The sequence below is a fragment of the Phyllopteryx taeniolatus genome, chromosome 14, assembly GCF_024500385.1.
Source record: "Phyllopteryx taeniolatus isolate TA_2022b chromosome 14, UOR_Ptae_1.2, whole genome shotgun sequence".
Classification (NCBI taxonomy): Eukaryota; Metazoa; Chordata; class Actinopteri; order Syngnathiformes; family Syngnathidae; genus Phyllopteryx; species Phyllopteryx taeniolatus.
In genome coordinates, this window is record NC_084515.1 from 22663101 (window position 1) to 22733351 (window position 70251).

The 70251-nt window shown below is 41.7% G+C and overlaps 6 protein-coding genes across 21 annotated transcripts; 2 read left to right on the forward strand and 4 right to left on the reverse strand.

Annotated features, from left to right (window-relative positions):
- Window positions 1-5497: 5497 nt before the first annotated feature.
- LOC133488792 (elongation of very long chain fatty acids protein 4-like) lies at window positions 5498-21022 on the reverse strand. 2 transcript variants are annotated; one of them, XM_061797133.1, is made up of 8 exons: window positions 20883-21022; window positions 10024-10090; window positions 9758-9945; window positions 8705-8785; window positions 8516-8572; window positions 8288-8402; window positions 8074-8201; window positions 5498-5730 (listed from the first exon to the last, which is right to left on the reverse strand). In XM_061797133.1, exons 1-8 carry the CDS (start codon window positions 20934-20936, stop codon window positions 5551-5553), a joined length of 870 nt encoding a protein of 289 aa, XP_061653117.1. In that variant the 5' UTR covers window positions 20937-21022; the 3' UTR covers window positions 5498-5550. The 2 variants fall into 2 exon arrangements, with proteins under 2 accessions (XP_061653117.1, XP_061653118.1); XM_061797134.1 differs by lacking the exon at window positions 20883-21022 and adding an exon at window positions 15683-15990.
- LOC133488791 (elongation of very long chain fatty acids protein 7-like) lies at window positions 20884-33985 on the reverse strand. Of its 10 annotated transcripts, none has more exons than XR_009791743.1 (11): window positions 33644-33974; window positions 32101-32167; window positions 31847-32034; window positions 30261-30341; window positions 30072-30128; window positions 29844-29958; window positions 29645-29772; window positions 25571-25747; window positions 23185-23441; window positions 21261-21340; window positions 20884-21023 (listed from the first exon to the last, which is right to left on the reverse strand). XR_009791743.1 is itself a non-coding variant. In XM_061797131.1 (11 exons), the coding sequence occupies exons 1-11, from the start codon at window positions 33647-33649 to the stop codon at window positions 21012-21014; spliced, it is 1173 nt and encodes a 390-aa protein (XP_061653115.1). In that variant the 5' UTR covers window positions 33650-33977; the 3' UTR covers window positions 20950-21011. The 10 variants fall into 10 exon arrangements, 9 of the variants coding, with proteins under 9 accessions (XP_061653115.1, XP_061653116.1, XP_061653106.1 ...); XM_061797131.1 differs by lacking the exon at window positions 21261-21340 and adding an exon at window positions 22749-22833 and having other exon boundaries at window positions 20950-21023; window positions 33644-33977; XM_061797132.1 differs by lacking the exon at window positions 20884-21023 and adding an exon at window positions 22749-22833 and having other exon boundaries at window positions 21285-21340; window positions 33644-33977.
- A 2111-nt stretch (window positions 33986-36096) lies between these two features.
- selenop2 (selenoprotein P2) lies at window positions 36097-39343 on the reverse strand. 2 transcript variants are annotated; one of them, XM_061797763.1, is made up of 5 exons: window positions 38778-39343; window positions 38329-38585; window positions 37704-37916; window positions 37419-37527; window positions 36097-37182 (listed from the first exon to the last, which is right to left on the reverse strand). In XM_061797763.1, exons 2-5 carry the CDS (start codon window positions 38553-38555, stop codon window positions 36862-36864), a joined length of 870 nt encoding a protein of 289 aa, XP_061653747.1. In that variant the 5' UTR covers window positions 38556-38585; window positions 38778-39343; the 3' UTR covers window positions 36097-36861. The 2 variants fall into 2 exon arrangements, with proteins under 2 accessions (XP_061653747.1, XP_061653748.1); XM_061797764.1 differs by having other exon boundaries at window positions 38329-38593.
- A 141-nt stretch (window positions 39344-39484) lies between these two features.
- Window positions 39485-49202, reverse strand: si:ch73-382f3.1 (uncharacterized protein LOC100151273 homolog). Of its 5 annotated transcripts, XR_009791808.1 has the most exons (8): window positions 49082-49202; window positions 47943-48002; window positions 46228-46336; window positions 45803-45962; window positions 44350-44525; window positions 42250-42408; window positions 41996-42097; window positions 41636-41873 (listed from the first exon to the last, which is right to left on the reverse strand). XR_009791808.1 is itself a non-coding variant. In XM_061797760.1 (6 exons), the coding sequence occupies exons 2-6, from the start codon at window positions 47999-48001 to the stop codon at window positions 40455-40457; spliced, it is 888 nt and encodes a 295-aa protein (XP_061653744.1). In that variant the 5' UTR covers window position 48002; window positions 49082-49202; the 3' UTR covers window positions 39485-40454. The 5 variants fall into 5 exon arrangements, 3 of the variants coding, with proteins under 3 accessions (XP_061653744.1, XP_061653746.1, XP_061653745.1); XR_009791807.1 differs by having other exon boundaries at window positions 41632-41873; window positions 41996-42408; XM_061797760.1 differs by lacking the exons at window positions 41636-41873; window positions 41996-42097; window positions 42250-42408 and adding an exon at window positions 39485-40838.
- On the forward strand, window positions 46932-50458 carry toe1 (target of EGR1, exonuclease). The gene is made up of 8 exons (XM_061797759.1): window positions 46932-47224; window positions 47343-47383; window positions 47495-47591; window positions 47748-47906; window positions 48250-48363; window positions 48738-48886; window positions 49027-49189; window positions 49649-50458. Exons 1-8 carry the CDS (start codon window positions 47111-47113, stop codon window positions 50270-50272), a joined length of 1461 nt encoding a protein of 486 aa, XP_061653743.1. The 5' UTR covers window positions 46932-47110; the 3' UTR covers window positions 50273-50458.
- Window positions 50459-51810: 1352 nt separating this feature from the next.
- On the forward strand, window positions 51811-53673 carry tmem53 (transmembrane protein 53). Its single transcript, XM_061798366.1, has 3 exons — window positions 51811-52018; window positions 52203-52306; window positions 52432-53673. Exons 1-3 carry the CDS (start codon window positions 51964-51966, stop codon window positions 53134-53136), a joined length of 864 nt encoding a protein of 287 aa, XP_061654350.1. The 5' UTR covers window positions 51811-51963; the 3' UTR covers window positions 53137-53673.
- Window positions 53674-70251: the final 16578 nt, after the last annotated feature.

The following is a 70251-nucleotide window of genomic DNA, read 5'->3' on the forward strand; positions in this document are numbered from 1 at the left end:
CGTAAAGTGATCAAAGTGATGGTGTCAGGAAGTCAGTCATCCCTGAGTTGCACAGAGGCACTCAGCGAGGATCAGCCTGGAGCAGCGCCTGGAGCCAGGCTCTCTGTACACGAGCTTAGTTTATGTGTGTGTTCATATGTATGTGTATAGTTGTTCCTTTTGTGTTTTTATGAGGCATTTGTCAAGAGCATATGAAGTTGTGTGTGTTTTAGGTGGGTTCGTTCTTGCATCAGTGGATTGTTAGAAACAAAACAACCTGAATCAAAATTTTTCCCCCTTCTAACATCTATCCTTGCATGTTTGCATGTACAGTATGTGGTCTGGTTCTCTTAACAGTGTGCAAAAAAAAATAATAATAATAATAATTTTTAATTAGCACATTTGTCATGATCTATCCTTCTGGTTCCTGTTTTGGAGCCCCCCCCCCCCCCACCCCTCTCTCAATCTCTCTCCCACTCTCACCGTTCCCTGTAATCAGCACCACCTTGGCCGCGCACCTGTTTTCAATCAGCCGTCATCATCTCTGCCTACATAAAAGCCTGCCAGATCCTGGAAACCCTCGCCAGAGTATTAACGTTCAACCGTGGTACAGCGGCCTAATACTTTCACGTAATCCACGCCTTATTCGCATTGTTGTGATTTCCATGTTCTTCCTCGTCCTCGGTGCTCTTCCACCACGCCGCCAAGCCATCCAACTGCTCACGCCACCGCCTGCTGCACGTTCCCCGTCTCTAATACCCAATACATTTACTCAAGTAACATTTTCAATAAACTGTACTATTCAGAGTACTTTAAATGCACTGTAATTTTTACTTTTACTTGAGTATTTATGTGAAGAAGGATCGATACTTTTACTCCGTTACAATGATCGACATGCCGTTCGCTACTTTTATTTATCCATTATTGTGTGTGCGCATCTATTTTTAGACTCCATCTTCAACTTCCGCATAGGGCGCTGTTGCGACCAATACAACGTGATCACTAATGTCATTTGACTCCAATTCACCAATCAGACGACACAAGCCAGTCAGATGACTGCCCACGTAGCCTTCACGAGCCAATCAAAATGACTCATTTTGGGGGGGAAAAAACAGCCGTGTGAGTGTGTTTACTTCACAGAATCCAAAAAACAACAGCTTTGTCACGCAGCTTTTAAATTGTTGACTGCCCAAGCTTGGATATTTCAGCCCACTTCTAACTTAAGAAAACACCTTGCGGTAAGATGCAGATGCTTCTATTGTTGTTTTGGCAGTGGATATGGCAACATTAGCCCTATCCTATGGTGTCGCAGACCAGCCTATCGCAGGGCACATATGAACAAACAACCATTCACACTTACATTCACACCTACGGGCAATTTAGAGTCTTCAATCAACCTACCACGCATGTTTTTGGGACGTGGGAGGAAACCGGAGTGCCCGGAGAAAAGCCACGCAGGCACGGGGAGAACATGCAAACTCCACACAGGCGGGGCCGGTATTTGAACCCCCGCCCTCCAATGCATGTGTTGTTGGTTTTTGGGAAGTTCAAAATTGAAATGGTGGCAGGTGCGTGTCGACTCCCGTATATTATTAATTATTTGATTTGATGTGATGTTCATGCTCTGATTTTAAAAATGTGGTTACTCTTAAGTTACTCTTGAGTAGCTTTTTCATTGATCACTTTCTTACTCTTACTCAAGTAAATATTTGGATGACTACTTTTTACTTTTACTTGAATCCTATTCTGAAGTAACAGTACTCTTACTGGAGTACAATGTTTGGCTCCTCTACCCACCTCTGGTAATACCCTTCAGCCTGGCCTGCAGTGTCACCCTGCTCCATCTGTCAATAACACTAGACCGATTTTACAACAACGTCATACTAATGTATTGAGGTACGCCGATTGTGACAGGGTAGTGCTTCAACATGCGACCTTATGTTGGGGGAAGCTTTGCCGGAAGACTGTGTTTGCACACTTTGAAAGCCTCCCTGGTCATGGATAAACGCTATACATGGAAAACTTTTACAACTTCATTTTCTTCAGTGGGAGTTTAATGGGAGCACAGACAAATGTTTGTGGAACGCCGAGGAAAAATAGGGGTGAACCTCAGGTAATCACAGGTCACAACATTCAACTTGGGTGTGGGGGAAAAAACTTGGCATGGCAAAAGGAGCGTTTGGTCAAAATGGTAACAACCTGCCACCAAAACAAGATGGAGGCAGCTAAAGTGTGCCAAAGGGGAAGCAAACAAAAGGTTGTCCAGCTCACACTGGAATGTATTGTTGCAAACAACTTGAACATGAATGGAATGGAGAAGTTGGACCAAAACATTACTTATTATTACCCCTTCATTCGATTTGCTATCTAGGAATAATCAAACTGAGGGTGTCAGAAAGTCAGTCATGTCTGAGTTGCAGAGAGGCACTCAGCAGGGATCAGCTGTGATAGATTGAAACTTGGGTATTACTACAGCATCAATAATCAAGCTGTGATTGATTGCAATATATAAAAGCCATGCTTTGAAATATGTTTAGAATGCCTACGTATATACAGTAAACGGTCAGATTTAATGTCGCTCAACTGGTCCAAAGAATTTGTCGCCTATTTGTTTGTATTTGTCATACTGTATTTCATTGTGTTAATTATTATTCATGTTGATAGATAACAGCATATGTTTACCTGAAAGTTCAGAATGAGTGAATTGGACTGGCTATTCATTTGGCATTTTTATAATCCCAATGGTCACATACACTTACGTATTTGGGAATTATTGACCCCAGTCTCACTTGTTGGAGAGGAGCAGTGGAATGCGAGCAGTTGAACGCAAGAGGGTGATCGTTTGCTCACAGCAGTTAATTTACTCATGGATAATTTGTCCCCCTGGCCCCCGCAACCCCCACCCCTCACCCCACACTTCTGAAATTATGGCTACACCCCAGGTCAGATGCATAACCACAGACACACACAGACAAAAGCACATGCACGCACACGTGCGCTCAGACACACACACACACAGGCACAGCTTCAGGTCACCAAATTGTGCCAACTATTGTCATTGGAGAAGTTTTGCGGGTCACCACTGAGGTCACCATAGTTATTGTTACATAATGTTAGTCAGCCGCCGTACTGAGCTAGATGACACTGCCAAACAGAAGAGAAACGAGCAATCAGCTTTATGAAAAGAAAAAAAGAAAACAGATGATCCGGTAGTGCATGTGTGTGTGTGTGTGCGTGCGCGCGTGTGTTGCTTGTGTATTATGATTGTGATTTACCTTTGTTTATTATTGTGTACATTGGTGACTATACGTATGTGTTGAAAGGACCCCCTTGAAAATGAGATGTTGCATCCCAAGGGGATATCCTTGAAATAAATAAATAGATAAACAAATAATGATGTTATATTTTATATTTTATTTTATATTTATTTGTATCTTTTATCATTATAACATCTTGTCTCGGCCGGGACATTTCAGTGATAAAAGTATTTTGGTACGAAAATGCGCTTTTGAGCCATTTTCAGTGGGTGAAATTTTACCGTGACTTAGAAATTCATACTGCTGACCCGAGCAGGCCAGCGTCAAAACGTAAATGGCAGCCGACAGCGCACAGTGACGTTGTGAAGGGAAATGAAAGCATCGTTAAGGAGAACCAGCATTGTTGGAGCTGTACAGTTCCAATGTTCATAATGCCTTTAAACAATTTCACCCCACTTTTCTACAACAGGGTATTTTGATCATTTTTCCACCATTTTCCCGCTATCTTATGCATACAATGAAGATCAATGCTAGTTCATTAGATATCGTGCAAATATGTTTTCAGCTCTGTTTGTCCAATATTTGCTCTCAATTATCAATTGCTCATTGGTTTCTAGTTGTGTGCCATCCCATTTCAAGCAAGAAGTTGTTAAACCACTTTTCTAAAAACCCTTCAGTTCTTAGCAGCTGTCTGCCCATTGCCAAAAACTGCCCGTGGTTGTCAAATCACCAAATGACCACCCATGGGTTCTTTACTGCGGGGATGGATAGTACTTAAACAATCAATCACAAGCATTGAGGTTCTCAAAAAAATACATTGAACAAGCGAATATGACTGCCTGGAAAGTCAAATGGACAATTACTTTTTTTTTTTTTTTTTTTATAAATATGGCAGCCTGTAGAGCAGGGGTGTCAAATCTCTGCAACATTTGCACAATCAACATTGTCCTAGATTATCGCGCTACACGTCACTTTAAACTGCATAAATTCCTTGAAGTCTCGGCGCCCTTTGCACCATGGTCATTGCACCTGACTATTGCAAGATTAGTCAGTCGAACTGCTCTAAGTGCTAGAGGTCTGCATCTTTTTGCACAATTGTCAAACAAAAATAAATAATTTGTACCGGCATTACCAGATAACTAGCAACTCTTTATTGCTCAGTGACTGTTTTTGTCAATGTCTTTATGTCTCTAAAGTGTTCTCAGTCAATTGACTGTCTGTTGTCGTACTAGAGCGGCTCCAACTACTGGAGACAAATTCCTTGTGTGTTTTTTGGACATACTTGGCAAATAAAGATGATTCTGATAAAGATGATTCTGATTCTGATAAATGTTTAATCCTCTCATGTTATTATATCACACAGATAAAAAAGATGGATAAGTAGTTTTAAAAAAAAATAAAAAATCAAGAATAATAGTTTGTTCAACTATTGATCAAGTTACTGTAAAAATAGGTTTAGTAACAACACAAAAAAATGTTTTGCTATTTATAATTTTTTACATATGACAATTTGAAGTTTTGGTACAGATTTTATCAAGAATCATGGAAGTTGATGTACACGATTCGCTTTCACGGTCCACCTAAAATGATGTGGTAGGCCAGATCTGTTTAACACCTCTGCTGTTGAGCAAAAGCCCTCTCATGTGCAGTCCATGGTAGGGGTCACACCGCCACGCATCTCCAGTCACACCAAGAAGAAGAGTGAATAGCCGGCAATCTACACAACTTCCAATGGACTTGCAGTGTGTGGTCTGATGAGGATCCGCCACTGCCTGCAAGGTTTCAGTTCCTTTGGCAACAATTGCCATCCATCCCGTTTGCTGGTTTATAGAGGTAGTAGGAGGGATCCTTCCCTCGGTCACAATTGGTTAATGTGGCCAGCCTTTCCCACTTGATTGGCTGGCACAGCTGTCAGTCCATTAGTTTCTTTCACCCTCAACTTAGGTTCAGCTGCATTTAATAACTCAACGAAAACACACACGCATTATGCTAAACACAGGAGCAATGATAATTAAGATCTAAAATGTTAACACACACGGTTTGAAATGTTATCACCGTTTAAACAGCGTCAACCAAAGTTATAACACAGACAAGTTTTGTTGGTGTTAGTACAAACATTTATTGGTTTGGTTTTCGAGCTTCTGATCATGTCTTTGTTCATTTTGGATATACAATTGTGTGATTTATTAATGAATGAAACAACAACACCTGTGATGAGCTGTTGGGTAGGGCACATCCCTTTCAAATTAAACTAACTTCAACTCACTCTCACCCATTCTCTCCTCCGTGCACAGATAAAAGTCATTTTTCTTTCTCACTCCTTACATTTCCTTAGGTTGGTCTTCGACTTGAGGTAGCTGTGGTAGTAAAAATGACTGAAGAGTGCGATGAGGGTGAGAGCGTAGATAGACACAAACAAGTTCAAGGAGTCAGGGTAGTCACAGTCAGCGAACAAGTTGTAAACAGTGTGCATGGTTACCAGGAAAAACTGAAGCTGTAAAGAGAGAGAAAACAGGGGAAATGTATGAAATCGTAAACAAAGTCATGACTAAAATCCAATCACAAAGGACAAAGGCGTAAGATCGGTTTCTTATCAGTACAGAACATTTACAGCATTTGCTGTAAACATTTGCTGTGACATTTGTGCAGTGCCTTATTTGTTTTGTTTTATCGTATTGTATCACATCGTATACGGATATTACATATGGCTGTATACCATGATTATGGAGCATGTGCTTACTTGCAGTAGTTGTGTAGCAGTGAGCCATGTCAAATCTGCCGTAGCATTGCTCCTATTGAGGGAGACTAAATTGCAAACTTTTTTTCATAAACCTGATTAAGATGAGATTCAAGAGTAGGCTGGAAATATGTGCTGTGTTGCATTAGCATATTCAGAAAACATGTTGCAAATCATGAAATTTCATCTGGGACACATAATAGTAAATACATTATGTATGTGTGTGTGTGTGTATACAGCAGCTGGAATAAGTATTTAACACGTCACCATTTTTCTCACTAAATATACTTCCAAAGGTGCTATTGACCTGAAAATTTCACCAGATATTGGGTACAACCCAAATAATCCATTCATACAAAGAAAGTAGAATAAATAAGATCAGAAACTTAAGTTGTGTGTAAAGATGTGAAATGACAGGGGAAAAGTATTAAATGCGTGAAGAAAGGGAGGCAAAAAGGCATGGAAAGCCAAGACAACACCTAAAATCTATCAATCTATCTGTATATATGTACAGTATATGTCTCTATATACAAAAGAATACTGTAAATGCCAAAATACAGTGGATATATCCAAAATAGGCACACCATCCCATGCCCCTCAGAAAATGCCGCGTAAAAAAACAAAAGTAAAACAACAATACACAAGTATTAACACAGCTTTAGGTCATGAAATTGTGCAGCCAACTGTCAATGAAGACTATTTGCGGGTCACCACAATTATTGTTACATAATGGCTACGGCCCTCCATACTGACCTATATGATGCTGCCATACAGAAGACAAACTGCAGCAGTCAGCATTGTCAAAAGAGAACAGATGGTCCAGGAGTTAGTGGCGTCGAGCTGCCACTGCGACTATAAGAACAATGACCACCTAATCAGGAGGTAGTCACACATCAAGCTACGAGACAAGCAGTACAGCTCATTATCGAAAACAAGTTTTGCATATGGGCTAATAATTGATAACTCCCTAACTGAACAATGGCTCCTTGAGGAACTATAGACTATGTTTACTTTGTGCAGGCAACTCTAATATCCATAATGACTGTATCTGGCCTGCCCGCCTCAGAATGCTTGCTTTCTCCTAACTAGCGACCTGAAATCTATGTCTAATGGCTCAATTCCCTGTATAAGATGCTTTGTATAAGTTTTTGACACTACAAAACACACAACTTTTACTTTGGTACTTCTGTTTTTTTGGGAGTGTGTATTTGCATACTATCGAAACTATTTAGTTCCACCCAAAACATTTAGAGTGAACATTTAACATTTGTATTTAATATTTACACACACATATATATATACACACATTTAACAGAGCAACTATATATATATATATATATATATATATATATATATATATATATATATATATATATACAGACCCTTTCCAAAAAAAATTTATATCATGGAAAAGTTTATTTCCATAATTCCATTCAAAAAGTTAAACTTTCATAAATTATAGATTCAGGGCCACCAATTTAAAAAAATTCAAGTATTTATCTGTTTATTTGCACATAATTTAAGCTTCCCAACCTGAAAATTTCACCAGATGAAGAAATCAGCCCAAATTTTGCAGGCCATAAATGTTTTCAACTGAGTGTCACACACTTATCATCTACAAAATTCAAAGCACCTGCACACATTTCCCCATGTGTCATTAAATTGCTTCAGTTTGGTTCAATTGTCTCAGTTGGGTTCAATATGGGGAAGACTGCAGACTTGACAACTGGCCAGAAGACCATCACTGATACCCGCCATAGGATGGGTAAACCACAAAAGTTCCTAGCTAAGGAGGCGGGCTGTTCACAGAGTGCTGTGTCCAAGCATATCAATGGAAAATCTAGTGGAAGGACAAAATGTGGCAGGAGAAGATACAGCAGCAAAAGAGATGACCGTGGGTTTCAGCAAATTATCAAAAAGAAAAGATTCAAGAATCTAGCAGAGATTCAGAAAAAGTGTAACGAGGCGGGAGTCACAGCTTCAAAAAACACCACATTCAGACGCATCCGGGAGATAGAATTTATTGCGATATATATATATATATATAAAAGCCGAGTTTATGAAAATTTAAAGCATACACACTGATACATTAATACTAACCAGCTGTAAGATGGTGAGGTAGTTTTTCCACCAGAGATATTTGGTCATACGTGGTCCAAACGCTGAAAGACCATAATAGAGATACATCGCCACATGAACCAGGGAGTTGACCAGGCCACTCATGAAAGCTTTGGGCACATAGGACATAGCCTAATGAGTACATCGGTAGATACCAAATCTTGTGTTAGCTTTTAGGATTTGTATTTTTACTCACACTGGCCACCTGGCGTGTACTTTAACCCCAGCCAACAGTTCAAGATCATGGTGCTGTGATGGTAGACATGGAGGAAGGTCAGCTGGCTGTTCTTTTTCCTCAATATGAAAAACATCTGATTTAAGGGAAACGGCACTAGCATTAGCCGCTTGCATAAATAGATGGCTGCTCACTTAATTTGTGTCAATATATTTAAACCAGCAACAATAATGTGACTGTCATACTCACTGTGTCACAGAACTCTACATATTTGGAGAGGTAAAACATCCAGCACACTCTGGCCATCTGTACAACACGGTCGGACACATGAAATTGGTATTAGTCTCGTGTCAATCTATTTAGCAGTGAATTAGGCACAGACTTTGAAAATCTGACGATACGTAGGAAAGAAGTGTGCTATTTAGGGGACAGTATTACCCTCATGGCCAGTAGACTGTCGCTGTAGTCGACTGGCTGGCACAGCAGACTGTAACGAGCCATCCAGGAAGCTGCCGTAAACTGCAAAGACAGAACTTGCCTTTCAGCCCAACTCTCACGTCTTCCTTACGAAAGGACACGCAACACTAATATAAAGGGAACAGTTATGTTTTTGTTCAACTTCAGCATAATAACAGGAAATGGAACAACATGGCTACAGTGGCAATATATACAGTATATACAAATCTAATATATTAATAATAAAAGAGGAAGAAATTAAATGTTCACTGCATGTCAGTTGTCCATCCCTCCATCCATTTTCTGTACCGCTTATCCTCACAAGGGTCGCGGGCTCGCTGGAGCCTATCCCAGTTAGCTTCGGGCGAGAGGCAGGGAACACCCTGAACTGGTCGCCAGCCAATCGCAGGGCACATAGAAACAAACAACCATTCGCACTCACATTCACACGTACGGGCAATTTAGAGTCTTCAATTTAGAGCATTAAACAGCTACAGCTCATTCAGAATGCTGCTGCTCGGGTTCTGACCAGAACAAAGAGGTCAGAGCATACGTCACGACGTGAGACCAAGGTTTTTGGCGGAAAGGGGATGATCCTAATGTAGTTTTTAAAGGCAAAACCCAAATCTGAAATTGAGTAGGGACATTGTGTTTGAATTATCATTCTAACAACACCTCAGTAACAAAACACCCTGTCATTCATATGTTCCAATATTTGCTCACAGGAAAAAGTGGTGGATGCAAACGAACATTGCTCCTGTATCTTTTAGGTTTTGTGTTTGATTCAGATGTAAATACCTAAGGATAAAAGTTCATCTATTGCCTTACAGTCACCCTTAGAATTACATACTCAATTGTTTTTAGTCTACAGCAAAAATAAAGGAATTTGACCTACCAGTAACTCTTTCTGATATTATTGAAGGGGCGTGTATTTGTTGTCTGTATGTTTTGCTCCAAACCCCCTATTTGGGTTCGCCTATGTTTCCATTTTTGTTGAGAGTTGAGAATAAATGGATAAACGTCATATATCAGTACCTCATATAACATGTATGCAGACAGGCAAACCATAGTGAAATTGTAAACTATCAAGACAAGTTGGAGGTTGAAGGGCTCCTTCTTTGCCATCAGCTTTGGCCCGACCCAAACAAGGACCAGGTAGCACATAACTATAACGGCGACGGGTGCCGGGGAGTAGACCAGCAGCCAGTTTTCTATCCTCTTATCTAGACAGAAAAAACGTAAATCAAGAACATTTCCTAACAATATGTTTGTGCCAAAAGAAAGTTCAAATGAAAGCATACCTCCATTTTCAAGCATTCTCTGGTAATAAAACTGGGCTTTTTGCCAAATGGTGAGCTCCTGAAAACCCTGAATTGGAATAGAAACAATAATTATTGTGCTATAAAGCAAGAAAGCAATTAATACAAATAAATGTAAGTACTGTATTTAGGATGGAATGTTCTCTAAATACCCCACGCTACATGCAGTATTTGACATACAGGTACATCCCAATAAATTAGAATATGGTAGAAAAGTTCATTTATTTCAGTACTCAAGTCCTGATATATTATACAGATTCATTCAACACTTGGGAAAATCCATAATCATCAAAATTAAACATATATTTGAAAAAAAATCATGAAATATTTCACTGTGTGTGTGTAGTTCATCTCTAAATTAAGCTTTTGACACTATTCTAATTTATTGAAATGTAACTGCATGTCCAAGAACATAAGAGTCTCTTGACAATGGACAAATTGTCCTCAACACTGACAAGTGCGCTTCCATCTATTGTTTGGGTCGTCTCTCACAGGCTCTTTTGCGTCCCTTTGTGTTTTAAATGAAGCTTTCAGGTGTTATGCAATCTTGTTCTAACATTTTAGACATACAAAATAGAGCAACAATTTTTGCATCTATTACAGTATATTACATCACAAAGACAATATTATTATCAGAATATTGATGGTAAACTCAGTTCATTTTATGGACTGTCATGAACTGCCCTGCAGTACTATTGTCGGAGCCTGGGTGGTGCTTTGCGCCCTCTCTCGTCCCTGCCCTCTCTCTTTCTAGCACCTTCCTCAAGCCGCGCACCTGTCACCCATCAGCCCTCGTCACCACCTGCATATAAGCCTGCCTGATCCCAGAAATCCTCGCCAAAGTATTGCAGCTTCTCCAAGCGGTACCACAGCCCACGTCCCTCGCATAAACCACACTATTCCTCGTCCCCTTTAATAACTCCTGTGTCTCTCCTCCTTCTCAGTGTTTCGCCCCGTGTTCCTGATCTACGTCAATCCTGCCACCACGCCGCCAAAGCAGCTGCCTGTCCTTGCCACTGCCTGCCAATGCACCTAGGACCACCTCCATTACCTTCCATAATAAACTGTTCATCATAACCTATCTGCCTCCGCCTGCTCTCAACTCCTCTCCATTCGTGACAGTTACTCACTAAAATAGTCTGGTTCAGTTGAGTAAGTGTTAACTACAAACTCCAGCTAGTGAACCAAATCATGTGAATCTGTGCTGATACTGGTGAGTCTGATAACTCCTGGTAAGGCCCGATTATCGGATGTCTCTAAAAGATGAAACTGAGGGAAAATAGTTAGGACGGAGTTGGACAATTGTAACTTTGTCAATCGCAGGGTACATATAGAAAAATATCACACCTATGGGAGGAAGCTGGAGTACCCACAGAAGCATGGTTACTTGGCTAGAAAATGTAAACTCCACATAGGAAGCACTGATCAAAGATTTGAACCTAGGACATCTCAACAGTGAAGCAGATGTGTGAAACACCACTTCACACGTCTCATGGGCATTGATGCAAATTGGAGTGCACTGCTTGGCTACAACCAGCAATTCGATGGTGGGGAAAGATGCCAGTCCGGCAGACCCAAGTGTATTGTGAGGGTCTGTTGGGGACGTCTGGCAAAGTCCCCTGTCAGAAGTAGATTCAACTCCTACCTCCAACAGAACTTCACCCACGTCCCGGGAGGGGCGGGGTCATTGAGTCTGAGTGGACCATGTTCCGTGCCTCCATTGTTGAGGTGGCCGACCGGACCTGTGGCCATCAGGTTGTCGATGCCTGTCGTGGCGGCAATCCCCGAACCCGTTGGTGGACACCGGCGGTGAGGGATGCTGTCAAGCTGAAAGAGTCCTATCAGGCCTTTTTGGTCTGTGGGACTCCGGAGGCAGCTGATGGGTACTGGCCGGCCAACCAGAACGCAGCTTTGGTGGTCGCTGAGGCAAAACGTGGATGTGGGAGGAGTTCGGTGAGGCCATGGAGTAGTGGAGATTTGCAGATGATGTGGTTCTCAGGGCTTCATCAAACCGTGATCACCAACTCTGGCTGGAACGGTTCACAGCTGAGTGTGAAGCGGCTGGGATGAAAATCAGTATCTCCAAATCTCAGGCCATGATCCACATTCACAAAAGGGTGGAGTGGCCTCTCTGGGTCAGTGAGGAGTTCCTGCCCCAAGTGGAGGAGTTCAAGTTTCTCGGGGTCTTGGCCACGAGTGAGGGAAGAATGGAGTGGGGGATCGACAGGCAGATCGGTGCAGCGTATGCAGTGATGTGGACACTGTATGGGTCTGTCGTGGTGAAGAAGGCGCTTAGCCTGAAGGCAAAGCTCTCGATTTACCGGTCAATCGATGTTCCTACCCTTACATATGGTTACAAGCTGTGGGTCGTGACTCAAAGAATAAGATTGCAGATACAAGCGGCCGAAATGCGTTTCCCCCGCAAGGTGTCCGGGCACTCCCTGAGAGATAGGGTGAGAAACTCAGTCATCCAGGAGGGGCTCAGAGTCAAGGCGTTGCTCAGGCATCTGATTAGGATGGCTTCCAGATGCCGCCCTGGTGAGGTGTTCCGGCCAGGTCACACCGGGAGGAGGCCCCGGGGACCACCCAGGACACGCTGGAGAGACTACGTCTCTCGGCTGGCTTAGGAACGCCTCGGGATCCCCCTGAAGAGCTGGACGAAGTGGCTAGGGAGAGGTAAGTCTGGACTTCCTTCCTTAAGCTGCTGCCCCCGCGACCCGACCTCGGATGAGTGGAGGAAAATGAATGGATGAATGAATATATAAATTATCTATCCATTAATTTTCAATACCGCTTATCTTTTTCTGTCGTGGGGAGATGGAATTTATCCCAGCTGACTTTGGGGGAAATATGGACTATACACTGAATGGGTCTCCAGTCAGTTACGAGGCAATCAATACAGTGATTGATTGAACTTTACCATTGTCTTGATTATCCATCCATCCATCCATTTTCTGAGCCGCTTATCCTCACTAGGGTCGCGGGCGTGCTGGAGCCTATCCCATCTGTCATCGGGCAGGAGGCGGGGTACACCCTGAACTGGTTGCCAGCCAATCACAGGGCACATACAAACAGACAACCATTCGCACTCATAGTCACACCTACGGGCAATTTAGAGTCTCCAATTTATGCATGTTTTTGGGATGTGGGAGGAAACCGGAGTGCCCGGAGAAAACCCACGCAGGCACGGGGAGAACATGCAAACTCCACACAGTCGGGATTGAACCCGGGTCCTCAGAACTGTGAGGCTGACGCTCTAACCAGTCGGCCACCATGCCGCCTTGTCTTGATTAACAATTTATATTTATAATTTATGAATACTTTGAAAAAATGCCTATCCCTAATATTAAAACACAAAATTTATACAAAATTATTTTGAACATGAACCAAGAAAACATAAACCTAATGTTTATGAAAAGTAGAAGAAAATCCTCCGGCAACCTTCTACAACCCTATTTCCAATGAAATTGGGACGTTGTGTTAAACATAAATAAAAACAGAATACGATAATTTGCAAATCATGTTCAGCCTATATTTAATTGAATACACAACAAAGACAAGATATTTAATGTTCAAACTGATAAACTTTATTGTTTTTAGCAAATAATCATTAACTTCGAATTTTATGGCTGCAACACGTTCCAAAAAAGCTGGGACAGGTGGCAAAAAAGACTGAGAAAGTTGAGGAATGCTCATCAAACACCTGTTTGGAACCTCCCACAGGTGAACAGACTAATTGGGAACAGGTGGGTGCCATGATTGGGTATAAAAGAAGCTTCCCTGAATTGCTCAGTTATTCACAATCAAAGATGGGGCAAGGTTCACCTCTTTGTGATCAAGTGCGTGATAAAATAGTCGAACAGTTTAAGGACAATGTTCCTCAATGTACAATTACAAGGAATTTAGGGATTTCATTATCTACGGTCCATAATATCATCAGAAGGTTCAGAGAATCTGGAGAAATCACTGCAGATAAGCGGCAAGGCTGAAAACCAACATTGAATGCCGGTGACCTTCGATCCCTCAGGCGGCACTGCATCAAAAACCGAATTCAATGTGTAAAGGATATCACCACATGGGCTCAGGAACACTTCAGAAAACCAATGTCAGTAAATACAGTTTGGTGCTACAGCCGTAAGTGCAACTTGAAACTCTACTATGCAAAGCAAAAGCCATTTATCAACAACACCCAGAAACGCCGCCGACTTCTCTGGGCCCGAGCTCATCTAAGATCCATCCATCCATCCATTTTCTGAGCCGCTTCTCCTCACTAGGGTCGCGGGCGTGCTGGAGCCTATCCCAGCTGTCATCGGGCAGGAGGCGGGGTACACCCTGAACTGGTTGCCAGCCAATCGCAGGGAGATGCAAAGTGGAAAAGTGTTCTGTGGTCCGACGAGTCCACATTTCAAATTGTTTTGGAAAATTATGGACGTCGTGTCCCCAAGGCCAGAGGAAAAGAACCATCCGGACTGTTATGGACGCAAAGTTCAAAAGACAGCATCTGTGATGGTATGGGGCTGTGTTAGTGCCAATGGCATGGGTAATTCAGACATCTGTGAAGGCACCATTAATGCTGAATGGTACATACAGGTTTTGGAGAAACATATGCTGCCATCCAAGCAACGTCTTTTTCATGGACTGGCGTCCCTGCTTATTTCAGCAAGACAATGCCAAACCATATTCTGCACGGGTTACAACAGTGTGGCTTCGTAGTAAAGGAGTGCTGGTACTAGACTGGCCTGCCTGCAGTCCTTACCTATCTTCCATTGAAAATGTGTGGCGGATTATGAAGGGTAAAATACGACAACAGAGACCCCGGACTATTGAACAGCTTAAGCAGCCGTGGCCCAATGGTTAAAATCATTGCCTGCCACCGTGGGGGACCTAGGTTCAAGACCCTGACTGGACCATCCGCCAACATCCCCCGGACTCACAGCTGTGGTGTCCTTGAGCAAGACACTGATACCCCGAAATGCTCCCCGGGCTTCAGCTGCCCCCTGCTCCAGTGTGTTCCACTAACATGTGTATGTGTTCACTGTGATAGGTTAAATGCAGAGAACAAATTTCATGTGCATGCATGCATATTCATGACAATAAAAGGTGATTCTTCTTCTTCTGTTCATCAAGCAAGCATGGGAAAGCATTCCACCTACAAAGCTTCAACAATTAGTGTCCTCAGTTACCAAACGTTTATTGAATGTTGTTAAAAGAAAAGGTGATGTAACACAGTGGTAAACATGACCCTGTCCTACCTTTTTTGGAACATGTTGCAGCCATAAAATTCTAAGTCAATGATTATTTGCTAAAAACAATAAAGTTTATCAGTTTGAACACTGAATATCTTGTCTTTGTGTATTCAATTCAATATAGGTCAAACATGATTTGCAAATCATTGTATTCTGTTTTTATTTATCATTAACACAATGTCCCAACTTCATTGGAATTGAGGTTGTAAAATGAGATGACAGTTAACCTGCAGACCAAATGTATACCCCCGGCTGTTGATCAGTGAACAGTTTGTCACAGTGGAACATACCTACAGCTTACTAATACCATTAGCAACCTGTGCAAGATCAATGCCATCAAATCTATTGTTTCCCTATGAGGCTTTTAATGTATACTGTTAAGCAGGAGGACCTACCGCCATTCAGGTGGTTACTGTTGGTTTCCTCTTCAGTTCCAGCACCAGTTAAACTCATGATCCAACGTCTACAACTATACCGTGGTAATCCAACTTCTCAAAGAAGCATTTCCTGTTTAGCAACAATAACCCTGGCATATTACCTCATAGTGACTGCCTGAGCACGTTGGCACACTTTCAACCGTTCTATTTGAAGCTAAAAGAGTTGATGTTTCACTACTTTCCGCAATATTCAGCATTACAATATAAACATAATAGTGATCATTTAATCCAGTTCACAGACTACACCAAACATACGATGACTGGACAAGTCTAAAAATGTTCTGAGTAGTGCTCTAACCTTACATACCTGTGGCATTACAAAGCACATTCATGGGGAAGGCGTGGTATTGTTTTTTGCGTGTTAGACAAAAATGCGTGTCACCCACATATAAATAATGTCACTAAAATATAAGAAATAGTATGTGATGCAGAACTATAGTACACCAGTGTATTCTACAGCAATGCTTAATTAAAGTGTGCTGTATATTTTATTTTAGTGAAATCAACTACCAGTGACAAATTCCTTAGTTGTACTTAACCAATCTCGATGATTCTGAAACTGAATATCGCTCTGTCATTGTCAATCCAAACTGAAGCATTTGTGATGCTCTGTACTATATTCAGATTCAAATTGTAACTAGTGAGAATATAACAAAAACTGTACTCAGATTACATTGCATACAATAATGGTAATGAACTCTCTCATCATGCTTCAAACTACGTTTATATGATGTGTTCTGTTTTGCACAAGACATTCAAGAAAGTTAGTATAATACATTGAATACATCTTATGCAGGAAGTGGAAAAACTCGATAAGAGTCAGCAAACCCCACATAATGGAATGTTCCTCCCATACAGGAATCCCGTTGTACACATCAGACACATCACATCAGAATGACCTAACAGTTCTTTGTTCTTAGTTTCGAAATTACATCTGACAGAATACATTTGAGTTTAAATTTACCTTACCTCAGTGGTCATTGTTTGTTGTTGTTTTGGTCAGCTCTGCTACAATGAAGCTGCTAAAATACAACAAAGCCACTAAAATATTACAATGAAAATCAGTTTTCTAATATCTCGACAAAATCTGTGCAACCTCCAAGATGAAATACAATCTGCTCTGGGAGGGTACTTCAAAACATTTGTCCCAATATTAATAAAGGAAATAATCATAATATTCTGCCCTGTGACTAACGTGTGAATAATTCAGGGTGTAGTCTTACTTTCACCTGGGATTGACTCCTGCTCCCGGCAACCGTGAACACGATAAACGGCATAAAACATTTCTTTATTTAGAAAAATACTAAAAGTAATCGGCAGGTATATAAAATTGGGAGAATAAGTTAGGCCAGTAAAACCACATATTAATTAATCATATTCCGTAGATGACTGCTTCAGAAACAACGTGAAAATCCATCCATCCATCCATTTTCTGAGCCGCTTCTCCTCACTAGGGTCACGGGCGTGCCGGAGCCTATCCCAGCTATCATCGGGCAGGAGGCGGGGTACACCCTGAACTGGTTGCCAGCCAATCGCAGGGCACATACAAACAAACAACCATTCGCACTCGCATTCACACCTACGGGCAATTTAGAGTCTCCAATTCATGCATTTTTTGTGATGTGGGAGGAAACCGGAGTGCCCGGAGAAAACCCACGCAGGCACGGGGAGAACATGCAAACTCCACACAGGCGGGGCCGGGGATTGAACCCCGGACCTCAGAACTGTGATGCAGACGCTCTAACCAGTCTCCACCGTGCCGCCAAAGATAACCATTAAAAATAAATAAATAAATAAATACATCTAATTTCATGCCTCCATACCAAACCCACAAACACAGGTATTTCTTTTACTTTATTGTAATGGACTTTTAATAGTTAAGTATATGTTATGGTTCTCATCTTGTACTGAGATTTCTGCTAGGGCTTCTACGGTATTTAGACTGTGATTGCCTTCTTTAGTATTGTCTGTATTCAGAATAAGAATCATCGTTTTTTGCCAAGTATGCCAAAAACACACAAGGAATTTGTCTTCGGTAGTTGGAGCCGCTCTAGTACGACAACAGACAGCCATTTGACAGAAAATACTTTTGACACATAAAAACATAAAAACACAGTACAGAGAGTCACTGAGCAATTAAAGGTTACCAGTAATGTGGTAATGCCGATACATTTATTTTTTATTTTTTGACCATTGTGCAAATCATGCCGAGTCCTAGAGCAATTTAGAGCAGTTTGAAATGACTAATAGACCAATAGTCTGGTACAGTGACCATTGTGCTAATGGCGCAGAGACTTCAAGAAATATAAGCAGTTTAAAGTGACTAGTAGTAAAATAATCTGGAACAATGTCAATTGTGCAAATGGTGCAGATACTTCTCAAGCACATGAGTGGCCAGTATTGGTCAACCACAAATATGCAAATAGTGCAGAGTAGCGAGACTACTACAGTGAGTACACGAATATTATTGGCCCGACATAGATGTGACAACAATCTCAAGACAAAATTGGCAGCATTTTACAATGGAATTGGAGGTTTACTGTTTAAGAAGTTAATGGCAAGAGGGAAGAAGCTGTTGGAATGTCTGCTAGTTCTAGTTTGCATTGTTCGATAGGGCCTACTTGAGGGAAGGAACTGGACGAAGTGGTGACCAGGATGTGGAGTGTCCAAGAGGATTTTGCATGCGTTTGTCTTAGTTCTGGCAGTGTGCAAGTCCTCAAGGGTAGCTAGGGGGGTACCGAGAATTTATTCGGCAGTTTTGATTGTCCGTATTGCTGTTCTGCTGTTTTCCTGCCCGTGTCTCATTATTAGCTTCACCTGTGTTCTGTCAGCGTGCTCCTGCATCTGCCCTCATGTTTTCACCAATCACCTTTCCTCTTCCACGTTGTGTGTGTGTCCTGTGAAGGTGTGTCTCAACTTTGTCCGGTTCTCGTCTTAAGTTGATTTACACTCGTCACAAAAAGTTAGTAAAATGCACTATAACCTGGTGATCTTGGTGGCATTCTATCAACATTTGCGTGGACATTTTCCACTGTTTTCAAACTGTGTTTTAGTATCTATACACGACTTGCTGTTCTCGAACGAGGCGCTCAAAGGCTTAATATGAACATTCACAACAAGTGTTTGTTGTTTTTTCTTTATTTTCCAGTGAGCACTTCTGAGACTTTCTTTGACTCTTCCAGTCTCTCTGTACCTCTGTTGCAACCTGCTTATGACACACTAAACTGGCCATATCCCTCTGAGAACATCCTGTTTGAAGCCTGTCAATGGCTAGGGACTGTTGATCAATTGTTAGCTCTGCCTGTGTGCTGTAAACTTACAGTATCATCATTGATCTGTAACAGTAGTCAAAATTACATATTTGCTTGTTAGACTGCAATGAGCAGCAGCAGATTTCGGACACTGGACACTCTTATAAAAGAATGCAAATGTATTAGAATTGACATTTAAGAAAAAATATATATTTCTTAAAAAAAAACCACAGCCCAACCATAACTGCTTACTTCTGTTGTATCCTTGCTGTCCCGTTGACCCAAGCAAACACTTAAACACCTCAGGATGAACTCTTGCCCCAAATCAAACAAAGAGATGGAGCGAAACAGCCCGCAAACAAGGGAACACGTGTGTAGTTAAAGTGTTTTAGATTCACCAACTCCAAGGTCCATTCCACATTCTAAACTCGCCTGTGTGGAGGGAGTTTCCATATTATCCCCGTGCCTGCGTTGGTTTTCTGTCGGTATTCTGGTTTCCTCCCACATTCCAAAAACATGCATGGTAGGGTAATTGGGTAAAATACTCTAAATTGTCAGTAGGTGTGAATGTGAGTACGAATGGTTGTTTGTTTCTATATGCCCTGCGATTGGCTGGCGACCAGTTCAGGGTGTACGCCCCCTAGGTGCCAGCACACCCGCGGCCCTAGTGAAGATAAGAGGTTCAAAAGATGGATGGATGGATGGACAATTTGGTCAATCACAAAGCACACATCGACAAACAACCATACAAACTCAAATTCGCACCGATGGGCAATTTAGTATTCAACTGACCTAACATGCATTTTTTTTTTTTTAAACATGGGAGGTAGTCGGAGGGCCCACGCAAGCACGAAGAAAAAATGTTAACTCCAAACAGGAGGGCCTGACCCGAGATTTAAACATTGAACATTTTGACTGTAAGACAGACGTGCTATCCACTAGTTCACTGTACTGTCTCAGAATCATCTACGGGTATGTGTTTATCATATCAAATTTATTTTGTCACAATGCTGGAGGCTATGGGTATCTTAGCCTCTGTGATATTTATAGTGGGCATTACAACTTAAAAAATTCAGCAAAATTATATTAAAATCCTGACAACAATCTTTATTGCATGGCCGATTTTCAACTTCCACATCTCAGTATTAATTTTTTTACTTGAAAGAAAAAGTAAGGCTTACCTCACCACAGTTGCTGCTTAGTGCTTACTAAATGCATACACATCTTTTGCACTTTTAGTCTTTAGTCTGTGCATTGCGCTAGTTTTGTCAATACCATTTGCATTTATTTTATGCCATAGTTTTCGCCTTCATTCTTTTTTTTTTTTTGACTCAAAGGTATCACATTTAAAGTAATGTGCTACTTTATTTTTTTGTTACAAACCTCAAAGAGAACCAGCCCACACACAGTGCATGCAAACATGCGACGACAGGTGTTAAAGAATAAAATTGTAGTATGGCTGGTTTGCTTCTAACAATTCACAGATGAAAGAATGAACCCACACGCCCCAAAACACATACCTCCATATGCTCCTAATAAATGCCTTATAAAAACACAAAAGTAAAAACTTCGTTACACCCATGCGTATGAACACACACGCGCACATTTATTTGCAGCTTCAGGTCACCAAACTGTGCAACCTATTGTCAAAGTTTTGCGGGTCACCACTGAGGTCACCATAATTATTGTTACATAATTGTAGTCAGCCACCGTACTGACCTATATTATGCTCCCAAACAGAAGAGAAACAACAGCAGCTTTATCAGCTTCATGTAAGGAAAAAAAAACCAGATGGTCCTGTTAGTGTGAATACACACACACACATGGACGCACACACACACACATACACACACACACACAGGCAAACACACACCCCTACCCATCTAACACTTCAACCCTATATTTACCGGATGTGAGAGTTGATGTGGCTTCCATGGGCGTGCGGAACTCCTTCCACACATTCACATTTTTTGGCTTTGACATATAACCGATTCTCTGAACGACGTTGCAATACCAAGAGAACAAGTCGCCGGTGTTCATCGAGGTTTCTGGAAAAAAATAAGAATATCATCCAAATCAACAAAACAGAACTGGCCAATCATGTCACACAGCATATCAAAGTGGCCCATAGGTGTGTTAAATGTGGCCTTCCACTCATCATCGTCTATAACCCTCACCAAATGATACCCATTACGCAGGTCCAGCTTGGTGAAGATGGATGCAGAGTGTAACAGAACGGAGACAGAGTCCAAAACAGGCAACAGATACTTTTTTTTTTTTTTTACCGTTATGTCCTTAAGACCCTCGGTGTCAATGCACAGACGGACGATCTTATCGTTCTTATCAGTGAAGAAGCCCATGTTTACTGAGGAGGATGAAGGACAAATGAGCCCCAACACAAGCGGTTTTGAAACTTTATAGCTTGTAAAAGAAGCATTGGGAACTAGCTCGATAGCGTAATCATAAGAATGATGCGGCGGGAGAGATTCTGTCTTTACTTACTTTCAGTTCAGTTTATTTTTGAAAGGGGACAATGCAATTTCATAAAACACATGAAGTACACATGGTTAAAAAAGCCAGAATTAGCCAGAAGGCTAGTTTTCATCTGTAGTCCCCTGGCCATGATGTAAAAAAGCAGTAAAATACATCTACAAGACAATATAATACAGGATACATAATCAAACTATACTATTAAGAGAGAATAAAACCATAATTTTTTGGATCATAACAAAAAGACAACATAACATACTTGTCTTTTAGTGTTGGCAGCTATAGGTGTTAACTAGCCACATTTTCAGTTTTTTTGTGAAGGCCTTGTATGTTGTAAGCAGTTTAACCTCCTTAGGTACTGAGTTCCACTCACCAGCGCTCCTCACTGACCAGGCTGACTTACTGAAAGTGCTCCTGCGCAGAGGAATGAGACAGTCACCTCTGACAGAGCCTCGAGTGACACGCTCAGAGCTGTTTCTTTGGCTGATGAACTCAGCCAGAGGAGCTGGGGCCAAATCATGCAGTACTTTATAAATCAAATTTAAATCTGCAAATATGTGAAGACGGTCCCAGTTTAAAAGACTGTATTTTTTTTAAATTGCACAGTGATGATAGTGCCTTGGTTTTTTATCCATCACTTTAATTACTTGTTTGTACAAAACTTCCAATGGTTTTTTTGCATTCTGACCAGCCTGGGACCAACTGGTTATGCAATAGTTAAAGTGACTAAGAATCATCGAATGCAGGTAAATTTTTGCAGCTTCAGTTGACATTTCATTCCGAATTGCACGAAAATTTGCGAGGTTTAATTTGATATTTTTACACAATTTGTCAATATGGGCTTTAAAGGAAAGCTGTGAATCAATTATTAACCCAAGATATTTGTATTGGCTGACAATTTGCATTTTTTCTCCATTAACAAGTATGTCGGGGTCAGGTGATACTCTATTTGTTTTAGTGAGATACATGCCTACAGTTTTAGAAACGTTTAGCTGTAGACAGCACTCCTGCAACCAAGTTGTGACACAGGACATTGTATTAGTGAGTTTAGCAGCAACAGTATCTTTGGAGCGACCATGAACAAAGAAAACTGTGTCTGCATACATTACGCACTCTGCTTCAGAGCAAACAGTGGGCAAATCGTTGATATAAAGACTAAATAAAAGGGGGCCCAATATTGATCCCTGAGGGACTCCAGAGGTTAGCCTAAGAGACTCTGATCTGCAGTTGTTAACTGATACAGATTGTGTTCGGTCATGCAGATATGATTCAATCCAGCTCACAGCTTTACTCATGGTATTCCGTAGGTACAGAAGACAGGTTTGACGATTCGACCTCCCCAGGTCTTGAGAGTTATGGTACGGAGCGCTGGAAGCAAACAGAATGTCAAAACAAGCTCCAACTGACTTATCTTGATGTTGGGATTGTGGTCTTTAAAACCAGTTCGGCCCAATAATACAGGTGCACAAACTACACTTGTGATGGTGACAACATCAAAGTAAACCCAGATCGCCATTAAGATCGTGCACCTCTTTAGCCTTCTCTAATTGTATAAGTAAGCAACTAAGGGACTTAGCGACTGAAAACTCCACGAAACAGTCATCAGCACCTGAGTCCACCGAAGCAGTGACCTCCACGCTGCTACCATTCAGGAAAATAAGCCCCGGGACTGAAATATGAAATAAGTCTTTCACTTCAAAACCGACACAGGGTACTCACAGTTCTTCTCGTGGCGCTGGGAATTCGAGGTAGGTCGAGGAGATGCCGCCATTGAACGAGTCGAGAAGACGTCGTAAAGTTCCTGGCAATCTGAGAAGACGGGACAGATGGCTACCTGATTTCTGGGCCGCCTGCGGTCCTCCACCAAGTTCCATGGACTTGTCACCCGTTAGAAGCTTCCAGCCTGGATCCAAAGAAGTGGGAGATGGCACGGATCTGGGGTTGTCCACCATCGTCGTCACCCATGCTGGCTGACTCTGGAACATCCGCCACTCGTGTTCACGTTCTTGACGCGTTCACGTTATTAAAGTCGATTGCCGAGTGTTATCGCCAAACCAATGAGGTCCTCCACCCAAATCGTTTCATCTCGACCTGCCGGTTCATTTTTGCAACAGGATTTAATCCCCGCCGAAAAAGACCACAAAGTGCCCTGTCGTCAAAACCACTTTCTGCGGCCACAGTGTGGAATGAAATGGAATAATGATCGACAGATAAAGTCTCTTGAGAAATAGCCAACAGGCGACTCCCCGCTTCTTTGCTTTTAACAGGGTGATCCAAAACTCTCCCCAACTCCTCAATAAAAGTAGAAAATGACGAGAGAATTTCAGAATCCCTGCTGATCCCTCCCCCTCTGGGCACCACCTTTTCAATAGGCTCCCTTCAGGAAGGTGGTACCATGCCATGCCTAAATACCTTTTTTTCCTCCCCCAAGGCTGTTCCATTCTAAACAAGCAGAAAAAAGAAAAAACAACAACAAAAATTGGTGGCACAGACATCCCCCACTCAACCCCCTGGAAGGAAGCACAAACTCAGTAACCTCCCATACAGTCTCTACTCAGAACATCTGCATCGGACTATATATATATATATATATATATATATATATATATATATATATATATATATATATATAATTATTATTATTATTTTATCTTTTATTAAATCTTATCAATAGTTTTAATTCCTTAAAATATTGAAATGTACTTGCTCGGCACTTGTTTTGTTCTGGTCTTCCCCTGAATCCGATAACAAATGTATACCGGTACATATCTCGTTGCAGCTAATGTGGATTTATTGTGTGTCTGTTTGTTTAGTCCTGTTTTTAATTATTTAAAGTGTCCTTTTTAGCGCTGATTGCCAAGGTAAATTCCTGTTTGTCTACCTGATGCATTTGGCGAATAGTGATTCTGATTCTGATTATTGGTTAAAACGCAGATAGCTGACATGATTTCACAGAGTGAGTGGTCGTGTTTTATACTGTTGATAATCACATCCTCGTAGACAGGCCGAGGGACTGGTTTCGCTTCTCAGGGACCGTCCTTAAATGCTTCATATCCATCCATTTTTTGTACCGCTTTATCCTCACAAGGGTCGCAGGCGTGCTGGAGCCTATCTCAGCTATCTTCGGGCGAGAGGTGGGGTACACCCTGAACTGGTCGCCAGCCAATCACAGATGGTTTAAACAATGTAATCCAAAGTTATAACACAGACATGTTTTGTTAGTGTTTAAAGCAAACATTTATTGTTTTGGCTCAGGGGTGATTCGAGGATCAGAGGTTTAGGGGTGCTGAAATCCCAGGCAGGCATGATAAATTTCACGGTTTCGTACATTTTACCATTCAGTAGCACCTTGGCTTGAATATTATCACATGCACATGACACAACAACTAACTTCTCTCATTCCAGTTCAAGCAGAGTGCACAGGCGGTACTGTCTGACCACCTGATCCATTTCCCGGCGAGAAAAAAATGTCAGCTAACTCCTACCTGACAACATAAATAGTGACCTACGATTCAAATGTAGCAAAAACGACGACTGTGAATGATATTGAGTGGTTGAAGTTAAGACATGTGCAACATACAGTGTCCTGGTTTAAGCCAGGTACTTACACGTCTCACTGGAAGTTAACGTATTTCTCTGCGCAGGTAGAGTTCTCAGAGCCCAGCCAGGGAGAGGTGGGAGGGATTGGTTTGAGTTTTGTTGATAAAATATTACGTTTCAACCAAGTACTGTAGCTATGGTTTTACACTTCTATAGATTGTTTAAAAACAACATTGTTAAATTTTTATTTATTTATTTTTTAATCTCTCAAATTTTAGGGATGCTGGGATTAATTTTAGGGGTGCTTCAGCAACCCCAAAAATAGACAAAAAACGATTGGCTTATTTACCTTCTGATCATTTCTTTGTTTATTTTTGATATGCAATTACGTGAATTATTAATGAGTGGTTTTGTCCTCTATGGAGATTGTTTCTAGACATGCTAGAATATAATTTGAGTCAACAGATCATAAAACACCTGACATAAACTGTTGGGTAGGGCACATCTCTTTCAAATGAAACTAACTTCAACTCATGCATATATAAAAGTCATTTCTTTCTCACACCTTACACTTCCTTAGGTCATTGGTCTTCGATGTGAGGTAGCTGCGGTAGTAAAAGTGGCTGAAGAGTGCGATGATGGTGAGAGCGTAGATAAACCCAATCAAGTTCAAGGAGTCTGGGTAGTCACAATCAGCGAGCAAGTTGTAAACAGTGTGAATGCTTAACAGGAAAAACTGAAGCTGTAAAGAAAGAGAAAACAGGGGAAATGTGTGAGACTGGAAACAAAGTCTTAATTAAAAGCCCATTGCTCACAAAGGACAAAGGTGTAAGATCAGTTTCTTATCAGAACAGACCGTTTACTGTAGTTATTATTGGAATCCTGCACAAAATATTTCTTGAGTCACTGTCGTACAACCCCCAATTCCAATGAAGTTGGGACGTTGTGTTGAACAAAAATAAAAACAGAATACAATGATTTGCAAATCATGTTCAACCTATATTTAATTGAATACACTACAAAGACAAGATATTTAACGTTCAAACTGACAAACTTGATTGTTTTTGGCAAATAATCATTAACTTTGAATTTTAGGGCTGCAACACGTTCCAAAAAAGCTGGGACCAGTGGCAAAAAAGACGGAGAAAGTTGAGGAATGCTCATCAAACACCTGTTTGGAACATCACACAGGTGAACGGGCTAATTGGGAACAGGTGGGTGCCATGATTGGGTATAAAAGGAGCTTCCCTGAATTGCTCAGTCATTCACAAGCAAAGATGGGGCGAGGTTCACCTCTTTGTGAACAAGTGCGTGAGAAAATAGTCGAACAGTGTAAGGACAATGTTCTTCAATGTACAATTGCAAGGAATTTAGGGAGTTCATCATCTACGGTCCATAATATCATCAAAAGGTTCAGAGAATCTGGAGAAATCACTGCATGTAAGCGGCAAGGCCGAAAACCAACATTGAATGCCCGTGACCTTCGATCCCTCAGGCGGCACTGCATCAAAAACCGACATCGATGTGTAAAGGATATCACCGCATGGGCTCAGGAACACTTCAGAAAACCAATGTCAGTAAATACAGTTCGGCGCTACATCCGTAACTTAAAACTCTACTATGCAAAGCAAAAGACATTTATCAACAACATCGAGAAACGCCGCCGGCAATGATCAATACTAATTGATTTAATTTCTAACTAACTAACACACTGCGTGTGTGTGTGTGTTTTTGGCCATTCTTCCAGGAGCATATTTGTGAGGTCACTTGATTTTGGACGAGAAGGCCAAGCTCTCTGTCCACTCGAAATCAACCCAAAAGGTGTTCTATCAGGTTGAGGCCAGGCCAGTCAAGTTCATCCATACTCTCATCCATGTCTTTACTGACCTTGCTTTGTGCACCAGTGCACAGAAATCTTGGAACAGGAAGGGGTAATCCCCAAACTGTTTGACTGGCCACAATCTTTTGGTATGCTTGAAGCATTCAGAGTTCCTTTCACTGGAGCTCAGATGCTAATATTTTGGACATTTCCAACTTTGTGGGAACAGTTTGGAGATGGCTCAATCCTGTTTCAACATAACTATGCTTCAGGGCACAAATCAAGGTTCATAAAGACACGGATGAGAGAGTTTGATGTGGACGAACTTGACTGACCTGCACAATCCTGACCTCAACCCTGCAGAACACTTTTGGATGAATTAGCACAGAGACTGAGAGCCAAGCCTTCTCTTCCAACATCAGTGTGGAACCACCTCACAAATGCGCTCCTCCCAGAAGAGTGGCCCAATGTCATATTAAACGCTATGGATTAAAAATGGGATGCCACTTAAAGTCATATCTGATTGAAGGCAGGTGAGCAAATACTTTTGGCAATATAGTGTATATACACTTGGTACCGAAAGTATTCAGACCCCCTTAAATTTTCCACTCTTTTTTATATTGCAGCCATTTTCTAAAATCATTTCAGTTTATTTTTTTCCACATTAGTGAGCACACAGCACCCCATATTGACAGAAAAAAAATGGAATTGTTGACATTTTTGCAGATTTTGCAGTGTAGTGTTTTTGTATACATTATTTTTGCGACGTGATGGCGTTATTAAGTGGTGGATTAGGTCACTGAAGGCCCAGGTCCCAAACTCACCGCACGCCACTGACACAACTATAATACTGTGTACCGTACTGATGATAAAACAGAATACTTTTTCCCCCCCAAATGTGCTGCATGAATAGCACATGCTTTGACATTGACAAAATAAGTAAACCTCATGAAAATTGGTTGAGAAATGAACAAGTTATGTTATATTTCCAGTCTACCGTTGAACCTCCAATTCACACACCCTGATTTAACGGACATCGACTGCAGGGCCACTGTGGCGCCCTAAGTGAGATTTTATACCCCCCAATAACGATTTACATCAGCTTACAAAAAAGTTAAATACCAATAGTTTTTAAAACGTTTGCCCCCCCAAAAACAATCATACAACTAGCATGCTGTTCCAACATCTAATGGTACAAACCAAAGTATAGCACTCCGGTTTGTTATATGTGTTTATTGTTGTGTGTTGCTGTTGCGGGGTGGTTGTGAGCGCAAGATGTGTGCCGTTGTAATTAGTGCTCTTAATTCCAAGGGGCTTTGAATGCATTGCTCTGCAAATTGTGGGGAAAACAGGAGAGAGAGAGAGAGAGAGAGAGAGAGAGAGAGAGAGAGAGAAGACAAGCTCGAGGTGAGATTCTGCTCATAGTTCACCTTGAGCCTCTTCTTTTATTAAATTGCTTAATTCATAATAATAATAATACTAATTATTATTATTAAATAATTCATTATATGGAACCTGAACTCCCCGCCCCTCCAATTTTTTTTTTCCCACCCGATTTTTGGAGCCTTTTTAGCAATCGCTAACCCCTATGGGCAGGCCAAAATAGTTTCCAGTTGTGTAAGATATTTTTCCGAGCTCCTGCTTATAGGACACTAGGACACACACACACTAGCTTTTGTCTGTTAAAACTGACCACACTCTGTTATGAACACACGCACACGCACACATGCACACGCACGCACACGCACGTGCACTGCAGACATACTGATAACATTCAGACTAAGAACAGGCGAGAACCAGTTAGACAAGGAGTCGTTGAGTGAAATGACTGCAATCTGAAAAGAGGAGCCACTCGGCTTCAGGATCCCACGAGAGAAGGAAGAGAGTCCAGCGCGCTGTTTGCTTCTACCCGACCAAAGCGTTTCTAATTACAACCCCAATTCCAATGAAGTTGGGACGTTGTGTTAAGCAGAAATAAAAACAGAATACAATGATTTGCAAATCATGTTCAACCTATATTTACTTGAATACACTACAAAGACAAGATATTTTATATTGTTCAAACTGATAAACTTGATTGTTTTGAGCAAATCATTATTAACTTGGGATTTTATGGCTGCAAGAATTCCACCTACAAAGCTTCAACAATTAGCGTCCTCCGTTCCCAAACGTTTATTGAATGTTGTTAACAGAAAAGGTGATGTAATCCACGGCCTCGCTGAGCATTCCTTACAGCTGTTACTTAAACCGGTGCTGATAATGTCTGTTAGTTCCAGAATTGGCTGCTGTTTCTTCACTGGCGCTGTGGCGCAATGTAGGCAGAGATGCTGTTTGCACTCCGAAATCACTTCACAGACCCCTCTCCTATTGGATGGGCCATCTGACGCCACAGCGATGCCGGTCAACTCGAGTGGATTGTTGGCATATTGTTCAGTAAAATAGTTTAAGAAACCCAAATCTTTCAACGCGAGGTGAAGTGCCACGACAATAAACGCCCACTTTGACGAACGGCGTGGACATGGCATTCAAAATACAGTCTTAAAAGGCTTTTACGGACACAAGCACGCACACGGTAGGCGTGTACTGTCGAACTCCTGCGACTCACTGTACCGCTGGGGTTTGAGCAAACCCAGGTTAAGAAAGAAAAAAAAAATTAAATAAAAGTTGAACACATAGAAAAAGGTGAGCTCACAATGCCCAACCGAGTTCATCGAAAGTAGTTTCTTTAGTAGCACTGTGACACCACAATAAAAACAACATTTTTTTTTGTAATGAACATGAAATTTTAAAGCGTACACACACTGAGACACAAATACTAACCAGCTGTAAGATGGTGAGGTAGTGTTTCCACCAGAGATATCTGGTCATACGTGGGCCAAACGCAGCGAGACCATAGTAGAGATACATTGCCACATGCACCAGGGAGTTGAGCATGCCACACATGAAAGCTTTCAGCGTATATGACACAATGAGTACATCAATATTGTTGCGGCAGCTTTGCATATTTGTGTGTACTCACACTGGCCACCTGGCGTGTACTTTAACCCCAGCCAACAGTTCAAGATCATGGTGCTGTGATGGTAGACATGGAGGAAGGTCAGCTGGCTGTTCTTTTTCCTCAATATGAAAAACATCTGATTTAAGGGAAACGACACTAGCATTAGCCGCTTGCATAAATAGATGGCAGCTCACTTAATTTGCGTCAACACATTTAAACCAGCAACAATAATGTGACTGTCATACTCACTGTGTCACAGAACTCTACATATTTGGAGAGGTAAAACATCCAGCACACTCTGGCCATCTGTACAACACGGTCGGACACATGGAATTAGTATTAGTCTCGTGTCAATCTATTTAGCAGTGAATTAGGCACAGACTTTGAAAATCCGACGATACGTAGGAAAGAAGTGTGCTATTTAGGGGACAGTATTACCCTCATGGCCAGTAGACTGTCGCTGTAGTCGACTGGCTGGCACAGCAGACTGTAACGAGCCATCCAGGAAGCTGCCGTAAACTGCAAAGACAGAACTTGCCTTTCAGCCCAACTCTCACGTCTTCCTTACGAAAGGACATGCAAAAAAAAAAAAAAAATGGAACAAGAAAGTAAAGTAGCAATGATAAAAGAGTCAACTCTGTTGAATGTTAACGTGAAGACACTCAATGCCCTGGCACTCACACTAATCTCGCACTGCACGACTGAATTCACATCACACTACATTATTTGTTGTTTGCAAGTTCTACTTTAAAGCTGTCAGCATTTTACATTTGTATAACAGTTATGAATGTCAAAAAGCAATGGCTGACGAGGTGTCATTTCCCGTGCACTTGTAGTGGGCACAGTTCCGCGGCCTTGTGCTGACCTGTCACCTTGATACCACGGAAAAGCATCTAATTCATAATGGAGTGTTACTATGATACTAAATTAATTGGTTTAAAGTTTTACTTTTTGGAATGTACAATAAATCAAAAATCAAAAAGGGGGTGACAAACTTACCTGTCAAGCAGAAATGTTGCTAATTCCGCATGACTTCTGAATCCGCTCAGCTGCCTGAGGTTCCCTCAACTCTGAAAGCCAACTCCTATGTTCACCTGTGTTTTGCACAGTTGTTGGAAAACAAGGGATGGGCATTTTTTCAATTTGCCTGACGTGGATATTCTGCTATAGTTTCAGCAAAACGCCTCAAGCCTAAGGTAAAAGGTCAGCGTGAGGCTGGGTGCCATGCCCCGCTTTGTCAGTCATTTCACAGGCACACATTCTGTCTCTGGTTGTTTTTCCCCAGGCGCTGCAGTTTCTTGTAAATCAAGATGGGGCCAGAGGGGGCTGATTCCCCCCCCCCACAAATATTTTACTCATGTTGCATCACTGTGTGGTCATACAGTTCAACAGTTTTAACAAATATGACAAAAAGGGATTTTTTTTTGTTTTTTTAAATTGTGAAATCGCTCTTTAATAAAGGTTTTATGATGGCAACATTTTGACTTTGGGAAGGTGCGGCAAGTATTTTTTAAAAAGCTAAGTCTTTATTTGATTTAGCATTAAATATGTCGGCGAAGGAGGAGTGAGGCAGGTGGTCAGAATATTTTAGCTGGTCTTGGTTAAGTGCATATTATGGGCTTCGAAGAAGAGGGGGAGGTTCAGCACTATTTCCTGTTTGAATTATCATTGTAACAGCCCCTCAGTAACAAAGCAACCCCTCAGTCACATGTTCCAATACTTTTGTTAACAGGAAAAAAATGGTGGATTCATACCCAAAAAAAAATAAAGTTGCTATCTTTTAAGTTTTGTGTTTGATTCAGATGTTTATACCTGAAGGTAAATGTTGAAATGTTCATCTCTTGTCTAATGTCAAAACCGATTGTTTTTAGTCTACTGCAAAAATAAAGGACTTGACATAAGTCGTTCAAATACTTTTGGACGGGAGTGAATTGGTTGTTTGTATCTTTTGCTCCGTAACCTCTATGTTTCCATTTTTGTTGAGCGTTAAGAATAAATGGATAAAAGTTGTCACATATTAGTACCTCATAGAACATGTATGCAGACAGGAAGACCATAGTGAAATTGTAAACTATCAAGACAAGTTGGAGGTTGAAGGGCTCCTTCTTTGCCATCAGCTTCGGCCCAACCCAAACAAGGACCAGGTAGCACATAACTATAAAGGTGACGGGTGCCGGGGAGTAGACCAGCAGCCAGTTTTCTATCCTCTTATCTAGACAGAGAAAACGTGAATCAAGAACGTTTCTGTACAATATGTTTGTGCCAAATGAAAGCGTACCTCCATTTTCGAGCATTCCTTGGTAATAAAACTGGACTTTTTGCCAAATGGTGAGCTCCTGAAAACCCTGAATTGGAATAGAAACAATAATCATTGCGCTACAAGGTAAGCAAGCAATTAACACACATCAACGTAAATACAGTATTTAGGAAGGACTGAGCCAAGATTCCAACCCTGGACCTCTCGACTGTGAATCAAATATGTGAAACTCCACTCCATGTCTCAGTTGAGGCAAAATGGATTGATTGCACTGCTCAACTAGCAAAAGTGCTGTTGATTCAGTTTCAATTAGTGTGTGGTTTAAAGAACAACCACACCTCAACGATGAGAAGTTGAGCTCCATCCATGCAGACCTGGATGATGGCACAACTCCTCTGAGGAGCATTTTCCTGCCCAATACAACACTGCCATCGAAACAGGAGTTCAGAACATTTGCATCCCATTCCATCAACCAGAGATGGGGCGACACGAGTCAAATGAGTCGAGTCGAGTCGACTCAACTTGCCAGTTTTATGACGTACGACTTGCTTGCCAAATACTTCAGCAAGACTTGACTTTGACTTTCACTTGAACTTCATGACTTGACAAGTCATCTTGTGTAGAATTGGAAATCTGCATTTTTTTATTGAGACAGTTTGCCTTTTTTTTTTTTTTTTAAATGAAAGAAAAATTTTTTCAAAGTGGCATTGTTAACCTGTAGACCGGAGCTCTCAAACTGACGGCCCGCGGGCCATTTGCGGACCGCGAGACGATATTTTGTGGCCCCCACCTTAATATGAAAGTTTCATATTCGTGCGGCCCTCGAGTTTTCTATGAATGTCACTTTTACAGTGTTGTGTGCGGAGCTGACGAACCTAACAATCACGGTGGGGTATATGGCTCTCGGGGGCGTGACGTCGATCGGGCTTGATGCAAGCAGAGAAACATTTTTCAATGAGTGAAAGTTACAGCAGCGTTGCCACGGAGATTTTTCTTCTGTGCCTGTCTAGGCAAACGCGGACATTAGCCCCAGCGCGGTGTGTTCGCATCACGTCCAAAAAGTGTTTTAAGTTGCTGCCCAGCGTTACATTATACGACGTATATATAGGTTATGTCACTCTCTGAATAAATCAGTGATGCGTGCGCGGCGAGATAAAAGCAGGGTGGGGAACTCGTTGGTGTGGTCCGGTTGGATTTGTGTGGGCTTGTTTATCTTATCTTATTTTGTGTTAAAAAAGATAAAAAAGACGTTTGAGGAGATTGGATTATTTCATTTTTTTTTTTATTTGTAATTTAAATTGCGCGCGCGTGCATGTGCCTCGGCCAGACTCTGCCTCCAGCGGCCCCAAGGTAAATTGAGTGTGAGACCCCCGCTGTAGACCAAATGTATGCCCTGGGCTATAGAAAATCATCAGTGACCAGTTTGTCACGGGAGATTATGCATACACTTGACTAATACCATCATCAGCAACCAGTACAAAATCAATGCCACCAAATCTGTTTGCCTATGAGGGGACCTCTAAGGCGTTGACTGTACCGTATACTGTTAAGCAGAAGGACCTACCTCCATTCAGGTGGCTAATTCTTGATTATCCTCTTCAGCGCCAGTGCCAGTCAAACTCATGATCCAGTTCAAACGTCTTCATATGGTGGCAATCCAATTTCTCAAAGAAGCATTTCCTGTTTTGCAACAACAAACATGACATATTGCCTCCTGGTGACTGCTTTTGCTAGTTAGTACACTTTCAACTGCTCCATTTCCTGGTCACTACTTTTGCAATTATCGCAATTAGGGAGGCTCAGTATTGAAATATAAACACAATTGTGATCATTTAATCCAGTTCACAGACTACACAGAGGATAATTGTACTAGAAAATTCTAAAAATTTCCTTTATAGTGCTCTAACCTTACATATCTGTGGCATTGCAAAGCACATTCATGGGGAGGGCGTGGAAAAGTCTTTCCATGTTAAAGACACAAAAAAGTGTCCGCCCCCATGTAGCTAAATAATGTAACTAAAATATCAGGAACAGTATGTGATCCAGAACTATAGTACACCGGTATATAATACAGCAATGCTTAATTCAAGTGTGCTGTATATTTTGTTTTAGTGACACCAACTACCGGTGACAAATTCTTTGGTTGCACTTGACCAGTCGCATTGATCCTGAATCTGATTATCGCTCGGTCATCGTCAATCCAAACTGAAGAATTTGTGAGAAGGTTCTGCTATATTCAAAAACTGTACTCCGATTACATTGCATACAGTCACGGTAGAACAACACGCTTCAAACTCCATTTGTATTAGCTGTTTCTTTTTTTCGCAAGACATTCAACAGTACTGGTATAGTACATTGAATACGGCTTATGAAGGAGGTGGAAAAACTTGATATGTGCGAGCAAACTGCCCATACTGGAATGTCCCGCCCATACCGGAATCTTCCGCCTTGTCGCACACATCAGAATGAGCTCAAAGTCCTGAAGTTCATTTACATCGGATAGAATATGCTTTAGTTTCAATTTACCTTCCCTCAATGGTCATTTGTTCATGTTTTTGTCAGCCTTGCTACAGTGAAGCTGCCACAATGTTAGGAGATCAACAGAGGCACAAGAAACACAACATTTAACTTCATCCCGCAAATGCAGTACCCCCCAAATACAGGTAAGCTATGTCAACGTCACAACGGAACGTTTCAAGTCGTTTATTAAGAAGACAACAAAGAAAGCAACAAAAACGGACATTGGTTTGGGCCCAATAAAAGCCATGCGATTCTGATTGTTTTCGTACAGCAGAGTGACTAACACACATTAAGTGGGCATTATACATACAATATGTTGTCTTACCGCTGTCTACTGGCCTACATATTCTTTTTTTTTTTTTTGCCATGGACTTTTGACTATCATGCGGTTTGTTTGTTTTTTCAATTGAATCGTCTCTTCAAAATGTGTGCCCCAAAATCCATAATGCCTTTGTTGAGTTTTCTCAGAAGGATCTCGTCGCACCTTCACCACCAACGACACAGTACAGTTTGTCATTTCATTTTTTATTTTTTTTTATAAATGCAACTTCATTCAGTGTGTAGTACATTTGATTTCATACTCTCGCGTGTTGTTCATTTCACAGTGTATAGACCTTTTTTTTTGTTTGTGATGATCAGTGAAAAAAATAATAATTTCACAGTGGAAGATTGTTTAACCCAAGTAATGACATGTCTCGACTTGCTTGAAAATCAGTGAAGACTCGACGATGTTTGCTTGACTTATGCCACAGTTACTTGGGACGTGCTCGACACGTTAAAGATTAAGACTCGATACTTACGACTTGCACACGTGACTTAACTCCCACTTGCACGTCTCAGTACAGTAGTTCCTTTTAATGTTATAAGGTCATAATTACACGTTGCTGCTTTGCCAATACATTAAAAGCAAACCGCACTTATGGAGTTAATCCCATCCATCGTCTTGCAGGATCACATATGATGACGGTTTGACTGCATGTATTTCCTGTAAATTTAGACTGAACTTGCACAACTTTACAGCATTCAACTTTGGAGATTCTACTTTACTAAACCACAATCTACTTCTCTTTCCTTTGTAAGTAATAATAATAATAACAAAAAAACTACTTAAAACGGGAGTTTTCTTCGCTTTCCTCCTGCATTCCAAAAATATGCACGGTTAATTGAAGACTCTAAATTGTCCGTAGGTGTGAACGTGAGTACGAATGGTTGTTTGTTTACTGTCATGTACAGTATATGTGCCCTGCGGGCGACCAATTCAGGGTGTACCCCGCCTCTCGCCCAAAGTCAGATGGGATAGGCGACAGCACACCCGTGACCCTCGTGAGGACAAGCGGTTCAGGAAATGGATGGATGGATGCATGGATGATGTTCTTTAGGAATCATTCATTTATGCTGAATCTGTATAAAAATAGCCTACTATACACTTTTTTTATGATCTTGAGCTGAAATCATTTTGGAAACCCTAGTCTTGTTGAGTACAAATAACCTTAGGCCTTGTGAACATTTGCTTTTAATTCCATGGCAGCAATCTAAAGCCTTAATCTACATTCTGATCCTTGAAAGAAGAAAAAAAAAAAAGCAACAACTAAAGATTAATAATCAACTTAAACGTATAAATGACAAAAACAGTGACCTGAAACAGACATAGCCTTTCATCCAGAATACAAGTTAACTAGAATGTACAGAACCCAGAAAATGGCATAGAAGTCTTTGCGAGTGATAACGAGTGTGCGCGACTACTAACTTGTGGGCGTGAGATACATAAACCTCACGAAAATTCAAAAATGATACCCATTCATGCCGTTTCCAAGGAGTAGCGCACCAAAAACATTGTCAATGCGTAGGTGTGTGTTGTAAAACTAAATGTAAGCATTACTTTAGTTCATTACTAATTAATGAGGCACAGGAGAAACAGAAGGTTTAAAAAATAAACAGACTGAGGTGTGCTCAGCATCAATGCACCACATCATCTGCCTCTGTCTGAGAAACAGCACCTGTCAGTCCAATGCATCTCCCCTGACACATCCATCTGCAGCTTCCTGTAGCCAGGTTCCAGACTGTAGACTTCATTACGAGGAGTGCACACAGAGGAACGTCAGCTACTGTTTTCCACACACGGGGAGAAGATGCGAGCAGACACAGCACGAATTTGCTAATGCTTCAAATGAACTGAACGGATTTGACCCATTTTACTACAACTGTTAAGGATAAATGTCCAATACGATGCCAACCAAAACAAATAGGACCTAAACTGTTATCCTAATTATCATTTCCGGTATGAAGACTGTGATTCGAGGACTGTGGAGAGTGAGAGTGTTGACGATGCTGATGAAGATGACCAAGACTTTGAGTTGTATTCTGGTCCTCCTGATGATAAGACTGATTCTGGTGGCCGTAACGAAGATGATGATGATGATGGTCACGATGGCGGTGGTTTGTATGTATCTGCTCAGGAGTCGTCACTGTCGTTTCGGAATCGTCTGTATCCACTTGATTTGTGGGCGATGACGTGGTGTGGTTGACATTGTCTGGCAGCGAATCGTTCTTGGTGATGATGCCATTCACTGTAGTAAAATTAGTCTGGGGACGATAAAATGATATTGCTAACTATTGATCTGGTACTGTATCTTTCGGCCTCTCATGTTTTGGTCTTCAGCGACAGTAAATAAGGTGACCACAATATTAGAAACCGCTCTCTGTGTGATGCACTTGCTAACCCAATTAACCATTTGTTTCAATGATTGCATTATTTCAAGGATCAATGCATTGTGGTTAGTGTGTAACAATGCCAAATTTGTGGATGCGTGACTACTCACAGGGCAGTTGCAGATGTTTTTAAAATAGGTGGCTCTGATGGCAGCCTCAACATAGGGGAAGTGCAGGAAGCTGTATGGAAGCACTATATGGAATGTAAGGAGACCACACCTGGACAGGACATCAAAAGACACACAAAAAAAAAGACCTTTAAAAAAAAGGCGTTTCCTGATGTTGGAAATCCAAACAGTTGCGTAAGAATATTATTTTCTACATTTCTTATCGGAAGTGTGTGGCCGAGTGAAAGAGTGTGTCTTACTGTACTTCTGACAAGGAGGCTGAGTTACCTGTCGTAGATTAGGAAGTCATCTTTGTCGCCCTCCAGCGCCTCCCACACATCATTTTGAAAGGGATTCTGCTGATAAACTGGAACTTCAGGAGGTGCGTTTCTCTTCAGCTCCCAGTACATTGCTCTGGACAGAGGATCTCGCTCATTGACTATCATGAAGGACACCTCTGTCAGGTTGCTATGGTTCAGCTTGTCACGCAGGTCTCTAATTCTAAAGGTCAGGACAGAAAAATCACAGGGTCAAATTTCAATAAATGACAATATGTAATCCAGCAGGATGCAAGGTTATTTCTTGTGACTGATTCTCCCCTGGGCCGATTATTGGCTTCGATATTCGGCATTTTGAAGCATTTTTTTTTTTTTTTTTAAATCTGACAACCAATATTTAAAATGTATTCATTTACATCTTCAGTTAACTAAATAAGAGATGCCGAGGACTCTGGGAATATCTTTATTTGTTTATATTTTATTTGAACCTTATAAGAGCTGCTGCGGAGCTCCCTGCACTTTTTTTGTGACAAATTTGAAACAAAGATGTCTATCATCTACTGTATCAATCAATATTCGCACCACTGACTTCCAAAAAGTCAAAATGTTATACGACATGAAATGCACTTTCTTACTTGGAGGCCTGAGTGAGACAAAACCGTCAGCTCGCCTTCAGCAGTGCCACCGCCACCACACTTCCCTGCAATGCCTGCATAGGTGCCTGTCCCTTTATGTCCCAGTAGGGGGCAGGTTTGCAAATCCTGGTGCCTGCGTCCTCCCCCTCGACCAACAGACTGCTTATGGAGGCCAACAGCAGACCTGGCAAGGCCGAACATGTCCACAGCAACAGGTGTGAGGACATTGTCCTCACTGGCTGGTGAAACTGACCCGCCTGAAAAAGTACATTTACATACACTGTCAATTTATCATCACTCATCTATTACAGCAAGTTGAAACTATACATTTGGTTGGGAGACTGCAATGCACAGCAGCATGATTTTGGACGCCGGACAGTCTTACAATAATAATAATAATAATAATAACATTCCTTGTACTAAAGCAAAGCCCAACCATAACTGCTTACCTCTGTTGTATCCTTGCTGTCCTGTTCACCCAAACAAACACTTAGAAACACCTCAGCTGTTTTTGAAGCTTCTAGGTTGGACTCTTCCCCCAAATCAAACAAAGAGGTGGAGTGAAACACTGTCCACAAACAACGGAACACGTACGTAGCTAAAGTGTTTTGGATTTACAAAGTCCAAGGTCTGTGCCACATTCTAAACTTTCACACAAGTTTAAAAGTGGCCTGTGTACAACCTAATCCTAGAAAAAAAAAAAGCAACTGTCTTCTCACCTTTAGCTTTGATGATACTGGACAGACACCTGACAAATATGAACGTAATGATGGAGGATTGCTGAAGATGACGACTTGATGCATTAAGCACTTCATCACAAAAATACAGATGAGGAGGCAGTAACAAATGTACCAAAGTTGACCTTTCTGGCGAATGCTTTTGTAGTGGCATCATTCCATCATCAGCAACCAAATTTAGAGATTCCAGTATAAACTAGTTGATTGGTCCATTGTTATGTCAACTCTTTCAAAGCAGTATTGAAAATTTGAAAGCACCAAAAATCTTGTCAGATCGAGGCTTGACACGATATAGCGCTTTCAAAATACATGGCTTGAATACGCCCATATATATTACATTACTTAACATCCGCCCCGGCCGAGAAGTTGCAAATTTGACCTCCACACATAACACACAAATGTGCAGGACAAACATCATCTCTCATATACTCCACATTTATATGCGCAAATCCAATTTTGAACTGTGACTTTGTGGAAGTTGAGGCAAACTCCATGTGACTGAAAACGCACACAATTTGATCTTTGGAACAAAGCAAGAGGCCAAAATCAATGACATTCAGAACCAGAAGATCAAAGTGACAAACCCGTGCAGTTTTTTTTTTACAATAAATAGTACTGAGCATAGAGTACACAACGCAATTATACAACCAGTAGTTATTTACAGACTTGCTTGTCAGCATTACTACAAAAACAACTTAACTCACGATTACCTCAATGCAAATGCTATAAGCAATACACACAAAACCACAGTGAGAATACAGAATATTGGTCATTTTTGTAGGTTCACTATGCTGCCTCAGAACAATTTATGTTTGCTATATCACATTTATTTTGTCACAATCCGGATGCAATTGGCGTCAGCCTCTGTGATTTTTGTAGTAGGCACTACAACAACTACAACTCACTGTAAAATTGAGTACTTTAAAAAAAATAAAATAATCAACATTATGTTAAAATATTGATAGCAATCTTTATTTTGTGGCACATTTCGTGCTTCCACATTTAAGTTTAAATTTTGTACTTTTATTTTTCATCATTATGGAATCATTTCTGCATTATTGTGGCCCATTAACCGAATTCCATGGGACTGTGTATTCAATAAAGTTTCAACAAACATTTTGTGCTCATTGAGGGTTCTTTTGGTTTTCTACACAAGTCGTGACACACGCACACAAATGTATTTTGTGTTTGGTCTGCTATTGGTCATATGGCTCATACTGTTGCATGTTCAAGTTTCTGAACAAACCTTTTGCATAAACCTGTTAGCTACACGCCCCTGCATCTTGTCTCAGTTAAGGACACACCAGAAACCAACAATTTCTGAGGCAAACAAAGCCTTCACTTGACAAGATCTCACATATGGTTAACGAGTTCATCAAATAGCAAAGATCAAGACAAGACACCGAGAAGGTCTTCCTCCTCATTGTCGCCAACATTTTCTGTTGGGCTATCGCAGGTGGCCATGAGTCCCAGGCCCAGTTCCGCCAGTTCCTCACAGCTCATGTCCGTCGTTACCATGATTTTGGTTTCTAAGCGGTTACATAGAGTCCGGTAGGAGGGTAACGGGTAGCCCAGCTCTCTCAGGTACTCGTAGCCTTTGGTGCCGACTGCGCTTCGGATCTTTCTGGCCTTCAGGATAGTCTCCGGAGACCAGACGGCTCGGCGAGACCGCTTGGTGAGAGACAGTGCACGGATCTGGTCCTCATACAGAAAGTTCTGGAGTCCCTTCTCAATCCGGTCGAGCCGGTACAGACGCTTCTTCATCTCCTCTGCCTGACAAACACACACGCACACACACACACACACACAGATGAATAGCTGACAAGATTTGATTTGACATTACAGCTCCTGCAAATGTTTAGCAAATTTTATTCAAATCTCACTCGTTTTTTTGCTCGTTTTTATACAGTAATTCAAAGATTTGCTGTCGAAAACCAGGGTTTCATTTATTGTAATGCAATCCATTTATTTACCAATATGGAGTCAGTGCAGTTTTGTAATACCGTAATTTCTCATGTATAATACGCAAATCTTTCTGAAAAATCTTCAAGTCAATAGTGCGTATTATACATAAGTATAGTAAAAATTGCTTCACAGTGAAATTAGGTATATGAGTTAGTGGTTGGCGGATCGATCCAAAATATCGATACCAAATCAGTATTTGTTTCAATGTGCCCTGCGATTGGCTAGAGACCAGTTCAGGGTGTACCCCGCCTCTCGCCCAAAGCTAGCTGGGTCGTGATGGGATGATGATACCTCAAGGAAACCTGCAAACCCAACATCAGCCTGTCAAATAATAATCGCTAGCCCTTTTCTTAAAATATGATCTCATCATTGTATAACTTCATTTGCTCAATTGGTTTGCTGAGTTGTTTATGAGAAGTGTTTAAAATTTGCTTAAAACCTTGTTTGTGTAAATGCTCAAATGAGTTGGTATGTAAAATATAGCAAATTTGTCTGTAATAAAATTCAGAGTTAAAATGTTTGACTTATGTATGGAATTTTGTTAACAAGTCTTCAATCTTACGAAATAAAAGACTAAAAATGTATTCATTTATGCATTTTTATTGAGGAACAAAAGTTTTTGAAGTGCCTTTGCTCCAAGGCGATTTCTCCTCTCAGACACCAGTCCCGCTCCCTTACAAAAAAAACTCTTTCACAGGGTACAGATGAAGACAGTGAGCAGAAACATTTAAGTGTGAGTTGATAAATTTCAGGAGCTCCCTGAATCGCTCATTTTCAACAATGGCTGACAGTCTTTGATGATCATGTTGACCACAGCCTCATCCACACTTTGCTTGTTCGGAACTGCAAGCCAAAAGGAAATATTTTCTTACAAGCTTATTAAAGGACTGTAATTTTTACAAACAATACTACACAGACAAACTATTTTTGAAATGTTTTATTTTTTTGTGAGAACTTCAACATACCTGGGGTACTCACACGAGTATCTGCCAATTCTTCATTGCCATGCCGAGCTCTATAATGCCTCAGCATGGATGAAGTGCTCTTCTTATTGATGTAAGGTAACTCTGTGGAGCAGAGCCGACACTTACTTCACCTTCAATAAAATAAAAAGTTAATTTATTTGAAAACAATTCAATGCTCTTACCAGAAAAGAGCACAAACATATTTATTTAAAAAACGGACAGTAAACAATGCCCAAAGGAGAAAAAATATTTACCTTATTTGGCGTCAAAAGATCAAAATTATTCCAGACTGGGAGAAAACTTCTTGGACCGATCCATGAAGTCAGTGGAACAAGGTGCGGCCAAGCAAAAATCCAAAATCCAAAAATCCAACAGCAAAACTCCATCCGCAAGATGTCGGCACACTTTGTTTCCTTTTGTAAACACAATTCGCGGCACATCCAAACTTGCTGTATCGGTCACATGATTTTTTTTCTTGTGCGCTCGGCACAGTGCTGACGCACTAGTGTTGTTCGTCCCATCACTATACCTGGGATAGGCTCCAGCGCGCCCGCGACCCTAGTGAGGATACGCGGCAGTTTTGAAACTGCTAGTACTTGCCAGGAATTCCTGCAGCTCCTTCAGTTTTGCTGTCTGACAACTGGCAGCCTCCCTGACAAGTTTTCGTCTCATCTTTTAAGCAATTTTGTAGGGACGTGCATAGGGCTGGGCATTGTTAGCAACCTCACAATTTAAATAGATTTCAATTCTTCAGGTTGCAATTTGATTCGATGTTGATTTAAATGCTCCAATATCGATTCAGTAAGAAGTAGAAATACACAATTAAGAGTAAATTTTGGCAATTTTGAAATACTTCTTTCACATTTTTCAAGCAATACAACATCTGAAAACAGAAATTTGCACATTACTTATTTGTGCACATGGAGTGCAAAAGTTTTTATTTATTTATTTATTTTTTTAAACATGACGGCTGTGGATGAACACTGAAAATGTAAAGTGCATGTACACCTAAATAATGTTTATTTCCTCTTAGAAGTTCTAAAAAGTACAAATTGCGTACAATAACTTATTAGTACAAAAGTAAACATCATATATCTGCATTGAAAAAGTGCATGCATACTTAAACAATATTTCTTTACTTATTAGGGTTAAGGTTACTATTATTAGCAAGGTTTTTAAGTAATACCTAATGAAGTAGCATGTTTGCGGCATTCTGACAATTGACGCCACTTTCGTCGTCAAAATCCATTCGTATTTTGCCTCTGTCACCTCTGTCGCTATATTGCTCCCTGTATAGCTTCCTTTGCAGGGCTCCAGTCTGCAGAACATTTAACACTAATTCCTATTCATTAGAAATGAAACAAGAAGTGACTGTTACGTACAGAAGGGTCTGTCGCTCTTCCCGCCGCCTCAAACGACCCCAAAACTCCCGTCTTAACATTGTGTACACCTTCAGAACAGCGACTTCTGACGCGTTTTCATGATGGTAATGTGTATTGTGGTACGAGTATCTTTTGTCCATTTCCCGTATTCTAGATTTACAGGGGAATCCAAAATGACCCTCAACGTTAGATGTAAAAGAAAAGTCAATTGCTTCACGCTGCTGCTGCTGCTGCCAGGGCTACTTGCTTTATTCTCCATTTTGCAGTTGTTTGGTGGAGTGTGGCTTCCGTCCATACAACGCCAATTAGATGCAAAGCGCCTGTCACTGGCCAGGAGGTGAATCGATTTGTAGGATTGCTGAATCGATATTGAATTGCAACACACTGATGAAACAATATTTTTACCCACCCTAGATGTGCAGTTCTTGGAAATGATGATAACTGTCTTCACTTCGTTCCAAGGCATATGTAAAGCCTTAGAAATTATTTTGTATCCTTGCCCTATTTGATACCTTTAAAAAAATGATGATGCTGCAGAAGCTCTCTGCGGACTGTGGCTTTTGATGTATGTGACAAAGAAAATGTCAGAAAAAGCCTACTAGAGCAAGTAAGATTTATTTGGGGTGGCAGGTGTGTGAGGAATCCCATTTAACATAAATTTGAATATGAGTGGTTAATTGTGAACACAGCCACATTCACATTTATAAGAAGGTGTGCAACCACACGGTCATTTTACTTCTCAAAAGGATTTTTTTTTCCTTAAATTGAGAATAAGCACCGTAGAAAATGGATGGATGGAGTTGTACACGTTACAGGCCACATTAATGGTGGGAAAAGGTTTTAAAATGATTTATCGAGGTCTCATTGTTTGATATCCCAAAAAGCTGGCTGTTTAACAGGGGTGTGTAGACTTTTTATATGCACTGTACAAGTAAGTAGCCAGCAATTTGCCGTCATTAAGCCCTTTCTCACCTCCTTTTGCAGTTTCATGGTGTGCTGCATTTCTTTCTCCAGCTGTTTCTTCAGGAGGTGACATTGTGTGCAGGACTGCTGATCCAGAGCTGTCCTATCTCCATCCTCCTCTTCCAGGCCGAAGAAAGGAGTGCGTCTAGCATAGCCATGGTCGCCAACATTCAACTCCTTCTCCACTACGGACAGAATGCAACCACTAAGTCATGTGTTCCCTTTTTCTGCTGGTCACATGGTTTTGGACTATGTTATGGATCGAAGGAAATTTCCTCCCAGTGAGTAAAACCTCAACCAAGCATGCTAATAAAAGAACATTACATTTTTACATATGGGGAATCACATTCAAAGCAGTAGCCTCTTTTTACAATTGTATTGTAATTAGAAATATAAAAAAAAAGATACATAGGAGGCATCCGGAATGTGCACGTTTCTGCAACTATTTTTCATGAGCGCTCACCCGTCGGCCATTAGCTTTGCTATGATTCGAAATTTGAATTGCAGGTAAACAGTGTGGCATCGTCACGGATGTAACGACCAATTCAAAAACAAAAACGTCATATCACATAAGCTTTCAAAACAAAAATAACATTTCTGGGTGCGAAGTGAGATCCAGCCAGCCACTGCCAATCTGTACCAATACAGTAACATACTATGCCTTCACAATATATTGTTTGTTTTTTCTCGAGAGGGAAAAGGAGAAATGTGTGTTGGTTTTCATGTTAGATGTATTCTATCCTGTATTTTTTTTAACATCGCAAAAAAACATTGCAGGGTTAAAGAAAATCTAAATATTGTTTAGCCCTAGAATATACATATATATTCCTGCCTAGATTTCACACAAAGCAAATTTGTGATTGAATTGAGAAGAGATCATCATTATTTCAGTATATATATTTTTGATCACATTTTTATTCGCTTGTGTGCCCTGTGATTTTTCTAACATGCCACAGCTCAACAAAGGTTGAGTTACACTGTACTAATATATTTAAGATTAAATCTGTCTCACAGTTCTTAGGTCCTGGGTTCAAATCTGGCCTCCCTGTTTGGAGTTTGGATGTTCTCCCCGTGCCTGCGTGGGTTTTCTTCGGGTACTCCGGTTTCTTCCAAATCCCCAAAACATGAATGGTAGGTTGACTGAAGATTCTAAATTGTCCGTAGGTGTGAATGTGAGTGTGAATGATTGTTTGTCTATATGTGCCCTGCAATTGGCTGGCGATCATTTCAGGATGTACCCCGCCTCTCGCCAAGAGTTAGCTGAGATAGGCGCCAGCACGCCTGCAACGGTAAAAGCGGTAAAATGGGGTTGGGAAACTGACATTGAAACATAGATCTTAAATTACTGCACACAAAAAAACATGTGAGACCCGTCAGGGTTAAACTACACACATTGTGCCGTGATCAAAAGATAAAATAAATGTCATTAAGTAGATGTAGAGTACAGTAGAGAAGAAGTTACCTAGCTCAGGTTTCAAGGGTAGCATAATAAACGGAGCAGTAACCGCAGGGTATGGAGGGTCTCCAGCACTGAAGAGAGTCGGGATGGCATTGGGCTTCAATTTCTTTCCTCCTGCTGGAGACTTTGCCAATTCTTCAAACTGACTCGGCTCAAAATGGTCCTAGAGTATTAAGAAAGGATTAAGCAGGGATAATCTAAATGATTGAAAGACTTTATATATAAAATGACATCACAGTGTTGAATGCAAAGATAAGGTGTAGCTGAATGACTGGCACACATGAAAAGATGACCCTCATCAGCAACAAATATGTTTTATTTATTTAAATAAAATCACTGCCCTTGAATATTTCCCACTAATACATCACTATCATTATTATCTCCATCAAGGTTTTTTTTTTTTCCCCCCAACTAAGCGAATGACTCACTTGACACAGTCTCGAGTGTGGAGTTGGTTCAAAGTCACGTCGGCAATTTACAACCCATTTCTTCTTCCTGACAGGGTCTTTGGGGAATCTAAATAGTTGTTTCCCTATGCTGGTTGAATTGGTGCAGTTAGGAGCCGAGCATCCACCCATTGCACACGAAAAAAAAAAAAAAAAAAAAAAAACCTGCGTCAATGTTATTATTTTTTGGTTATATTAACAGACAAGCTCGGTAAATTTTCATCATTACTTTGTGGAAATAAAACTTTACGTTTTTGGAACAAAAATTAGTTCTTCGTCTAATATTAACTCACTCACATAACAAGGCTGTCCAGCAAATGATTTGTAACGTATTAAACCAAATAATACAAAATATTCACATACAACTAAATGTTTCCTTACTTTGTTTGAGCCAAAATGGCGACCTTCGCTTAGCTAGTTGAGTATGTGACGTAATTTATATGTCCGCAGCAAATGCCTGATTAAAAAAATACACGGGAAAAAAACCCCACGTTAATGTAGGAGATAGCCAGAATAAAGTATGAAATACATGAAATAATAACAATTATAATGATTATATTGCAATGTAATGAAGATATTATATTGACATCTTAGATAATAATGCAAATAAACGTTGCGGGTAAAACAGGCTTATGGTAAACTCTCTACGAGTATGACACCACAGGACCCGTCGAGCACGTTGTGTCCATGTTTACTTTCCCATTCAAAATTACCTACACTTAGTCGGCGCTTCTTAAAGTGATTCTTATTGAGTTAGTAGCTTAGAATGAAGACAGCTGAGGGTTTGCTCAGCGACCGCAAGTAAACGTAGAAGTGACCAAGTGCGGTATTCCTTTTCGCTGCCAAGTAGCTTTCACTTGGCGAAATGGCGTCCGCATTTGTCGTCCCTGTTATTGATGTCCAGAATGGCAATTTCAAAGAACTTTGGCCTGCTATGGTGGTGGCACTTAAAACAGCTTCATTCGTTGCTGTTGATACGGTAAGTGAATGAGTACCACAGTATTACATAATCCAAAAATATGCTGTTCGTTACGTGGGTAGTGAATCTGGACGTTCACAAATAAATGACCCGGAATTATTGCGAATGATTGTTGTAGGAGCTGAGTGGCCTCGGAAATAGAACGTCATTGCTTGCAGAGTGAGTTAAAAATGTCCTAACGCTCCCACTTTACACATAAAATTCATAAGATTGTTTTTTAAATGTATTTATTAATTTTGTTAATATATTGTCTTTAAAATTGCGGTTCAGGTCTATAGAAGACAGGTATAAAGCTATTTGTCATGCAGCCCGCTCTCGCTCCATCCTCTCCTTGGGAATTGCCTGCTACAAGAAGTTCAGCGATAAGGTGCAACAACATGATGCATTTTCCAATTGCTGTAAAATGTGTGACATACGCGTGTGTCTCTCGTATGTAGAATGTAAAATCGCATAAGCCCAGCTGACTGGATCGCTTTGGTTGTGTTGAAACTTTAAAATCTGCCCTCCTTCCTTTTTTATTTAGGCTGCAGACACACACCTGGTTCAGGTGTACAACCTCACCTTACTGTGTTCGGAGGAGTACATAATAGAGCCCCAGTCGGTCCAGTTCCTGGTACAACATGGATTTGACTTCAACAAGCAGTATGCAGAAGGGATCCCGTATCACAAGGGTAATAATAAGGTAACGATCCCATTTGAGCCTGTCCAATTTTCTTACCTGCCAGTCAGAAGCTCACTGGTCTTCGCACGTGTCACCTTGCAGTCATTCAACTGCATGCTGTGGAGCCAAACATACCCTTGGAATTTGTGGTGAAGCTTTGTTTCATCAGATTATAGATATCACAAGTCCTATTCCCTTTGTGTGTGTTATTATTATTATTATTTTTTTTTTATTGCATCTTACTGAATGGTGTGCCTATGGTGTTATGTGTTTTGCTAGTGTTAGGAATTGAACTACATGAGTGGCTTTCCTTTTATATATTTTATTTGATTTTGAGTTTGGCTTTCTTTCTCTTCTTTGAAAGGGAGGATCAGACAATCAGGGTGTTCATATCCGGGCTTTATTTACTGAGCTACTGCGTGCAAGAAAACCTCTGGTGCTCCACAATGGCCTCATTGATATTGCGTTCCTCTACCAGGTAGGATGTGCATACTCACGGTTTCATTTAGGGATGTCCCAATCCAACTTTTTCACTTCCGATCTGATAGCGCTATTGCAGCCTTGAGTTTTGGCCGATACGGATATTGGTGCGATCCGATTTCAGCAATCATCATACATAATTTACTTATTTTGTAGTATGGATCTCGGAGATTGGCTTGGGACACCCCTAGTTTCATCCTTTCTTGTTTTTTGATACTACATTAAGGTGAGAGCCTCCTAAACAGGTAGTTTCCGGAACAGGTTGTTAATGGTTGGTTTGGGATATCAACTCTTTGGCTGCTTTTTCAGGATGTAATAAGTGACTGTATTACAATTATTATTTTGTTTTGTTTGTTTTAAAAAAAAATTTAGAATTTCTATGCACAACTACCAGATCGTTTAGCCACCTTCACAGCCGACCTTTCTGAGATGTTTCCTGCTGGCATCTTTGACACTAAATACATAACAGAATTTGATCTTCGCTACAGTGCATCATACCTGGAGTATGCCTATAAGAAATGGTGTGTATTTTCTTACTGTATGTTTATGCTCATAGAAAAATCTTGCTTTGAAAAAGTCATGGATAAGTTGTAATCATCTGTATGCTGATACCATTTTTCCTTTGTTTGGCTTCTTGCCTGCATTTCTCTGCTCCTTCTAGTAAGTTGGATAATAGTCGAAATGTGGCCTCCGGTGAAGCTGGTGGTCGTGTCTACCTGGAGTTCTGTCAGTATGTTGGCACCATGTCCCGCTATGTGGACTACAGATTTTGTCCAACTGGGGCCCCTCTCGCGGCGCAGGCTGACATCTGCCAGCCCTTCTCGGTGAGTTTTACCTAAGGTTTGATCACATTTATTTTAGTCCAAGTAAGTAATAACGTTCTGGATGTAATGCTTGGTTTGAAGAACATTGAACGGGAATCAGTCTTGAGTGTACTCATCTGAACTTACATATTAGGTAAATACAGATTGTACACAATATTAACCGCTTCCATTCCTCACTCCAACTCTATAAAAAGCATATAAAATGTTCCAAAATTAATTTCTGTCAAGTGCGGGATTGATTTTCCACACAGGGAGGCTGAAGCCGGGATACTTTTTTGTATGACATGCACTATTTTTAAAGAAACTTGCAAGTAATCACTGCAGTAATTATTCAATTGCGGTATTGAGGAAATTATCTTAATTAAATCCAGATTATGACTTTTTATGTGGTCGGGCAATTCACCTCTCATGTTATCAGCTCTCCTTTTCTGAACTTTTCTCTGTTGGTTTGTCTGGCAGTCGTTTGGTTGGTGTTCAAAGGGCACCAAGTGTCCGTTGTCCCATGACACGGACCTCATCATTCTCCAAGATGATAACTCCAAGGAAGACAAGAAAAAAAAGAGGAAGCGTCAGAAGAAGAAAAAGAGAGACCAGGAACAGAAAGATTGCTCTATTTCAGAAGGCGCTCCCCAAAACAAAATGCCCCATTTGGAATTGACTCCAGAAGACGGCCAACAAGGGGCAACCGAAGGGTGCCTGGAAGGAGCAAATTTGATAGACGGTAATAGAAACGCCCAACTGCATGAAGGGGAAAACCTGAAAACAGAAAGCGAGGAGAACAAAATATGTGAGGACAACGCAGAGTCCACAAAGACTGAAACGACCACCGGAAGAAGTGAAAATAAGGCGGAGTCGGGCACGCACCGGGCTGGGTTTGATGCCTTCATGACAGGTTATATATTTGCCTACTCATGCACCCTGGTGAAGGAGCGCGAAGCGAATATGATAGGGCTTCCCAACTCCATCAATAAGGTCTATCTCAGTGGCAAGGCAGCACCGCTCAACATTGTCAAGAGTACCTTCTCCAAGTCATCCAAGGCCCATGTGCAGAAGATGGAAATGGTTTGGGGAAGCAAGCAGTAGAGGATAGTTTAATAACTTTTTAAAAATGACATTCAGACTGATACGGGCTTTGGTATTCTTGTATTTTAATTGGAATTATGATTATTATCTAAAACAACTTGCTGAAAATAAATGAGCTCTGTCTTATTTTTTGTTTGTTTTGTTTTGTAATGAGACAAATATTTGTAAAATAAAAATATCCCAGCATTTCTGTAGCAGTATTTTTTCTGCACAGAGCTAAAACATTGTACTCGACCTAAGACATATACAGTATCGACATTTGTAAATGATTGCGGTTGTAGTTTTTAGTGGTGTATTTGAGACGAGTTCTGAATCTTAGTGAAGTGCAACAAACTCTCTTTCTCTTTCTCTTTCTCTCTCTCTCTCTCTCTCTCGCTCTGTCTATATATATATATATATATATATATATATTTTTTTTTTAAAAGGAGTACAATTACAGGTAGTACCAGTTGGGACTTTTAACGATTCCAACAAACAAGACCCACTCCAGTACATTATACTGTTAGGGTTACGCAAGCTGCCATTTACGAAGCCAAAAACCGACTGAGCCACCATCCGCCCATTTTAATAAATCCACCAGCACGCTTTAACAGCCCGGCTAACGAATGTGCCTACGGAGCGGCCATGTTGGGAGGGTCGACTTTCTCATCAAAGGTCATGGATGGACATTGAAATTAAAAGTCGAAACTTGCTAATTTCGAAACCTATTTTTCACGAGGTTTACTTGTTTCTAAACGCGTGTGCTATGAACACTGAACATTTAGACCCCCCCCCCCCCAAAAAAAGCTAAGAAAATACACACATGGCGTTGTGTTTCTTTCTTTTCTCCTTCCACACACATGGAATGCGCTGACGACTTTGCCCTCACTCGTTGAGCGTCACCGTAGGCACGCAGCTTAAAAGGGGCGTATCGTAAAAACCTATTCATATCTGTGTGCAAAAAGAGGAGGCAATTTCCGATATAGGTATGAACACTAGCTAAGCCAACGCGCTGTATCAGCCGGGCAAACCGCGTGTCGAAGTTGCAGCCATGTTGGAGAGGTCGACGTTCCCATCAATGGCAATGCATGAACATTGAAATTAAATCGCAATGTCTAGACTAACTATTGTTTTGCTGTGGTTCGCACCCCTATTCCCCTTGTCCGTTATGTCCCTCTGTCTGTCCCCTAGACCCCCTTTCTGTCCGGTTGCATATTCAGTGAACATAATAATAATAATAATAATAATAAAATAAGTAGCTGTAATATTTCAAACTCCTCCGACACATAGCAAAACTGTTCCAGCACAAAATACTTACAGATGCACCATTCTACATGGCCATGCAGCTGAACAGGACAGGTTGTTTGGATGGATAGATGGGTGGATGAATAAATAACTTGTTCGTTTCTCAACCTATTTTAATTGTATTATTGCAATTATTATTGTAATTTTGCGTCGTTTTAAGCAACTTTGCCCTCCCTAGCTTAGCGTCACCGTCGGCACGGAGCTCAAGATGGCCGTGTCCTATCTACCGCCACATATCTGTGTGATTTCCGGCGTGAGCGCGTTGCACAACGCACATCGACAGTCGTTACGCCGTCACGCTACGGATCGAACTGTATTGTACTGTATATATTATGATAGCCGTATGGCTGAATAAAGTCCTATTTCTGTCGTGAAATCACAAAAAGCAAAAAAGTGCCTTCCGCGAAATGGAAAATGATGAAATCGACTACAATATTGTGTTTCCAGATGAAGAGACCACCGGTGAGCAGCGTCCATTGCACCTTCCACCTGTGCCGCACGAGGCCATTGAGTTATCTTCGCTTTGGGGCTTTCGACGCAAATGTCGCGACCCCTTCGGTTTCCACTCGCTCGGTCGAGATGAGCGATGTGATGCCGCGATGCACTGATGCTCTTGCTTCCTTATTTTTTTTTTTTTTCCCCCCAGAGACACACTGGCAGGGCACAAAAGAGCCTGTCGTCATATTGCTGGGATGGGCAGGCTGCAAAGACAAACACCTGACTAAGTACAGCTCCATCTACAACGAACAGGTTCAAGCTTGAATATCTTCAATGTATTTGTGCGTTTTCAAGCTCATTTGCATCCTTCTCTTTGTGTGTGTGTCTGTGTGTGTGTGTGTGTGTGTGTGTGCGTGTGCGCTCGTCCCCCAATATAGGGATGTGTCACCATCCGTTACACGGCTCCTCTCAAGACAGTATTTGTCTCCGAGTCGTTTGGATATAAAGAACTCCGAAGTACGGCCCTCAAATTGCTGGAGGTCCTCTACGACTACGAGGTGGAGCGCAGTCCGGTTTTCTTCCACGTATTCAGCAACGGCGGCTTCATGCTGTACAGATATATGGTCGAGCTCTTGCGCGAGGACAAACAGTTTCGTTCCCTGTGTGTGATCGGCGCCGTTGTGGACAGCGCCCCCGGTAGTGGGGATGTCCTCGGGGCGGTGCGGGCGCTGGCAGCCACTTTGGGGCCTAAAGTGAAGCCTATTTTGAAGTACCTCCTGCTCGCCCTCTTCGCGGTGACCGTTTTCCTGTTACGAATCGTGCTGTACCCCTTGACGAAGTATGTGCACAAGAACCACTACGACGCGGTCCAAGAGAGGCCGCCCGCCTGGCCTCATTTCTTCCTCTACTCTCGCGCCGATCAGGTCATCAAGCCGAGAGACGTCAGGCTCTTTGCAGACACGCTCGAACTCAAAGGCGTTCCCGTAGACAGTTACGATTTTGTCTCCAGCGTCCATGTGAGTCATCTCCGGGAATATCCGGAGCAGTATACACGCGAGTGCCGCAATTTCCTGAGCGCTTGTATGAAGGAGGGCACAGATGAGGCGCACGCGACCAAGAGACGGCGGGTGCAGGATCGGTGAATCGCAAGCAGAATTCTCCGGGGTTGTTTGTTTCGGAAAATCGGACATGTACCGCAATTGAATTCATCTGTCTTTCTCTCGAGTTGCAGTCATTTTGAAACCATTCCCTCGCAAGTGTTATTTTATTTTGCCTTTTTAATAACGCGACTGAAACCTGTAGTCGATTCACACCGTATGAATGGGACTTACGATATTTTTGAGGAGGACAAATGACTGCACTAATGTGGTTGCGCAAGTGTGCACATGCTCTTATGACTGAGCTCATAATTAACCGCCGTGCTTCACTCAGTACGATATTCATTTTGGTGACGGACGATATTGTGTTGGCGCTGAACGTACCGGGCAAAAAGTTCAATCTCGATTTTATCGGATCATAAAACATTTTGGCACCTTTTGTTGTTTTTGTCAAATGAAACCGAGGTTGAAATCGAATGTTGACTTATTACAGCCACTGTTTGTGTCCTTCACAAATAGCGTCTTCTCCTGAACTAATGTGCCTTCGGTGAATCAGAATGCTAATAAAAGATCTCAACCATACTTGCTTATACTGTAATTTGTACAGAATTACACATTCCGCCTTTTATAAAATCAAGAAGGTATTTTATTTCAGTAGTTTTATTCAAAAAGTTAAACTAATCCATTCACAACAGACCAAGTGAAATATTTTATGATTTAGTTTTTGAGTCATTTTAATGGTTATATCTTGTAATTTACAAACCCGCCACTAGGGGTCAGATGTCACTGTTTTAAGCCAAGTTAAATATTGAGGACTGCGTTGGCAAGGGACATCGGGCATTAAAAATTGTCCGAATATAAAATGCAAATCACAGACTTGATTTCCATACTGGATCAGTCGGGTCCCGATTTAACGATGGCAGCGAACGGTGATTTTGACCTTTACAGGGTCCAGCTAGAAATGGGGCTTCTCGTCGAACATCAAGAAGAGGAGCGGTAGACCGGTTGGGGGACAGAGAAGAGGAAGGCTCGGATTGTTGGACTGAGAGAGGTGGAACATTGAGCAATGACGTGCGGTCAGGGGAGGCAGAGCTGCGCCTGCATGGAACGAGTAAATACACATTTGTATATATACATACACACACAGTTGGTACGGAAAGTATTCGGACCCCCTTACATTTTTCCCTCTTTGTTATATTTGCAGCCATTTGCTAAAATCGTTTAAGTGTTTTTTTTTTTCTCATTAATGTACACACAGCACCCCATATTGACAGAAAAAAAACAGAATTGTTGAAATTTTTGCAGATTTATTAAAAAAGTATTTAGTTGAAGCACCCTTTTGAGCTAATACAGCCATGAGTCATCTTGGGAATGATGCAACAAGTTTTTCACACCTGGATTTGGGGATCCACTGCGATTCTTCCTTGCAGTTCCTCTCCAGTTCTGTCAGCTTGGATGGTGAACGTTGGTGGGCAGCCATTTTCAGGTCTTTCCAGAGATGCTCAATTGGGTTTAAGTCAGGGCTCTGGCTGGGCCATTCAAGAACAGTCACGGAGTTGTTCTGAAGCCACTCCACTGAGGTGGGTGGGCGAAAAAGCCCACCTAAGCATTTGCCCTCCTCTCTTGTCATGAGAAGTCAGAGCGCATCTAAGAGCGTGCCTCTGAATGGCTCCAACAGGGATGCTTGTTGAATGTCGATGTCATGTCAGATTTGACATTTGGGAAAGTGAGTGGCTGGCATTTGTCGCTGCACCAGGCCTAGCCTAGCCTGGGTATTTTATGCGTCATGCGAGCTGCATAGAGGAGAGGACGGAAAAGGCAAGTTTACATATCGACATGGACATTGATGACTGGCGTGCACCTGATTCTCTCATCCTGTTGTTCGCTTCCTCCAATGGTTCATTGACGTTACAGGTATTCGAAACAGGTGCTACCTAAATGCCCTTTTCTTGGTGGTAACCGCTTTGAAATGTCGTAACGCAGTGATCCTTTATTCACCCTTTATCGGGCAACTTTGCGGTGGAGAGGTGAACATAGAAGTCACTGATGGTGTAGTGGTACTCTACCTACTGTTCGTTATGTAGATGATAACAAATAAAGGAAGTGTCGCAAAGAGTAAAGAACTACACATTTAATAAACTAAACGTGCTCCAATAGTAGGACACAGTTTTGAATTTTGGAGTAATCCCTTATTGCATGTAGAATGAAAGTTTCCAAGTATTTGGGCACATTTGAATGCTGGTGAAACAAGTAAGCCAAACACTAGTTGGCCTCAAAGGTCAGAATTAATATCTGTAAACCAGTGAAACAGTCACCATTTACTGATGTACGTCAGAACTTCATTCTGTGCGCCATAATCTACAGTTCTACCCACCTTCCTGAGGAGGGCAGCATTGGCTCACACTTCACATCCTTTCATAGCTTCTCAAGTAACAGATCCACTTTAACAGCAGTGCCCATTAAGTCCTGGGCTCTGCAGCATCAGTACCACAGTCTATGTCTTTTATGTTTGCACTCCTTTGAATTAGGATAGTAAATGTGGGCTCATGTTTCACATTGGTTTCACATACCTCGAAATTCCTAAAGTATTATTTGAAGCTGGTATACACAGAGGCCAGAAAAGAGCTCAGGATGGTTGGGCGGATGTAAAGATGAGGTGGGGGAAAAAAACGAGGCCTCGATAGAGGAAATTACCCCGCAAAGTTAATGAAGTCTCACAAGCTGATGAGGAGGAAATTGCTGTGAAGCGGGGTCAGCGCGTTCTCTTTAGCCTTTCCCTCTTTCACAGAAAACGGCTGCAGTCAAGAACCCTACTTTTAGAGGACACTCTAAACAGCAACGTGGGCTATACCATAAAAGGGTCGCGGGCATGCTTGAGCCTATGCCAGCCATCTTCGGGCGAGAGGCGGGGTACATTCTGAACTGGCCGCCACCCAATCGCAGGGCACATACAGACAAACAACCATTGGCACTCACATTCACACCTACGGGCAATTTAGAGTCTTCAATCAACCTACCGTGGATGTTTTTGGGATGTGGGAGGAAACCGGAGTACCCGGAGAAAACCCACCCAGGCACGGGGAGAACATGCAAACTCCACACAGGTGGGGCCGGGGATTGAACCCCGGTCCTCAGAATTGTGAGGCAGATGTGCTAACTAGTCGGCCAGCGTGTCGCCCAGGCTGCGATGTATCATTTAAAAAAAAAATATATATGTTCAATGCAGTGACTGCATTACAACGGGCCTCTTCACGTTCCAATTGGGTTGACTGGCAATCCCGGCAATCCAAAAGATGTCATTCTGGCTTTTTAGTTTAATGTCACTCTCAATAAGAAATGTTTGTATTTATGCACACTGTGACATTTGGGACGCTGCTCTGTGAACCCTCCTTCTGGATTATTGAATTGGATGTGCACTATTTTATCTGACAGTTGCACACACACCCTATCAAATAACATCAGATCGCAAAACTCTGATCTCCTTCCCTGTCTGGTTATCGGTAATGAATTTCAGCAAAGATTGACATTTTGATTTTAAATCTGACTTGCTATGACTTTTTGGCCAATGATTAAAAAAAAATAAATATATATATATATTTTTAATGTGTGTCAAACTCATTTTTGTCTTGGTACGGTTTCCCCTCAGAAAGCCGTTATCAGGCCCGTGCACAGACATTTTTGAGTTCAGGCGCCGAAGCCAATAAAAAGGGCACCCATCGCCAAATGTATTCAGACTTTTAAGAAAAACCTATTTAAATGATTCATTTTCTTCTGTTAACATGATCAACACAGTCAATAAAACAACTATCAACAAAGGAGATGAAGGGAAGCTACAGTGAGTATAAAAAGTCTACACACCCCTGTTCAAAAGAGAGAAAGATAAATCATTGAAACTTTTTCCCACTGTTCATTAACCTATAACGCGTACGGTTCAATTGAAAAAAAAATAATAATTATGAGAGGGGAAATAAAAACAAACAACTGAAATAACATGGTTGCACAGGTGCACACACCCTCTTATAAATGGGGACTTGACTTTGTTCAGAAATAAGCAAATCACATTCAAATTCATGTCAAATGGGGGTCAGCACACAGCTGTCACCATTTAGAGTGCCTCTTATTAACCCCACATAAATTAAGGTGGGAGCATATGTACAGTTCTCCCAAGTACTCCAATAAATGTACCTCAAATATCAAAACACTTTGGACTATAAATGAGGCAAAAAAAAAAAAAAAAAGGGCTTCAGCATAAATGACGTCTTTTTTCATCCAGGGCAAAAAGGCAAGTGCTTGAGCATGACTTGGGGTCTATGTGTGCATGTGCCTGGCCATTATGACTGTGAAACCAAATAAATGTTTCATTGCCATATCGTGGTAATACATATACACAACAAATTGATGGATAACTAGTTTTGAAATCAGAAGTCAGGGATAATAGTTTGTTCAAGTTACTGTAAAAAGCAACAAATGCTTGCAATATCGCAACGTTATTATTTATTGCTAATGAGAATTTGAAATTTTGGTACATGTTTTAGCAAGAATCATGGGAATTGACGTAAATGATTTGCGTAAAAATGATGTGGCGGGCCAGATGTGAGTTGAGTTTGACACCAGTTATACAAATCAATCCATACTCATAAAACATGGTTCTACAGTCATAATAAAAGGGGTGTAATTGTGAAAACAAACAAACAAACAAACAAAAAAGGGCGTCCAATTATGGAAGGTATCTGTCCGGAGAAAATGACAAATAACGTAGTTTGTATATACTATGGTCCAGAATAGATCATCATCGTCAACAAATGGAGAAAATATGACATGACCAAAACAGTGATAATCTCAACATACACAGTGATGAATGTACTATAATTTTACACTTGCGTGGCAGTTAAGTTCGAGTTAATAAAAGTTTTTTGATGGCAACAGTTTTACTCAGGAATAGTTTCCATTATTTTCAATGGGGAAATGGACAAATCCAAGCAAACTAGATCACCCAGTACCTCAACACATTTTGTGTTGAACCGTAGAGGTTGCCTTAAAGTTTTTTGAATGTTTTTCTTGGCTATGACTAAAACGTGCACGGCAATTCCGATGGGTGTGTTCACTTTTTGTAGCCACTGTATAATGTTAGAAAATCTACTTCATGTCACCATTATATCCACTTTCTTGCGGCTTAGCTCTCCACATGCTTATCTCTCCTTCCACGCACACACTAGCTCACACTCAGGTGTGTCATGTTGGCTTTACCGCAGGATACACACTGCTTTGGGAATTTGGCCTTTCGTCACCACCGTGGGCCACGGGGCTGGCCTTGTGATCAGCAGCAGTTGATGAGTAACTCGAGTCAACTCGTAATGAAAGTATCCCATGGAAGCCGTGCTTGAGACAGCATGGGGGGCACGGACACATGGAAACGCACACGCAAAAAAAAAAAAAAAAAAAAAAAAAAGAGAGCTTATGCTTCAGGAGCGCACACACGCTTCAGTAGGTCAAAATCCAGAGGACCAAAGTCTCGCCGCCTTTGAGTAACTTTAAAAGGTCTCCTGGTGTTTCGGATTGAAGAAAGAAGAGGAAATTGATGAGTGTAGTCTGAGACGGGAATGAGTTTTTGGAGCAAGCAGGGAGGTGTCCTCACAATCTACCCAGGTCTATCTCAGCCCCTCAGCCCCTACTTAAGACCAAAAGAGGGAAGCGAGGCGATGGAATGTTAGATAAAGAGAGAGAAAAGGCAGGGAGGCATGGAGAGAGGGAGGAAGACGGAGCGTCAGACGAGCGGCAGTGGAGCAGCCCTCAGCATGTGTGCGGCAGGCTGCCTATTCAAAGCCAGCGTGCGCACATGCGTGTGTTCCTTCACAGATGTCCTTGAACAGAACCCCCTCGGCTGTGCGGATCCCTGCTGCCACTAGAGAACATTTGACAAGCAGCAGGCTCTTGTTAGAGCGCTGTCATATTAGAGGTGTGTGTGTGTGTGTGTGTGTGAGTAAATGCCTGTGAGAGTGTGTTGTTTTTAGGCGCTACACAGAGCACTGTCAAATTAAAAGTACCAAACAAAATGTGCACGTCACAGAGGCAGTCCATGTATGCTGCTGGTGGTAAGCCTCACGCTTCTTTGTCTATTTGTTTGTAGGTGAATGTTTGTGAATGTATGCGTTACATGCATCATCATTTTTATTTATTTATTTTTTTGCATCCGTCTTTCACATCTTTGCTAAACAAAAATATGTTAGAAGAACACACACGCTCACATACAAACACATATACAAACCTGTTATGGGCTTGACTGGAAATTAAGGTTAAAAAAAAGTTATTAAAACATAGTGTATAGACATATAGTCATTTTTATTTCATTTCATTACATTGACTGAGATAGTTAAAGTAGTACAGGAGGACAGCAGATGTGTGTGTGTGCATGCGCGCAGGCTCATGCATTGCTCATGAACATATCATTACAATGTATGAAAAATTGTTAAGACTTTGGAAGAATGTTTCTAACATGACAAAAGTCAGTCAAACTTAACAGTGACAAGACATGAACAGGATAAAAAGGCATTTGGTCATTATTAGCCTCACATTCTGTATATGCAACAAAGGTAGTAAATGACAAGAAATACGATCCTGTAGTTATTTGTTATGAGAGAAGTACATTTTAATGCCATGCCGTAACATAAAATACTACATCACATGTTAACAGCATAACAAATGTTCTGCCAAAGTTTTCCATCCGTGTTGATACATCAATAAATGTAATATAATGCACATAACCTCAACTGCACTGTTTACAGTACTACCGCATGTACAGTACAGTATTACAGTATAGAGTTTGTCATGTAAAATATTTTCTTTTTAATATTATCCATTTTCTCGTGAGGCAACAACCATTATTTGCTGTGTGTTTTCTCAAGAGTATATTTGTGAAATAGTATTGCGACATTTAAGAAGCTAATGTGACTTTGCCTTCGTTAAGAAAAAATGTTATGATTTATGTAGTTGCCGGCTGACTAATGCCGTCGGAAGTTTTCCCCCCCTTATCTTGTTGCTGGGAGGCCGATTCATCTTAAAGAGTGATGAGGGGAGGTTGCTCTCTATGCAAAACGCATTTAAGCTAAATGAGGAGTCTATTACTCAAATCTGGCTGATAATCCGTTCGCTAAAGACCCCTGGCCGCAAACTAAACAGATTAAGATACGTCATTGCTACTGCCGTTGGGATGACAACTGCACGCTACCTAAATTGTCAGATACAAACACACAAACACACATGTACACACTCTGGCACACAGACAATGGCACCTTGAGCTTCTCTGCATGCATATCGACTTTTTTGTCGATTTGTTAATCCCACAGTCGTGCACGCACACACACACACGGGTATCCACACCTTGCACACCCCGCCACTTATCTACATACAGTGCCTCCTTGCCAGTACACTTCATAGAATTAATTCTCCACTCTCCACCCACTCTTTATTTGCTGTTTATTGTGTGTGTGTGTGCCATTCTGTGTGTGAGAGAGAAAGAGAGTGATGCACAGGGGACTCATGAAGAGGCCATGTTTGTATGAACATGGGCAATTCATCATGCCTTGATTAACAGACAAGCTCATCCTCCCTCTTGTTCTCGCTGTGCTTTCGGTCGTGTGGTGATAATTACAAATAATTTATTCCTACTCGTTAATTGTCTCGTATTTTCAACATAGAGCCCCCCCCCCCAAAACGCTGCTGTTATAAGAGTCACATTTTCAAGCTACAGTATGTGTTTCTAAAGAGATAAAGGCCATCTCCTTTACATTGTCATCTTATCCATGTCAAATTGTGAACATTAAATTCTTATGCTGTGAGATCAAGAGCAAGTTTTGTTTCGTGCATGCAAAGCATGAGGCTATTTGTATGCCGTCCTTGGCGATACAATATCTGTGACGATCAGTCATGCAGCATGCAAACTAATCACAATATTGACATTTTGCACCGACTCTAATGTTATCATCTGAAACGCTAGCGACTGGGCCAGCTGGTGCCTCCGCTGTGAACTAATGCAACAAAGGAAAAGCTAGGGGGGAATAAACCTTGAGGTCGCAAAAGAATCGTGCACCGCAGCTGCTTCACTCAAGCTAATGGACCTACACGGACCTCCGGTTTAATCCTGCTCCCACCACAAAAACCCAGGGACCGTGAGGAAGGAAGCCTTTTGATTGAAACAAATATATATACTGTCCATAACGACGTGACTATCGAACATGAACTGCAGTATTTTCTAAATTGACAGTCATTTTTAAATATATTATTTAGATCACACTGTTTTACAGTGCATATGAACTGTTGTGAAAGATCCGTCTGTTAAATTTACAATACGATTTGATCCAAGGGGCGGCAACACTTACTCTATCATATATCATCATTATAAGCGGAAGTAACGCAAGCAATGCTCGACATTGGAAACGACTGGAGCGGCTCATTTATATTTTTGTGTGTCACCTTTAAGTGTGGTCGTAATGGCTCGTAAAGGGCCTCCATCAAAGAAAGATTAAGATCCAAATGTAAATTCAAGACCTATACGTAAACCAGACTGATGGGGCCCCAAAATTTCATGATGCGGGGTTTTTTTTTGGGAATATGGCTGATTTCATTCTGTCTCCATACTTTTCTCTTCCCACCGGTTACCAGCTCTCAGGTTCCCAGGTAATATTCGTTCCATTTTACATTTACAATGTACGTTTTTTTGCGGGCGAAGAAAAAGATATTACAGAGTGTGTTTGTGATTGAACGGGACAGTTCGAGGCGAAGGAAGATATGTATAGGTCCATCGTTGCTCTCCCCCTGCAAGGTGGCGAACCCCACACAGTGTGTATATACACAAATACATGTAATCACAAGGCCCGGGACACCGTTACACCCTACAGAAAGCGAAAACAATTAAAGAACATATAAGAGTAGATTCATTCATTCAATTTAACTACGTCTGTCAACAGCTCGCTAGAGGACACCGCTGTCCTATACGGAATTTAACTACGACGCCACGAAACTTCCCTAGTTTCTTTATTTATTAAACACGGAATTTAAGTACGTACAGGACTCCGCCGTCCTCGGGGAATTTGTCGGACTCCGCCGTCCTTTTTCCTAAAGAAATTTAAAATTTAACTCACCAAAATCGTCTTTAATCCTGTGGATTGTTGTCAACCTTCAGATCCCAGTTGAGGAAAACGAAGACCAGTCCCGTAAAGGGTCTTACTTGCCGTGGCCACGGTCTCTTAACTGGAAGTCGGCTCCACAACTGGAATCCTCGGGTGTGTTGACATCCGGCTCGAAGGACCAATTTAATGTTGGATTTATCTTACCCAACATTATAAAAAATAGACACAAAAGGAATGAAGACGCTGGTTTCTTTTTCTAATGAGGAGGGCGTATGGGAGATTGTTCAGATTACAGCCTCTCAATACGCTCTAAACAATCTCTCCCGTCGCTCCTGCATTTATTTGAAAATAGGGAGGTTTCTAAGTTTACAAGACATAACGTACTAAGCTACAAGACACAACACACTAAGGGTAGGGCTTCAAGGTGAAAACATGGGACCAACACCTGCCACGTCCCGGCCACGTCCTTCTCTCTGATGATTCCTGCTGAGTCATCTTCTTGAAGGTTGAGACATGTTCCTTTCTCAAAATCGTCCATAATACTAATGCAAGCTAAGCAAATAAATGATAACTTCTACAATATATTTAACAGGTGTATGATTGAGCGAAGCGCTTTTGTTGACATTCTTAACTTACCCAAGCATGCCTTTATGCACTTTGCTACGTGCACTGTCGAGAGCACAGTCATGCTAAATCCAAAATATTCCCATAAAGTCTGACGCGTATGAATGTCCAAATGTCTAGATTCAAAGGTTGTTGCCAGCACACCAACACAGCAAAAAAAATAAATACGATGTCTTCACTGACAATCGTGAATCTTACCCCCAAAACCAGCAGCATTGTGCCAAAGGCTGTCCAGACTGACCGAAAATACAAAGAAGAAAAAGCTGTAGAACATTTTTTTTTTCTTATATGGTAAGTGCATTGTACACTTATAATTGGAATTCTGGTGAATGATTTGGGAGACACATTACAACAAAACTCAACACAAAAAAAGTCGCTCTTCTATTTGTGTCTGGCAAGAGCGCAAGCTTAAAGTCGCTTCCTAATTAAAAATAATTCATTTTCTCGTTGTGATCACAGAGTCCGTGGCTCGGATGGACTCTGTGTTGACCACACTCATAAAGATGTGCCATCGTAAATATTGAACAAGTTTAACATTTACGATCAGCCCCAACCATTTTCCGAGCAGATCGAGAAGGCAAAAAAAAAAAAAAAAAAACACACACGCGTACACGCATGCACGGACACGCACACACACACATACACACGCACGGTAAAAGAAGTTAAAGTATAAATTGCCATTATCTGAGCTGCCGCCAGTGGCAGCGGCACCCCCACCGAGATCACCTCAGCTGACAAAAGTTAATTTGCACTAATGATGTTTTACTCCTCTCATTATCTTAAATCATCATCCCTTTCCTCTCCCCTTCCTTCTTGCACTGGGGGGGGGGGGGGGGCAGGGGTGGGGGATGCGAATTGAAAGGTGCAAAAAAGATGCGAAGGAAGTGAACCGCGGAGAAAGTGTATGAGTATGTAGAATAATTCAAAAAGCAGTCAGCAGGTTGTAATGGTTATTGTTCTGGGTGAAGCTGATGTTCTCGAAACAGCTTTCTGCCCTCGCACTTAAATATTTCCAAGCATGCAATAATTACCAAAGCTACTTAAGATCATGTTTGATTAAGAGATGCCTCTGCTCATGTGTTTTTACTGTACAACCTGGCAAAGAGTTGTATTTATGCTGCAGGCTTAAGTGGTGGACTTTGTAACAATAACAGGGTTTAAGTAGAGATTGTTTAATGATTGAATTAAGTTTTTCAAATGCAAATTGGAATATTATACTTCCATGTGTGGCACAAGCTAATGGGTATTTTATTGTACTATACTGAATGTATGTAAACCCAAATAATCCTGCAGAACTGTAACTAGGAACTAACATCCTCCATAATAGCTGCATTATTGTGTATCATGCAGACAAGACTCCCTGGTTAGCATTGTTACTTGTGAATAGACATTAACAGCGATATATATATATATATATATATATATATATATATATATATATAAAAAAAAAAAAAAAAACGATGTTACGGAGCAGTCATATCTCAATTTTCTATCTATTATCATCAAATTCAATTCACATTCACTCCACAGCTTCTGATAAGCAGCACATACTTGATTGCTTGGTGAAGTTGTTGACACGATGGGGGTTGGGGCCTATTTGTGTCCGCTGTGCCACCAACAGTGCACGGTCCCAACGGTAATTGCCACAGTATAATTCAGCGGCTTGGCGCTGCCTGCAAGAGGTAAACTAGAATCCATTCTGTCTTGTAGGTGCTTGCATGTGCAAGTGTGGATTCAGGGATCTCCAGTAAGAGCAGCCATCTGTGGCATCTGCCTTCTCAAATGGGTTACTTTCAGCAAGACAAAAATAGGGTGTGTAAATTCTTGATTGTGGTACATTGACAAAGCATGTCAGAGACACATTTTCAAGACACCTGGGAACTTTTGTAAAAGATGCATAAATGTCTCTTTTAAAGATTAATTACTGATAATCCATCTATTTAAATCTACTGACACTTAAGGAACCAACGCAACATGAGGGAAGTTTGGTTAAACCATCACCAAAAAAATCCTTCACTGCGATTGGCTGGTGACCAGTACAGGGTGTACCCTCCGCCTCTCGCCCAAAGTCAGCTGCATAAGGACTTGAGGAGGTTTTCTGGTTGTTGTCTGACCATCATTTCGATCGTCATCCATTCCAAGTAGCTTGATGGATGTTAACATGTACACAGCTGCTTTTATGTCCTTTAGTGACATAAGCAATCATTCAGCACCACACCCACACATGCACACACATCAGCTGTGCTGCCAGGAGCATGCCGTGTGAGTGATGATCACTCGCTATGAAGGGGTGAGGGATCAGGAAGTAGCTTTCGTGATGGATCAAAAGGTTGCATGGCAACCAGGCGAGGGGCTTCCTGCACGACAGAAACATTCTTCAAAAGGACAGCGGCCAAAGAGATCAGTCCTCCAAATAGACAGCGTCCAGTATCTAGGCTGATGTGTTTGCTTCATCTTAAGACATCCTGTCTGTCTGTGTCTTCATCTTCATCACTTTCACCCTGATCTGTCCCTAATGCTCCAAGCAAACGGTGATTCCGCTTTATTTCAACCTGACACATTTCTCATGAACGTTGTTCTGCCTTTTTGGGGTCATGCTAACTGTCATCTCCATTTATGTGCTTGGAGAAAATTTATTTTACTGTATATGATAGATTTGAAAGACTGTTCATGCAAAACCTCTTCTACCTAACAATAATAAACAGACCAGGAAAGGTTCTATTTAAATGATTGACGATAGGGCAGAATTGCGAAAGGACAGCTCAACAATAGGATGCAGACTACATCTTCCAACAAGTCAACCGTTTTAATTTTTTCCTGAGCAGGACTCACACCATGATGCTCTGGTTGAAAGAAATATAAATAAATCCAAGTTCTTACAGGTGAGCTGTTCCCCCCGACCCTCCTTCCGAACACACACACACTTTTTCTGTGGTTGACCCATCCATCCATCCATCCATCCATTTTCCTTACAGCTTGTTCGCATTAGGGTCGCGGCCGTGCCGGCGCCTATCATAGCTGACTCTGGGCGAGAGGCGGGGTACACCCTGAACTGGTCGCCAGCCAATCCCAGGGCACATGCTGTAGAAACAAATAACCAGTCGCACTCACACTCACACCTACGGACAATTTAGAGTCTTCAATCAACCTACCGTGCACGTTTTTGGAATGTGAAAAAAAAAAAATGGCGTACCCAGAGAAATCCCAAGCAGGCATGGGGACAACATGCAAACTCCACACAGGTGAGGCTGGATTTGAATTTGAATTTAAATGATTGAACTTTATCTGTAGTTCGCTGATTTGCAACAAGACAAGCACTGTTTAAAATTAGCAAGTAAAACCAAGACAAACGCTAAAGAAGTTAAATTTTCTATCACAATGGAATAATATCAGGAGGTCATCAAGAGGTGATGGGAAGGTTGCAAGTTAAATGATTGTATAACATCATATGTTCTGTTCCCTTTGTACTCGTGAGGACTGCGCTGTGGCCTCCGGGAAGGTATAGAATCACACGGCCCAAACCTAATCCAGGTAATTTACTACCGAGGCAAATTCCTTAGCTCAGGGCCTCCACTCCATGTTAAAGAGCCAGCTGACCTTTAGCGTCTAATTTCATAAAGAGGGACAAAATCAGATTAGGCCTGGACAGGAAAGGTCAAACATACTAGCAGTTGTGGTGGGAACGTCGCCGCCAGCCGGCTGGGGATACAAAACGCGACCGCAGCTGTGTGGAGTGCTACACCGTGCATGCCCGAGTGTGTGTAAATACTGTATGGGTGTGTGGCAGCGGCGGGGGTACTGACGGCAGTTAGCCTCTGTGGCCTCTGGAGCCGTTAGCAGAAAGGGCAACAAATCTGACATGGGTGCCGTGCTCCCTTTTTATGGCCCAGTGACCACACACGCTGACACACACACACACAAACACGTGCACATTGGTTGGTGTGGCATGCAGCTGCGCCTGCTAGCACTTTGAGGACATCTCATCCTTGAAGATCTTTTGCAACTGCTGTGTGGCTGCTGTGAATGATGAGTTTTTAAGCAATTCCTATGCCTTCGTTGGAGTCCAAAAAATGTTCACTGTTAAAATGTTCATCTCTCGCTCTCTAGTTTATACGCGCCCTGTGATTGGCTGGTGACAAGTTCAGGGTGTACCCTACCTCTCGCCCGAAGATAGCTGGGATAGGCTCCAGCACGCCCTCATATATATAAACACACAAACACCCATTCCCTTCCCAAATGACTTCTTTTCACCTTCTATTTGGTCTTTCTCTTGCTCTCCTGCCTGGCAGCTCATCCTCATCATCCTTCTACCAACATACTCACTCTCTCTCCTCTGGACATGTCCAAACCATCGAAGTCTGCTCTCTCAAAGGCCTGGTACACACGTAAAGATTTTTCCACCCTTAAAATATTTTTTTATCTGCTGCATACACCACACAAAAAGATTAAAAAATCGGGCATTCACCAGTTTTGGTTGTTATGTGTGTGGTGTGCTCCGAGAATCTCAACACAGCAGACCACACATACTTAAAGATTATACTGCACCGCCGATCTTGAAATCTCACGTGACCACACGTAATCTCACAAAACCAAGGAAGAATAAACACTTCCGGTTACACGCAGATGTTTCCCAAGTGTTCCCGAAGGAGCCAAGAGCCTTTCTAAATGATCATTTTTGTAAAACTTTTATACATAAAACTACATCCGATGAGACATTTTTGTTTTCATTTACGGTTGCTTCCATGTTCGTCAGTCTTGGGTGCTTGTTTGATTGGCTACATTCTATTCCATGTCACCATTCTGAGGAGAAGTCAGCGTTCCCCACACATATGAAGAGTTTTTGTTGAAAATATTGAACACATTCATCATTTAAGATTGTCGGCCCCGACCTATTTCGTACGCTAAAATCGGGACAAATCCACTATTAACACACATCAAACCTAAAGACAATCTTATAGGATATCCATCCATCCATTTTCTACTGCTTATTCGAGGTCGGGTCGTGGGGGCAATAGCTTTAGCAGGGTGCCCAGACTTCCCTCTCCCCAGCCACTTCATCCAGCTCTTCCGGGGGGATCCCGAGGCGTTCCCAGGCCGGGCGAAGGATGTAGTCTCTCCAGCGTGTCCTGGGTCGTCCCCAGGGTCTTGTGTTCCGGTGGGACGTGCCCGGAACACCTCACCAGGGAGGCGTCCGGGAGGCATCCCAATCAGATGCCCCAGCCACCTCATCTGGCTCCTCTCGATGTGGACGAGCAGCGGCTCTACTCTGAGATCTTCTCACCCTATCTTTAAGGGAAAGCCTGCGAAAGAAACTAATTTCGGCCGCTTGTATCTGGGATCTTATTCTTTCGGTCGCGACCCACAGCTCGTGACCATAGGTGAGGGTAGGAAGGTAGATCGTCCGGTAAATCGAGAGCTTCGCCTTTCGGCTTAGCTCCTTCTTTACCACAACGGATCGATAAAAAGTCCGAATCACTGCAGACGCTGCACCGATCCGCCTCTCGATCTCCCGTTCCATTCTTCCCTCACTCATGAACAAGACCCCAAGATAGTTGAACTCCTCCCCTTGGGGCAGGATCTCATCCCCGACCTGGAGAGGGCACGCCACCCTTTTCCGACTGAGGACTATGGTCTCAGATTTGGAGGTCCTGATTATCATTCCAGTCGCTTCACACTCAGCTGTGAACCGCTCCAGTGGGAGTTGGAGGTCACGGGTTGATGAAGCCAACAGAACTACATCATCTGCAAAAAGCAGAGATGCAATACAGAGGCCACCAAACCGGACCCCCTCTACGCCTCGGCTGCGCCTAGAAATTCTGTCCATGAAAGTTATGAACAGAATCGGTGACAAAGGGCAGCCTTGGCAGAGTCCAACCCTCACCGGAAACGAGTCCGACTTACTGCCGGATATGCGGACCAAACTCTGACTCCGGTCGTACAGGGACCGGACAGCCCGTATCAGGGGGTTCGGTACCCCATACTCCCAAAGCACCCCCCAAAGGACCACCCGAAGGACACGGTCGAACGCCTTGTCCAAGTCCACAAAACACATGTAGACTGGTTGGGCGAACTCCCATGCACCCTCGAGGACCCTGCCAAGGGTGTAGAGCTGGTCCACTGTTCCATGGCCAGGATGAAAACCACACTGCTCCTCCTGAATCTGAGATTCAACTTCCCGACGGACCCTCCTCTCCAGCACCCCTGAATAGACCTTACCATGGAGGCTGAGGAGTGTGATCCCCCTGTAGTTAGAACACACCCTCCAGTCCCCCTTCTTAAAAAGGTGGACAACCACCTCAGTCTGCCAGACACGGAATAACTTCCTGTTCAAATCGTCCCTCTCGTCCAATCAGCGATGAGTCATATCCCCGACCAGTACCTACCTTTTCCGCTAGCCTAATGTTGCTGTGTTTTCTTTATTTGCTGTTGTGATTGGATGGATTGGATTTGTTTTGACCGACAACACCCGTTAGACCAGGGGTAGCCACACTTTATGCACACGTTACAAATGAGCAACTCAAAATTATCCGTTCTCTTTTAATTGATCTTTTTAAATGCTTTTCATCATGTAAAACACATTGAATTACCTTGTGTAGAAAATGTGCTCTATAAATACATTTGCTTTGCTTTCTTTTGCTTTGCTGCGGTGCTCTGTCAGTGTAGGAGCAGAGGATTCATTCTTTGGTGCTTAGCTAGTGCTGTGGTTGGGGACTGGGACCTGGACCTTGGGCCGCAAAGGATTAGGAATTAAGGCCCTTGGAAGAGTATTCACACTGGGTACGTGGAACTCACTGGAGAAAGGAGGCTTGTGGTGGTGGTGATACAAAAAACAGCTTAATATTACAGTGTTGAAATAATTTTTCATGTTCATGTAGCAGCCCAGTGGGATAACAGTGGCTAGCTCTCAATCATCTATTTTACAGTGTATGCTCTCAACGGAGACCGCAACACTGCCGCCTAGTGAATGGAGGGACGGGCTCTCAACTTGTGTGTGTGTGTGTGTGAATATCTTGAAAACTGTTACGTTTATCTCAAAAATGAATTTGGATGGCCGCTGATCCACAAATGCGCCTTCAACAATTCACATGCAGAATTGAATATTTACAAATGTCAAATGTGTTTAGAAAAGTTATTATAAATGCACACATAACATTAAAAACACATGTAAATCGCGGATATATTAGTGGATCTGAGGAATACCTGTAAATCGCGGCTATATTTGCGGATCTGAAAAACGTGTAAATCACAGATATTTTTGTGGAACTGAAAAACACATGGAAATTGCGGATATATTTGCATCAATAATTTTGAGACAAATCACCCCCGATATTTAATGGCTCCACTTGAATTGCTCTTGCACAACACCTGAAGTTAAAAGCTAGCACAGTTATCATAATAGGCCATGCCCAGC

What these genes read in the sequence shown, in the direction of transcription:
- LOC133488791 (XM_061797122.1), bottom strand. An exon ending in CTGCATACATGTTCTATGAG is followed by an intron (nt 30,342 to 31,846) that starts GTACTAATATGT and finishes CTGTCTTTGCAG; the next exon opens with TTTACGGCAGCTTCCTGGAT. An exon ending in ATGACCTAAGGAAGTGTAAG is followed by an intron (nt 23,442 to 25,570) that starts GTGTGAGAAAGA and finishes CGGATGTTCCAG; the next exon opens with AGTCAGCCAGCATGGGTGAC.
- si:ch73-382f3.1 (XM_061797760.1), bottom strand. Translation starts at nt 48,001, where the DNA reads ATGCAGTTGAATGACTGCAAGGTGACACGTGCGAAGACCAGTGAGCTT. An exon ending in ACCCTTGAAACCTGAGCTAG is followed by an intron (nt 44,526 to 45,802) that starts GTAACTTCTTCT and finishes TTCTGTCCGTAG; the next exon opens with TGGAGAAGGAGTTGAATGTT. An exon ending in CCATGAAACTGCAAAAGGAG is followed by an intron (nt 40,839 to 44,349) that starts GTGAGAAAGGGC and finishes TGTGTTTGTCAG; the next exon opens with GCAGAGGAGATGAAGAAGCG.
- toe1 (XM_061797759.1), top strand. Translation starts at nt 47,111, where the DNA reads ATGGCGTCCGCATTTGTCGTCCCTGTTATTGATGTCCAGAATGGCAAT. An exon ending in AGAACGTCATTGCTTGCAGA is followed by an intron (nt 47,384 to 47,494) that starts GTGAGTTAAAAA and finishes ATTGCGGTTCAG; the next exon opens with GTCTATAGAAGACAGGTATA. An exon ending in ACATCTGCCAGCCCTTCTCG is followed by an intron (nt 49,190 to 49,648) that starts GTGAGTTTTACC and finishes TTTGTCTGGCAG; the next exon opens with TCGTTTGGTTGGTGTTCAAA.
- LOC133488792 (XM_061797133.1), bottom strand. Translation starts at nt 20,936, where the DNA reads ATGTGTGGAAGGAGTTCCGCACGCCCATGGAAGCCACATCAACTCTCA. An exon ending in CTGCATACATGTTATATGAG is followed by an intron (nt 8,786 to 9,757) that starts GTACTGATATAT and finishes CTGTCTTTGCAG; the next exon opens with TTTACGGCAGCTTCCTGGAT. An exon ending in ACCTCACCATCTTACAGCTG is followed by an intron (nt 5,731 to 8,073) that starts GTTAGTATTAAT and finishes CTCTCTTTACAG; the next exon opens with CTTCAGTTTTTCCTGGTAAC.
- tmem53 (XM_061798366.1), top strand. Translation starts at nt 51,964, where the DNA reads ATGGAAAATGATGAAATCGACTACAATATTGTGTTTCCAGATGAAGAG. An exon ending in TCCAGATGAAGAGACCACCG is followed by an intron (nt 52,019 to 52,202) that starts GTGAGCAGCGTC and finishes TTTTCCCCCCAG; the next exon opens with AGACACACTGGCAGGGCACA. An exon ending in GCTCCATCTACAACGAACAG is followed by an intron (nt 52,307 to 52,431) that starts GTTCAAGCTTGA and finishes CCCCCAATATAG; the next exon opens with GGATGTGTCACCATCCGTTA.